The 72089-nt window shown below is 36.7% G+C and overlaps 1 protein-coding gene across 3 annotated transcripts; it reads right to left on the bottom strand.

The window, feature by feature from the left end:
* Positions 1-16291: 16291 nt before the first annotated feature.
* On the bottom strand, positions 16292-65310 carry LRRFIP2 (leucine rich repeat (in FLII) interacting protein 2). Of its 3 annotated transcripts, XM_009999058.1 has the most exons (26): positions 65218-65307; positions 57418-57504; positions 55601-55651; positions 52898-52951; positions 49472-49537; positions 47314-47355; positions 44513-44578; positions 43030-43104; positions 42251-42298; positions 42120-42164; positions 40706-40753; positions 40552-40605; positions 37857-37964; positions 35518-35562; positions 34734-34847; positions 34250-34321; positions 29483-29653; positions 28735-28827; positions 26496-26588; positions 23485-23586; positions 23105-23237; positions 21704-21753; positions 20060-20180; positions 18981-19060; positions 17811-17915; positions 16292-17089 (listed from the first exon to the last, which is right to left on the bottom strand). In XM_009999058.1, exons 1-26 carry the CDS (start codon positions 65305-65307, stop codon positions 16979-16981), a joined length of 2124 nt encoding a protein of 707 aa, XP_009997360.1. In that variant the 3' UTR covers positions 16292-16978. The 3 variants fall into 3 exon arrangements, with proteins under 3 accessions (XP_009997360.1, XP_009997361.1, XP_009997362.1); XM_009999059.1 differs by lacking the exons at positions 23485-23586; positions 26496-26588; positions 37857-37964; ... (8 more) ...; positions 52898-52951; positions 55601-55651; XM_009999060.1 differs by lacking the exons at positions 23485-23586; positions 26496-26588; positions 34250-34321; ... (9 more) ...; positions 52898-52951; positions 55601-55651 and having other exon boundaries at positions 65218-65310.
* Between the last annotated feature and the right edge of the window lie 6779 nt (positions 65311-72089).

The following is a 72089-nucleotide window of genomic DNA, read 5'->3' as shown; positions in this document are numbered from 1 at the left end:
GTTCTAACAAATATTTTACTAATGGCATATCTTGCAAGTTATTTTGTAATCTGCATACTGTAACCAATGCAAGTAATTCCTGCCTTCAATGTCATGTTACTCTTCAATGCAAAGAAAGACATGTCTAGTCTTTAGTCAAACTCTCTTTGAGAAACAGTTGCTATCTCATGCTATTATTTGTTAAGGCTTGGTTCCAATCAAAGTGAAATAAAATATCTACTAAAGTATTTCTGGAATGCAATTACTGTAGATTTCAGTAGCATCAGCAGTATTACTGTCCCAGTCTCCCCTACCTTTATCCCTGCTAGAGAAACGCTTGATTGCGTTGATGAACCACAATCTCTCTCACTAAAATGATCCCCAAATCCTCTTCTCATGTCTCATACATGAAACTGAAACATGCTGCTCATGGAGTACAGGAAAAGAGAGAAAACACAGCCTTTTAAGCTTTTTGCACAAAAGCCCCTGCCTACATTCAACCCTAAGCCATGCTGAACATAGTTATCACCTCACAGTTTCTGGGGTTTCTCAAATACACGGTTGTAGGTTTTACTTCTCCAACAGCTCACATGTCCCTGAAGTTTATTTATACAGACATACACTGTTCAAACTACGTTTTTAATTTCTATTTATTTTGCCCAAACAAGAGGGCAAGTGGATTTTTAAGGCTTCTTGGTGCTTGGGCATTTGTTGGCAAGAAGTTTAGGTTATTTAGTGGAAAAACCCTGTACACTGAACCAGTCACAACTGGTTCAGAGGAGGTGGGCTGCGATAAGAATGGGTGATAAACTGAGGACAGTTAGACCACAGCCATCCTGTCTTTTACCACAGTATACTTCTAAACCATTTCCTTTTAATGGAAACATAAGCTGATAAAAACTACATGCTTAAGTTACATGTCAATAACACAGTGAAACTCACGGTTTGCTACGCATGTTGGTCTAAATGCAGGCTTGTGATATGTACGTGTAGGGGCTAAGGCTACCACAGAAACATGGGTGCTGCAGGATGTCTGCAGGACTTGCAGTCTTATTAATCATGACTGCACACCAGAGCTAAATGTAAACTAGGCAGTGTAGACCTCTGTTATCAGGACTTCAATGTTTGAAAGACGTGTCTTCTCAAGTACATATTTCAACACAACTGTTTTTCACTGATTACAAGCTCTTACCAGCATGAGGATTACAGCTGCTGCACTCCCATTACAGAGTTGCAGAATAAATGTACTACTATAAAAATGGCAATCTGGTGCTTCCCAGAGTTGCAGAATAAATGTACTACTATAAAACTGGTTACTGGCAATCTGGTGCTTCAAAGGAAAATACAACAGAATGGAGTCAACTTTTGCCATGAAAGCACAAAGAAGGAATCAGTGCAAATTAATTTATTTGTGGAAAAGGACCTGCAATGCACACTTCATCTTGCTAGAATAGTTGTGTGTCCTATAGTATCCAACAATTTTACATGCTTGAGAATATTGCATCCTCAGCTATCAAAATAACCTACAACAGATGATATGGGAAACTACCTGTGGATTCCTCTCACATGTAGTTCAAATGAGAAAGATCTGCAGAAGGATTACAACAGTCTGTCAAAACCTAACTTCTGTTGCTAGTAGGTACCAACACTAATAAACTTTAAGTGAGATTCAAATAGTGAACTATTCAGTTTGAGGTTTGAAAACTGCTGGGGCAGACAGCACCAGGAGACCCTTTGAAAGCACTGAGGAAATTAAAAAATCTCAGAGGAGTAATTTGAGAATTCAATTCTCTGCACTTACAGATAATTACAGCAAAATAGACCAAACAACAACTAGTAATAAATAATTGACAAGTTTTTCCTCATCAAATACTCATTAAATATAGATCTACCATAGACAAGTTTTATTTACCAGTCTCTTGATTAGGTACACAAGACAACACTTTCCAGTAATTACCTAGTCATTGAAGATTAACCTCATGAACTGCTGAATACATCATGGACAAATATCTTCATACCACCTGGAAGGCAACATAATACGAGACGTCAAGAAGATATGTCTCACTGGGATTATTACAGCCCATAGAATCATAGAATCATTTTGTTGTAAAAGCCCAGCCATTAACCTAGCATCTACCAAGTCCCTCACTAAAACATGTCTCTGGGCACCACATCTACACATCTTTTAAATATCTCCAGGGAATGTGACTCCACCACTTACCTGGGAAGACTATTCCAGTGTCTGACAATGCTTTCAGTAAAGAAATATTTCTTGATAGCCAATTTAAATCTCTCCTGGCACAACTTTAGGCCATTTCCTCTTGTTCTATAATTTATTACTTGAGAGAAGACACCAACCCACTGTCCTGGTTTGAGCCAGGATGAAGCAAATTTTCTTTTTTCTTCCCTTCAATGAACCACCTGGGAAGACTATTCCAGTGTCTGACAATGCTTTCAGTAAAGAAATATTTCTTGATAGCCAATTTAAATCTCTCCTGGCACAACTTTAGGCCATTTCCTCTTGTTCTATAATTTATTACTTGAGAGAAGACACCAACCCACTGTCCTGGTTTGAGCCAGGATGAAGCAAATTTTCTTTTTTCTTCCCTTCAATGAACCCTTTCAAGCAGCACACTTGCTGAAAGTAGCAGCAAGTTTTCTAGCTAGTGGACTGGTAACGCTCAAATGTTTACAGTTACTACCGAGAGACCAGGGCCACTTTGCTTTGCTTGTTGAATCTGCTGCTTCAGACACTAAAGCAGCAAAAGAGTTGTATGCACAACCCTCCAGTAGGGAGGCGTAGACCAGGCAGATGGCAAAATTGGCCAAACAGATTATACTATTCCATATGTGTGTCACTCTTGGTATAAATTCAGGGATCACAGAAGTGAAGTTCCTTTTCACAGAATCACAGAATCTTAGGGGTTGGAAGGGACCTCAAAAGATCATCCAGTCCAACCCCTCTGCCAGAGCAGGGTCACCTAGAGCACATCACACAGGAACACTTTCTTCTTCTGTCCATGGCCAGCATCCAGGGAGGACACCATCTATCCATCTCCTTTGATTCCTAGGCCCATGCCTTCCTGATCCCTTGTATCTCTACCCTCAGCTCCTGCCTGCTTTGCTGCTATCTCTGGAAGCAGTGCAGGACTTTTTTGGGACTGCCTCACAGATTGGGGGAGTACACTGAGAGTTGCCAGGGGTGGGGGTAGGCAACAGGGTGTTTTGCACATTTCTGCACATATTTGTATCTATTTGTACATATTTTCTTTTATCACTTGTATTTTGTTAAAGTGGTTTAGTTTAGCTTTCAGTGCAGAAGCCTCTCTCCTTATTCTCTCCCTCCTTTCCCTATCTTCATGGACCAGGAGTGGATAGAAAGCATTTAATTGCCCATCCTGTGTTAAACCATGACACCCCCACCTGGTTACAACCTCCTTTCAGGCAGTTGTGGAGAGTGATAAGGTCTCCACTCAGCCTCCTTTTCTTCAGACTAAACAAACCCAGTTCACTCAGACATTCCTCATAAGACTTTCTCCAAACCTTTCACCAGCTTCATTACCCTCTCTGGACTCACTCCAGCACCTCAATGTCTTTCTTGTAGTGAGGGGCCCATCACTCAACACAGTACTTGAGGTGCAGCCTCACCAGCACTGAGTACAGGGAGACAATCACTCCCCTAGTCCTGCTGGCCACCCTATTTCTGAGACAAGCCAGGGTGCATTCCCTTTGTTTTCTAATCAATGAAGTCTCCTGTCAGCAGCTCCACCAGTGAGACAGTCACAAATTCTCTTGTCAGATTCCAGATCACAACAACTTCCCCAGAGATTTTATTTTACAGAAGACAGGATGAAGAAAGACAAGAGTCAAGTCAACAGGAAATGAAAACAGGGAGTCTCAAAAGAAAAGATCATCCAGTGTTCCCATTGAGATTAGATTTCAAATCACAAGCTTCAGCTTCTCAAGGTTTCATTCATCCCCCAGCTGCAGTTTTGCTGTTTGTGGCAAAGTGAATGCACATGCAAGATAATCCTGAAAATAAATGCATTCCCAAAATGAGGAAATAATCTTTCATATTCAACCAAAGCTCATGACAAAAAGATACAGGTCTCTGCTGTAGACAAAGTGCTCAACGGCTCCCTGAAGACAGTTTAAGTGGTCACAAGGCTATGAGCTGAGACAGCTCCTGAAGAAGGCACTGCGCTTTGCACAAAGGTGCTGTCACGGATTCCTTACTTCAGGGAGACTTTTTCCTGCAACAGCATAACTACAAATCATTTTGAGGTTGAAATTGTAATATAAGAGTAAGAATAAACTGTTGTCAGGTTGATTTTGTACAGGCTAATAGCAGGATGATTACTCAACAACCAAAACTCCATACCCAGTCCCTTCACCTTTAATATGACGTCTCTAACGATTTTCACAGAATTCAATACAATGTCATTTCTCATTCCCATGGGGGGTGCTTGAACCTATACTATTTACTTGACAGCTGGAGCAGACTAACCGAAAGAAAGTGCACCACCTGCTGCTGAGACTCAAGCAGCAGCTCACTGACCTCAAAGCAATGCCAGTCACAAACCCATCAGTACCACCACTTGCAATATGAGGCATGGTAGCTGAACGCACATGTGGCATTAACCTGGCTGAAGAGCAATGGACAGCACAGTAGCTAGGTTTAACTCGTGCATGTGGGCAGTCAGGGAGAGAAACAATAGAAGGAGGGGAGGTCAGAAACATCAGGCATTTCCATCTTCAAGTACAGTCACAAATATAGGAACAAACAGAGAACACTTACATAGTGAGCACTCAGTCTTTCAAAAATTTCTGAGCCTTCAGTTAGAGTGTTATACTCACAGCAAAAGGCTGCACTTCCTCTTAAAAACATGAACAGCTTATGTTCTGAAGTTTCAGTCTGCTTTTTTTGATGAAAGCACTCTGTTTCCACCAACATTCCTCAAACCAACAGCAATCAAAACCAAATCATTGAGCCTCTGCTATATTTAACTAAAATATATTTTCCTTTTGAGCCCTCAGTGTGTTTTTTTTTCCTACAACACTCCCAGGGATCATGCCACTCCACGAGGTTTTGAGAATCTCCATGTAGGAAAGATTGGCTGTACCTGGAATCCCAGCAGCCTGCCTGGTAAGCAGGGTACTTCATTCATGACTTGTATTCCTGTAATTTAAATTTTCCCTCTCCTAAGAGGGGTGGGAAGGTGGAAAAAGTCCTTAATTTGCAGTGCACTGGTACAGCACAGCTTTATACTCTTAGCTGTCCTGATACTTCATTACCTCTAGACGGAGCTGCAAATCACTTTTTATGCCAAGATACTGCAAGTTTTCTTAGTGTTACAGCAAATCCTAATTTCTCTTTAGAAAACTTTTAACATCTGCTGTGAATATACTCCATTTCCTAGTAGGTACAGAGCATACCTGCTTGCTTAATGTAAACTTGCAAAAGAAATATGTGCTAGCAAACTTCTTGTTGCAAAGAGACACGCATAAAATGTGCACATGGGCTTACAAAGGCCGTGAAATGTTAGGAATATTTTCAGCCCAGGGCTGGTTCCCCTGATTCTGCTGCCCTCTACTGCTTGGTCTTCCCTTCAGAAAGCTTTGGGAAAGGCCGACAGCTGAGCTCTGACACACACACTCCTTTGAACAAGCTCAAGAGTAGAGTACTAGTCAGGCAGCACTTCCACTCAGAAGGTATCTTCTGAATCAAAGGTCTGGCTGGAACAAAAATCACTTCCTCAGCAAAGAGTCTTCCAGCCTAGCTCATCATAGTGAAATGCCAGGTCAGAAAGGAAGGGACTGCAGAGTTTCAGAAGCCAGGTAACCAGCACATCCAACACTGTAACAGGCACCTCAGATTCCTGACGGGATTAGCTGTCCAAGTCAGGTAACCAGCACATCCAACACTGTAACAGGACAGGCAGCTCAGACTCCTGACGGGATTAGCTGTCCAAGGACACAGGGCCATTAGTTTTGTTTTTCTTCCCACACAACATCATTAAGGGTGGAAAGAACCCTTGGTGAACATCATTAAGGATGAGGCACTGCTGTAAAAAGAAAAATTACTTGGAAGCTGTTAAGGCAGCAATTAAGCTCTGAAAAATATCACCAATATCTGTACCTTTACAATACAAGATGTCAAAGGATACCTTTAGCATTTGGTGGTTGCTCCAAAGATGAGAGAGCACAGCATCCCTGACAGCCCCTCACCAGTCACTCCCACTCAAAGGAGGGAAATCTGATCATGAGTAATCACCTCCAGGACAGGACCATAGCAGACATGCAATATGACATCAATAGCTGCTGCATGATTGAAAGGTGCCACATTTCATTTGTCATGACCACAAGCACAAGGCCAGCTCCCCTTCTCTCACTACACATTCCCTTTTGTACCGCACCCACAACAGCCACTTTACAAACATCTACAATACATCACTGAAGCTGTTCGAGCCACGCATGCACTAAAAACAACAGTGTTAAGGCCACCTGCTCCCTCCTGTAGTATGAGCTTTGCTTCAAATTTACCCCATAGCTAATTCCAGGACAACTGCGCTTCAAATTTACCCCATAGCTAATTCCAGGAATTCCAGGACAACTGTCACCACAAAGCTCTGGGAAAATTTTATTTGGTTACGTTAATATACCATGTCCTGATAAGCTCAATGTGGATTACTCCGGGTTAATCTGTGGATTATTCAAGACAAAGAAATCAGAAATTTAGAAGTCCTCAAATGCAGAGGAAATTACAGTCTTTGAGCATGCTTAAGAGCAAATCAGCTGAATGTTTCCACCAAAAGGAGGTCAAGACACAGTCAATCACCCACCTCTGCTATGCAGACAAATAAATTCAGCGCTTGACATTTTCTAGTTAAAATTCATAAACCACTTTAACAAAGACTAAAGCATCCATTTCATTCTTTATGTATGACACTTGCAAGTGCTCCACAGGTAGAGTTTAGGAGGTAATAGGTTGAAAAAAAGCCAGCCTTATGATAAAGAATGTGGCTTTGTGGGAGGATTGTGGGCCGTTAAATCAGTAATCTATTCAGAAAGAACATGTCAGATGCTAGCTGGAAGGAGTCTCAGTGACAAAAATGGCATTCAAAATGCCCATGTTAGATTTAGCTCAGAGCAAAATGTGTAACAAGTCTGACCAACACTTGGATGTATTACCAAGCTACAAATAGAACTGTTTTATAGTCAGTTTGGATACTACAGTCATCTTGCAACTGCGTGGATGTGCCTGTTCAGCTTCACACCCTGTGCAAGTTGCTTATTTCAAGAAAAAGCACAGAGCATCCCCTTTCTCAGTTTTGAAGAGATGCACTGTTTCCCCAATTTTAAAACTACAAGTTTTAGAGGCACTGTGCAATGAAGTCACAGTAACAAAATGCTTCAACAGGTGACCAATTCCATATTTGTCAAATCAGTATACAATACTGCTACAATATCAGTTCAACTTAGGTAGAACTAAACCTGAATTACTTTGGACTTTACTTCCCCAGGCCTGCCTTCAGCATGTAGTTGTGCTGCTACATCACAACTGAGCACAAAATCTGCAAGAAGGTAGTTACTTCCCCTTCCAGTGGTCCCAAAAAATACAAGCCTACAAACTCTCTGTGATAGGCCCACTGAGCCCAAAAAGGCCAGCAATTCTACTGGAAGAGTTGAGAAGACCTCACATAACATTCATACTTTGTCACAAATTGTACTAACTCCTGGCAACCTTAACTACTCAAGCAACTTGGATTTATCTGCTCAGAGGTCTTGAGTTCTCCTCTGAAAACACATGCTCTTTGCTAGGTGCATATTTTGCCCTCTAAATTCAGCCCTCAATTATATACAGCAAAAACCACTAAAACCTCCCTAAAGGGTAGGGCTGCATCTGCCCAGTGGTAGTGAGGCACTCCAAAAAGCATCTGAGGATGGGCTGTTATTCATGGAGTAAGACTTAGCCTGGAGATACATCAGTTAAGGCAGAGAAAGGGTATGATACTTATATTTTCTAGAAGTCATCAGGCAGTTTGCAGAGAAAACCCAGCCTTGACTTCTTGACAGTCCTAGGCACACCAGTACACAAGTACACTCAGTTCAGAAACCTTCCTATGCTTCAGGCAGGCTTCATTCAAAGCTAGCTTTCTAGCCACAGAAAACAGTCCCTGCAGGCTGCAGGGGTGCTGAGCTGGCAAAAAGCATCTGGAGGGAAGAGCTCACCTTGCTTACCTCTTTCTGAGACTCCTGTAGATGGCAGCAAAATCAAGTTTACACTCCTGGAATTGCTGACTCCCATTGCAAGCCTGTAAGTTTTAGGTCAACAGCCATAACATTGTATTATGGCAGAACACTAGAAAACATAAAGCAGGCAATGCCTTCATTGGAACTGCTAAGATCATTATGGACAAATCAAGCCCAAGACATTGTATTATGGCAGAACACTAGAAAACATACAGGCAATGCCTTCATTGGAACTGCTGAGATCATCATGGACAAATCAAGCCCAAGTGTGACTAGTAGACATTAAACAGTTACCAGTTGTACCTATAACATTCATCTCTCCCTTCAAGAAAGAGTAAAAGGTACTTAAGCTGATCCCCCTTCAAGCCCAGACCTGCCCTTAAAAAAAAGAATATCCAGGCTCCTTATTAGAACCTCTGATTTTGTGCTTCCTAAAATATAATGAAACACAAAGTATAATTTAAACAGTTTTTCGAACAGGATCCACCTTCAGTTACCTCTCTGCAGACACAGCAAGTGGCTGGATAAACAGTTTATGGCACCTTTTCATGGGCAGTTTTAAGGGAAGCTAGCTTGGATCAGTCTACCCCCTAAAACAACGTCCTAGAAAATACAGAGATTAATCTGAACACAACCCTTTCCAGACTTCCCTTACCAACTGGTTTTGTCCTCGGTGAGGGATGCTTCACCTATCTTTCATTCTAGAGTTCCTGCTTGGGGTCCATTACACATCTCTCAGGTCCAAGTCTTACACACTCTCCCTGTGCATCTGTTCAGGTCACTGAGCTGCCCTTGCTGAGATATTTATGGTGATGAAGCATATGGAGGCCATCATTTGAATCCTTAACACTGGCCAATTTGTGTCTGGAACTCAGATACATGTTCCGTATCAGTCCCACTGGTAGGGGGGTCAGTCATTTTCTTCCATCAAAAAGTCACTGTCTGTCTGAGAAGTGTGGCCCTTACCATGACAGGACTCATCCAGCACCTCTGGCTCCAATTGGAAAGTCTTGAGATGTGCTAGACCTGGTCTGAGGCTTCTCCAGCACTTTCCAGCAGCTTTCCTTCCCTATTCTGCTCCCTCATTACTCAAGAGCCTTTTACACACAACTTCCCTCACGTCAAACACGTCATCTGAATACAGCTGTGTACCCGCAGAATCTACCCACCTCAACACCAGTTCCAGTTATTTCTACTGGGATTTGTGGTTTTCAACATTATGATCTTCTAGGCTTTCTCCAACTCTAACTTCCTCCTGTTTGGCTCTTGTTGAGTGAGGTGCCTCTGGAAGGGCAAAACCCTCTGGACACACTGCATGAGCCCTCATCTTTGAATAGCACTGCCTGGTGGACATACTTTTGCCAGATAGCCCACATTCTTCACTTGAAGAAATGGTCTTCAGCTCTGGCACTATGTTAACAAGGGGAGAAAAAAAAACCCAACAAAAAAAAACAATCAAAGAACAAAAAAACGAACAAAACCCCCTACAACCAACAGACAAAAAACCCAAACCAACTCCAACATAGAATAGCGTTTCACCATAAACATTATAGGCCAATGGAAAAGGAGATTTCTCTAGTCAGCTGTTCAGTAGATAAGGTCATTAGGAGGTATGGATACAAGAGTGAGACTTTTCAAATTCATTCCCCATTCTGCCAGGCATCTTCACTTGAAACCTTTAGCCTTTGCTGATATTCAAGTCTGCTCCTCACAACAGATAGTACTGCCACAAATATCACTCTACAGAATTTCTCTGTTCTCATGTATTATTTCACCTTTGATACAAAGAAGTATTCATGATACAGTTACAAGCACAGAGTTCTCCTTACTTCAGGAGAAGTAATGCCTTATAGATTTCCTTACCATGCTCTCATTCTACTTCTTTTATGGCATCAGAATCAGCAGATTCACAGTGGTCTTCTGAAACAAAGTCAGCTGGCTTACTGTCATCTGTTGTGGTCAAAGTCCCACTCTCAGGGATTTCTTCAAGTTCCACAATATGCTGTGTGACTCCTCTAGGGAGGGTAAAAATACACTTTTTTCTAGGACAAAGAATGATTTTCATTCCATTGCATTCCTCTCTCCACCCCCCCTCAGTGTAACAGAGCTGTAAGAGAACAGACAAGACAAAGTAATCAGCTACTTACACACAATGCTCTCCCTTGGTGACAACAGGAATCACTGCAGCTGCTGAAGGAAACATTCCCACAATCTGCCAACAAAAAAGGTTTCTTTGTGATTGAGCAGCTGAAACAAGACTGAGTGACCCCGGAGAGCAAGGCTTCAGATGACTGGCAGCAGGGTAGAAAAGAGAAGACAAACTGTCACTTTTAGAGCCAGCCCTCTCCTTTGCCTCCACATGTGAATTGTGTGGATGTCTGCAAGAACAAAGGAATAGGGGTACTTGGAGAGGAAAACTTGGGAACCAGAAGCTGCCCCTGGCAGACAGAAGAAAAGGTCTAGACCAAAGATGGGAAGGTAGGATGCCACCACAGCACAAACATACGTTTCTGGCCTAGCAACTGACTACAGTAATTTTCAAGCAACTTCTAAAGATGAGAGCCAGTACAAGACTAACACATTTGTCTAATGAAGGAACAATGCAAAAAAATGATGTTATTTACAGCTTCACATCTCACAATCCTGTTATGAGAAAACCGAACTCTATGTAAATCAGGGCTCGCCGTCTTTTAAAAGGAAGCACGAATGACTAGACCTGGGGAAAACCCAACAAGACCTCTACTGTGTAGCTTAACTGACTTGCCCATAGTCACTGAAGTTCAGAAAGAGATCTCAGTATTATCTGAAGCCAAGTCTGAAACTTGCCATAACTGCAAGACAAAGATGGTCAAAATACCTCAGCAGGTGTCAGCATTTGCTGTGATTGAAGTAGTGTTTGTAAACAAAAAATCTGAAACTTCAGGCATTGATTCTCTCTAAATGCAGAGAGGCATTTTGGGCTTCTCTCACTTTCAGCTTCTCCTGCTGCAAGCACAAAGGTAGAAGTCTGTTGCTGGCTTGGGTGCTCTTCAGTTGCTCAGGGCTTCTGGCTGCAAGAGAACTGCCATCATTACACATCGGGAATTAAGAACAAGCACCAGTCAAATTGCGAGACAGGCAACCAAACCACTTCACTTGTGTGGCTGGCTCTTGTGGACGAGGCCTCGTAGGCTTTCCCCAGCCCTGTCCTCTTGTTTCTCTTTTATTTGTTCCTTCAAGCTGGCCTGGCTCCTGCTGGACACCTTCCACAAGGACCTGGCCATTTCCTACCTTCTCAAACAACGAAGACAAGGAAGCCACCTGCAAGGACCGTGGCAGAGCAGCACGGAGCAGCAGTGCTCTCACTGCTGGGAGCTGCCTGGGGAGGCGGCCGGGCCCTCCATCACTGCCTCTCCCCTCCACATGCAGCACTGAGGGAAGAAGGGAGGAGAGGGGCTGTGTATATTGTGGTGGTTTCTGCTGCTCCACCTGAGCAGCCTCACCCACCTGTGTGGCTTTTGTGCGGGAGCAAATCAGCAGTTTGCAGTTAATGGCCCCGTAGTCTCCACTGCGACATGCGGGGTGAAGATCTTCTGACACACGAGACAAGTCCGTGGAGAGTCACAGTCGCAGTGGAATTTGGTGTAAATAGCCACCAGGGCATTAAGGCACCTCCCAGAGGCTGCCTTTTGATACATCAAGTCCCAAAAAAGACTAATCAGGAAAATCCAGCGTTTCTCCACATTTTTGTTGCTGTGGTCTGTCCCCAGCCAAATTCTCACTGAACCTTTCCACCCAGCCTCAACAACCATCCACAGACCAAAAAGCCCCTCCACTCCCACCCCTGCAAAGCTTCATGCAAGACCAAACTGTGCTGGGTGTTAAAAATCATGCCTTTGATAATACTGGTATTATACCATGTTACCATTATGTTTATGCTCACTTTCTGCTAGCTTTTTGTGGGTAATAATTGGGCATAATCCTGCATTTGAGCAAGCAAGTCTCTCTAAAATTATCTGATTAATGTAATTAAACTTGATTTACTTTTCCTCAACAAAACCACAGCTGCTCTGACCAGAAATAGTAACTTTTACTAGAAGCTTTCTGTAATGATGGCAAATGCCTATTTGTCATTTGGCCAACAAGCAACTTGTGGTCTCCAGTGATGCTGGTAAGGTTGTGTAGCCACTATGCACCTGCCTGTCACAAATACACTGGTTCTGTTTTGGTTTTTTTTTCCCCCAAAAAGAGCTTTCTCCATTGGTGTCTGCAAGTGTCAGTCCTTACTACGAACCCTCTTTTTTCATGCCTACACTTGTATCAAAATAATGTCTTGTGTTTGTTTTTTTTTCCTCCTCACTACTGCTTCTCATGGTAACTCCCAAGTCATCACAGCAATCTCAGGAACACTGAGGGGTTTCTCTAGACAGTTTTTTTTGGTTGTTGGTAAATGTCTAAATACCCTAAGTACAGGCCCCAGTGAAGGGATGACAGAGGTTAATGCAGAACCTCCCAAGGGTGCAATTATGCTAGCTCCTAGAACACAGACAAGGAGGCTCCATTTATTAGCAAGGAGACATCATTACTAGTTATATTTCAGGTTTATGCAAAGCTGGGTGCTCAACAGTTTTCCACAAAACAAGTACACCAAAAGAGACTTTGCATGATGTATTTATACTCAAAACTGCAAAGTTAGGAAGCTTACAAGTCCATCCTCTTTTACAATTATTTTTAGCAATTTAGCAATTAACATTATTATAATATAGTTACCCCACTATTTCTACTATTACACATGCTCATGGAAGGGGTTTCACCTAGGCAGGGGTCTTTTTCATCTGGAGGTGTGATTTTTAGTATTATAATGACATTACAATGAGCTAAGTTCACCAAAAGAACACAGTATCACAAGTTTTATAACTCCAACTGCCCATGACTGGTTCAGAAGTTAATTTCTCTTTTAGTTCTTTTTATCACATCCTGTATTCCTTAGGTCAAATTATCCATATAGACGTTGAGTATTCTTGCCAAGTTAGTAAAGTACACAACCTCAAAACATCCTGATTAACTGTCTCTGCACAGCCTATTTCAGGTTGTCCTTGCTTAATGCTGTGATACTGATTGTGTGCCTTTCTGATTACAACTTTAACTCCATTTAATACACACACACACACACAAGTACATCTTGCACAAAATAATAATAATAAAAAAACACCTCCGAATTTTAGAATTAACAGTCAGGCCACAGGATGCTGAAATGAAGATGTCAGTGATCTAGTTGAAATGGCTAATGTTGAGGACACAGTGACATCTAGGGGGCTGAGAGTGGGTATGTCTCCTGAGATGATGCCCTCCCAACAAGTCTCATCTTTCCTGAGGTCATGGCATGGCCCTGATATCGAAGACGTATCCAATCAGATGGGATTTTAGTGAGATCACGCTGGTCTCTCTCTGTTTGGAGGTTTCCCTTTTGTGGGCAACAGAAAGATAAACTCTATTACTGAATTTTGCAGGCATTACCCTAGTAAAGATAAAAGCACAGTCACCTTTTATAGCTCTCCCAGGGAGCTGGTAGTAGAGACAAAAGTATTTTGAAAGACTTTTCTCCCTTCCCTCCCAGTATTACAGAAAAATTATAACGAAAAAATTCCTTAGAAATATCAACACTTTGGCCCATGTCATTTAGAGCACTGTTGACTTGGTGCTTAAAGATTAGAATCCTAGTGTGATCAGTAAGTCTTAGATGCCCTCATGAACTACTCTGTTATAAGAAATCATGCCTAGGAAGCAAAACCAACCAGCCTTCCCTTCTGGAAAGCTTTGGGAAACACTCTGCATTTTCAGTGTTAACACAAAGCATGTGAATCAATCATCTGCTTTGCATGTGTTTTGCCAAAATGATAGGAGAACAGAACATACTTTTTGTTCCCATACTGTAGAAAGAAACCACAGGCAGACACAGAAATGGAGATGGGTAACACCAAAGGGTGAACAACTGCTGACTGCACCCCTAGAAGAATAATTACTGACTTGACTAGTGTGTGGATTCTTCAGAAAGAAAGAGGTCACCAGGCACATACAAGTAAACAAGCATTTTGCTTCTAAAGATTTTGTTATGCCACTAACTAAATAAAATTGCTTGGACTGCAGGGGAAAAAAAATATTAAAAAGGTAGCCAGTAAATTCACTGTGCTAAATGAGCTTTTAACAGTTTGTTAAAACAGTTTGTTAAATGTCAAGGGCCAAAATTTGAATAGGGAGCTACTAAGCAGAATGGGCCATCCTGGAGGATTGTTTTTAAAATTTCAGTGTACCTTGTTAGTAGACAGACCTCTTATACCTTCTAAGTAGTTTGCAACAGTAACTTGCATTATCAGTAATAACAATGTAAAAATCACACCTTGAAAAAGTCAGTTATTTCCAGACAAATATCAGTTACAATATGGTCATAATAAAAATTCTCTTTGGTTGCATGACTCTGAAACAGATTTACAAGGAAAACTTAATAATGGAACTTACTTGATAATCATGTTTGGTTTATTTGCTGCTTTTGCTTGTCTTTTTTATTTGGCTATGTATCACTTATGTGAAACGAATTCACAAGAGTCTGGTGAAACATTACTCTTACTTCTGGTAAGAGATGTTTCATAAAAAGGTCTGCAATTAATTCTGCCTAAGGCTGTTCCCTCTTATCTCCTTCAAGTGCCTTCAAAGTCATATCAGATCACACAATCTAGTATTATTTAATCAGTTTAAATGTTGGGAATCCCGATTTAACTTGTTTAACTTGTTTTTATTTTCTACTAGAAAAAGTTGGGAAAGCTCTACACTTAAAATGGCTACACTAACATAGCTTTGTAATAAATGACTTTTTAGAAAAGTATTAAAAATCTTGATCTTTAGAAAGGATGTACTGATGTTTTACCTGTAACTCCTTATGTCACAGTTAAAACTGAAATCACACAGCTGACCCTGTGCCGTAAAACGTCCAGCTTCAACAGATGGTTTAGAGGAAGTGAACCAGTAGATGTCCTCCCCACCATGTGTCAAATAAGATTTTGGCAGAGTTCTGTACATGTGAACACTCTCAAAACCCCCAAAGTATTCCTTTATCTTCAGAATACATAGTATTAAAAACAACTAATCAAGGCCCTGATAGTTTCTTCTGAACAAGCACACACAGGAATGCAAAGAGTAAATGGCACAGACAATGATCTATGGGATCACCAAACTACAGTTGTCTCTTATTTAATGAGGCCTAGGGAGATTTGCTACTTACAAGGAGCTTTCTCAACAGGGAAGGCATTTTCTTTTCCAAGTCCAAGAGCCATCTAGCATCCAAACAGGAAAAGGCAGAAAGCTTCAGTTTTGCACTGTCAAGATGGCTTTTCCTTTGGTAAGCAGCTCCGGTACGGGTAGAAGTGCTAACCCTCTGGATTGCAAAAGTCCATAAGCCTGCCTTGCTTTGAGAAATACTTCTGAAGGGTAGCAATTTGCAACAGGAAAGCATTTGATAAGAATCCAAAAGACTGATTCCTCTCAGATCGAATGTTGGATTCCTGCTAGCCCCAAGCAAAGTCCAACAGAGGAGCAGCATCACTTCAAATGCTTCAGGATTGACACTGCAGGTGCTGCTCATTTCCCACTTGTGATGTACCAGCTTGAAAAGTCTGGAAGTTCTTATTAGCATTCACTGTCCATGTAATAGGCTTCAGACAAAACCTACATAATTCCACAAAGCACCTTCTTCCTTGTTCTGCCCCGCTCCTCCATGGCAGTACTGTCAAGGAGCAGCAGACCAAGTGAAGAAATCAGAAAAAAAATTCAAACTCACTACTTCAAAGCCAAAAAGATACTTCTCAGGAACATGGAGATCAGAATTTACTATTCTGCAAAGATTTTGCTCTACCCTGTTGGTATCTCAGTATTTAGAAGAAAACACAAGATATCTGGTTTTGGTCAGTAAAGTGTCCATTTAATAAACTCCTTAGCCACATTTCCCACCCCGTCCTCCCACCCTAAAATTTCAATTCACACTGAAGCAGCAGATGACAGTTTGATGGTGTAAAATAGAAGCTTTAGAATCTGCACTCTTAATACTAAGAGTATCAGGGGCTAGTATTTGACAAAATTACCTAAAACTCAGGTGTGCCCATGCAAAAAAAAAAGCAGATTTTTATATACAAGTCCCTATTTTTTCTTATAAATTTAAATATTTTACAAAAATGTATTTTCAAAATGTATAAAGTTTAGTGAATACCTCAATGTATCTTAAAATAAAATGTTATCTGATTTCAAAGGTTATTTCAACAACAAAGTCTAAATTGCACCAGATAAAAGGCACTTGTGCTGTGTGATGTCTTGAGCAAATATATGTTAGTTTATAATACAGTAATACAGTGTCTTCTTGAATTCATGCAGTTGTCTCTGAGCATCAAGCATCATGAAAGCAGCCAAAAGAGATCGTGAGTAAACTTGATTCCACAGTTGTAAAAACATTTTCTATCACTAAGTTGAACATACAGCATTTTGCTCCAGCTCTGACTTGAATCAAATGCTACAGGAAAATTGTTGTCATTCATATGGGAACTCAAACTACATTTCATTCTCTTATAAGTTACAAAAAAAAGTATGCCATTTAATTATGAAACTAAACCACCAATGAACAGCTCAGTGTTCAAAATAGTTTGTGCCAATGAAAGTCTGTATTTAAAAACAAGCTAGGGGCTAGTTATTCAAGGAGCAGTGCATCATATTTTCAATTTCCACTTCACTGTTGAGATAAAAGCGCAGTCCTATTTGCCTTCATCTTCTCCAGCCTCTTCATTAAGTGGCTATTGGTCATCTCCATCTCTTCTATCTTATCCAGTGCTGTTCTTAACTATAAAATGAAATCAAAAGTTATGATCACTAAGTTTACTTGGACTTCCTGCTGCTCTTAACCTTTGGCAGAGGAAATTAAATCAGGAATACAAGTATTACATACTTTATAAGAGAGCCACAATATAAGATACAATACTTCCATTACTGCAGTCAGATGAACCAGAATTCTACTGTTAAAAAAATAATAATTGGAAAGTAATTGAAACACAAAACACTCCTTCCCAAAGAACTAGGTGTCCGCAGCTTCCTATTACATGCTGTTTAAAGGTGAAGTTCTCTCCACCTTTGTTACTTGCTGATGGATATATATTCCTGTGGGTAGCAGGCATCATGCCAGTCATACTCTTAAGCAAGCATGATCAACAGCTCAGTTAAATCCTGCTTCTTCCCTGTGAGGTACAGCCTTCTTCCCAGGCTAGCATTTGACACAGGGAGCATTTGGCTCCCTAATCATTTTTATGGAATAATTAGTTGAAAATAGTACACGTTTTCACATTTAGAAGAAAATACAACTTTAGATCCTTCCTTTCAAGGAACTACCGCACTGAATTCTAATTAGTATTACTTTTATGTCCTACAGTTGTCTTGTGAATCTAACACCGATAGACTTGGAGGCCTACTCAAAATACACTTAGAAGTTGTAACCAAAGGTTACAAAAACAAAGGTTGGAGGTAAACTGGAAGGAGCACACAGCTGAAAAGGAAATCAAGTCAATTACCTCTCGCTGAAGCTTCCTCTTTTCAGCTTTAAGTTCATCTTCTACTTTTTCTGCATTTTCTGCTGCATTTTTATACCTTACAACCTGTCCCTCAAGTCGTGCAATCTGCAAACCCAAACAAGACAAAAAGAATGATTACTCAGCTGTTCCAGCCTTAGCTCACCTGCCACCAGGTGTTCTTCCCTTTCTGAAAAGCCACTCTAACACAAGTCATCCTGTAAATTATCCATCGTCTGGAAAAGAGAGGTTTAGCTGTGTTAGCAGCAGCCATAATTGCAAAGAATGTTTAAAAAGAACTAATAAAACAAAATAAATTGAGGGCAGAAACTTGGAATACCCTTCACTGTCCCTCTCTGGCAAGGGTCCCTGGAAATGTTAAAGTAAAACTTACCATAAGACAAAGTTGAAAAGATACCAAAAGTTAAAGAACTAAGGAGGGAGAAGAACTGGAAAAAAAAAAAAAGAGAATTGGAGAACACATGGGATTAAAACTAAAACCTGGAAAGTTGAAAAGCAAAGACTATATGAAAAAGTGGTAAGTAAAATGGAGACTGTAACTGTTATCAGGATGTAATGCAAGAGGTCTTGAGCTCGTCTTGAGCTCAAGCACTGGGTTCAGGAGTAAAGAGTGGGTTTGAGACAAATCCTGACAGTGTTAAAGCCCACTTACTGGATTGTTTTATTTGAAGCTCCTTCCTAGCCCCAAATACACAGGTTGGGCTAGCAGCCTCTCATTGGGCAAGAAAGACCAACTATGCATCTCAAATTAAGACCCTTTCTACATAGTTGCTGAACTATAATACCTTGTTACCAATGTACAATCACAGTGTGAGTAATTCAGTGCAAGTATATGTGCAGCTGTGAAAACAAAATCTCGAATTTCAGAGTGAATTATGTACCTTCCATAGTCTATACCGCTTTCTTACAAGTAATTCAGCTATATAAACTGATTTTATTGAACTACTAGCTTCAGTTCCTTTTCATATTCTGCCCTGCATTCATATCTTAGTAAATTAACTTCAGATTTTCTCCTACAGTTAAACTATGCCGTTTTTGAACTGCAGTGCCACTCTATGCAAACTAAAGAACAGACTAAGTAAAACGATGAAATAAGTAGTGAAAGAGTCTGCAGAGCAAGTGCAGTGATGATGATAAGAAAGACACACTTACATTTTGTTCCAAGGTAGTTATATCTTGCTCAGCTTTTGAAAGCTTAAACTTGTATTCACTAATTTGTCTGTTGGCATCTCCTAGACGAAAAATTGACAGACTATATTACTCAAAGGAATTCTCTAAGATGGCAGTTTCCCTTTTTATTAAAAATAATTACAAGACCATTTTCCTGTATACAGGCTTATAAAGAGGTACATGTTCTTTCAGAGATTTTTAAGAGTATGAAAAGGAAATACTTTTCCTATTATTTAGAAAACACTAACTAGTGCCTCTGTAAGAGTATGCATTACATCTCAGATGCATAAATGAGATGCACACTTCTGAACACACATAGATCAAACTCATCTTCAAAAGAGAATTAACACAATAGTCAAGACACTGAAAAATGGGTCAAATCACAATAAATGTAACACCAGCAGCATTTAGTGTAGGCATTTATATTAACATTTGAATGATAAGGAGCACAATGCTTGTACCTACCTGACAAACTCTGAGGAGCTCTGAAAATTATTTTGGTGTTGTATTTTAGCCCTGACATTGCCAGTGCTCTGTTCAGGTTCATTGTCACTAGCATATTAAATGACAATCTGTCAAACATGCAAAGTTTTCAGCTGAAGAAATAAGCTGCTTGAAATGGAAAGCGGCTTAGTGCTGCTGTGAAGCAACACTGAATATTGTCTTTAATATTTTTTCCTGTTCTGCTTCAGAGGATAGTAGTCTTTTAAGATTAATTTTCTATATCTAAGACTCAACAACAAAAATATCAAGTAGAATACATTAACAAAATATCTCAGCTGAAATTCTATCATCTACAAATTGAAATTGTTCAAGTAGCAGAACAATTTCCAGGAGAGGTCATCCAGTGAAAAAAAGCTCTGCAGAATGTTCTTGCCCAACACTGAAAGAGGCAGATTTTAAAGCTATTCTGCAGTGAGAAATCTCCTGCAAGGAGATAAACCACCAAATAACTAGCTTCTCAATGATATATTCATTCACAGTATGACTTAATAGGAAAAGGAGTTGGAAGAGTCTGTTTCCCCAGTGAGAATACTTCTGAGCAGTAACCATATACCTACTCTGCATTTCAATCAGCTGCAAGTCCGAACCATTTTCTAAGCCTATGATATCAGGGTTCATGCCATCACTTTTGGAATATTTCTGTCGTTCTTCTTCCAACTGCATCTTGAGTTTTCTAACCTGAAAAAGAAGAGTCCTTTTGTGAAAAAGACTCTCAGAAGCCCAATAGTTGTGTATCTAAATATTTTATGCCTGAAAAAGAAGAGTCCTTTTGTGAAAAAGAGACTCTCAGAAGCCAAATAGTTGTGTATCTAAATATTCAATGAGGAAAAGGCAAAGCAGCCCTGAGATGCCACTGGCTGAGATGGTTCTGTAAGCAGGAGTGCAGCTGAGCCATCCAGAGGGACCACCCAGAGGCATGAGGGATGATGGTCTGAGGCCTGTACCTGCAACCCTTCACCTCCATTGCTGGGCAAGTGCCCTTTGAATGTCGATGCACAATCCAAACCTATCAGTGCGGTCAGTGCTGCAGGAACCTTTGGGCAATGCAGGGGCACCCAGTAACTCGTAACAGAACTGCCCTTCCAGAGGAGGTGGCAGCATTAAACCATTCAGGAATTTCTTCTACAGTATTATCTTTTACACTCTAAATACATATGAAGCTTATGAACAATATCCTTATGAGTTTACAGAATGAATAATCCACATCTTTTTTTGGGTCCCCTCTTTTACTCCACCTGGAAGCAATGGTCTTAATTAAGTCTTTAGTGTACACTAGTCTTTAACAATTCCATTTTATGCTACAGCAGCTGTCTTTGGAATTTTCCAGTAGTCAGGAAACAGATTCCTCGGTTATGTCCTCTGTGCCTGGAGTTTATGAAAGAAGTGGGAGCTATTTTTTTTACTCTCTTATCAAAATATTGCTCAACAAATTAGTGGCATATGAGTTATACTTGCAAAACTCCCATTCATCATATAAAGCAATTATTTTAACAGTGATTTTTACAAATATATGGTAATAAATACACATATACTTATTTATATATTTATATTTAATAGCCTTGATTCAATACTAGAATTTACTGTCACTCTAAACCAAGTATCTATACTAAAATTAAGGTACACTCCCAGCAAAAACAAATGTTGACAATATTATTTTAAATTTTCAGTGTGTTCAACTAGAAGCACAAAAACTGTAGTATCTTAACAATTGCTCAACGGCTTTGTGTTTTCTTGATTTCTTCCTTCTCAATAGTTAGCTTTATTAAAATAAAATTACTTCATTATTAATTTTCTATTTGAGTAACTGAAATGATAAAGGAAATAGTACCATTTAGCAATTTGGAAGAAAGAGCCACTTGAGCTTATATACTGACTTCAATATTTCCCCATAGGACAAAATATAAAACTTTAAGTATATGCATTACTTGTAGTCAGCAGCAAGTTAGATTTCAGCTAGTCAGCTACAGAAGCGAAAGTTCTTTACCAACCAAGATCAAAGTCACCTGAGTAAAGACACTAGTGAGGGAAGCTAATAATTCTTGGTAGCCAACCAGGTAAGATACCGAGTATTTCATTTTGCTTTTGTGCATAAGTATTTGATTAAGCATTTTTGGTACTTATTGTTTGTTTATTGCTAATATATTAATAGCCTGCAAAAGAATACGCAAAAGTCTTTTTCAAAAAAGAATAGTTTACTTTACCTGGGACAACAGTTCCTCCTTTTCTCCAGCCAGTTTTCGTAGCCGGACATCTAAAACCAAAGAATCCAAATGAGACCAGAGAAATCTGTTACTAAAAATATATCTTTCATAGCTCTTTGTTAATTTTCAAATTAAAATGTTCTTCAAACTTAAAGCTAATAGCACTAGGAGCATAGAACTTTGACATATCTCACCAAGAACAACTTACCAGCCTTCAGCTAACAGCAGAAAGAAGAGAAAAATAGTTAATTTATGCTGTTTACTAGTGTAACAATTTTATAAGCAAGACCTCTGAGTTTAGGAGTTAATAACTGAAGATTTTTTTGTAATAATAAAACAGATTTTTCTCCCAATACCGAAAGAGCCAACATACAACAAATTTTTCTTCAAACTGTACATTTTTTTCTCTGACTTTTTCGTAAAGACTAATCTCTCTGGGAAAGGCACTAAGGTTCCCCTTATGTTTAGAAAAAGTTTGCAAAATGTATCCTCAAACCACAAAAGCAGTGCTTGGGAAAGGATCCACAGGAATGCTTCAGTATCTCTTGTACAACTGGAAGACCAGTGATGGCTACAAAATAGTCTGTCAAGCAGCACCACGCTGAGATTACAGCAACTCCCTTGGAAATTGTAACTTTGACAGTAACAAAGCATAAAAACGTCTCTATTTCAGTGTGATGGAGCCACAGCAGAAACATGTATCAAGTCTAATCTCTGCCAAAACAAAAATATGTAACTATATGTCATGTACAAATATAATGCAAGTGTACAGAGATGTTTCTTTGCATGTTAATGAACAGTTTTACAGTGGTTTGACTATGCGTACAATAGCCTGTTCAACCTAATACAAGCAAGCTAAAATATAGGCCCCTAAAAACTATCTTTCTGTTGTGTTAGGTTTTGAATGTTTTAAAAACTTTTTTTTTTCTTAATGAATGTGATGAAAGACTGCACTTGCCTTACACTGATAAAAGCAGAAGTATTTCAAGGAAGTGAAAAGAATATATGATGTATTTTTTTTCTAGAACAGAGCTTTCATTGATGATATATACTTTTAAAGATTTTTTTTCATGAAACACAACGGAAAACATATTAAGAAAAAACCCTACACTTTTAGGCAAGATATGTTCTGACAGTAATAAAACAAACTGGACGAAGAGATCTAATGAGTTACAAAAAATCCAATCATGTACTATTGTGTTTTTTACTCTAAAGATACATCAGTATTTTACTCAGCGTTAAAAAAAAAAAAAAAGTAATTAAAAAAGTCACATCTTGAAAATTGTGTAAACATGTATTCCAGAAGAATCACAGGTATATTTTTGTGGCTGGAAATCACAACCCACTGTGAACAAGAGATAGACTTCAAACACACTAAGAGGCACGTTAGGATATTTTTACCTAATGGTCCTTCTCCTGCAGATTCCAAGACTTGAGCAGCTTCCTGCGATACAACTGTTATTGCACCAACCACCGATTCATGGTTTACATCACCATTTGGTGTGCCATCTGGAATTATAACTAATCCATGTTTCTAAAAACACAAAAGGAAAAAAAAATTAATCATACAAGAGCAGGGTTAAAATACAATTGGACAGAAAAGTTTTAAAAAAGCTTTTCAAGTTGATCGTAACAGTTACAACAAAACATGATGTTTATCCTACACTAAGATCAGGCTTTGAGACTGCATAAGAGTAGTAACCATCTTCTTCTTTCATGACCTTGACTTCATGCCCCATTCCTGGACTTCTGTTACTGTAAAGTAACTACTACCAACATACCTCTCCTCTCTTCATTGATTCCTTCAGGTCAGCCAACTCCTCTCTGAGCTCATCTCGCTCATTCTTAATGCAGTCAAAGTAATCTTTCTGTCTTTCTAGGGCCTGGGTTCAGGCAGATAGCAAGAAAAAGAATGGCACAGAGAAAAAGCAAATGACAGACAGCAGAGAGAGTTTCTACAAATAAATATAAAGAGCTCAATAAAAGTAAAGAAATTAAAAGGAGTATTTGATATATACAAACATACATCTTGGATAACTACCTTTTTCAAGTCACATATCTAACCACACTGCTGCATGTTTCATGACATAATTTCTTTCCAGGCAAGACTTAACAGATTCTATAACGTATTTCTATTTAGTATTTTCTGTTGTTGGTAGATTTCAATACACTAAATTGAATACGAAAAGAGTAAGTAATTCTTCTTAATATAGGTACTCTGTGGCCAGAAATAAAAGTAGCTGGAACTCAACTGGCAAAGTTCCTAAAACATCACATTCATTGAACTAATTTCTCTAACTTTCATAGGGTATAGAAGTATGAATCTTACCTCAGAAAAGACCTTGGATACATAAGCCTGTCTTCCACTTACAAACACTAGTATATTTATTTATTGCTGGTGGTATTACAATCAGCCTTTACTAAAACCAAAGCAATCCATTTTAGAGGGGAAAAAAAAAAAAAAAAAAAGTAGGAACCACTAGCAGCACTGTTTTAGCACCAGAAAGGGTTACAGCTAAAAGCATAATGTGGACACAAGACGGGTTTGCCTGCCTATGCTGCTAACCTCGCAGTAATCAGATCTTGATTAGGCAGCATCCCAGTATTCCATTCAAACTCCTTGCATGCATTATAAATAAACCTGACCATACAGCAACTGCAGGAGCGTACACACATTTTGCCAAGAAAATTATCCAGCTAAACCTTGCGTCATGCATAAAAGTTTAGGAATGGACTGATACGAAGTAAGAAATGAAGGTGTATACCTTTATATTGTTATTGCTCCACATACCAATGGCAGTATGCTGAATTTTAATAATTATCTAGAATCTGTATACTAGAGCAATGCTTTAATGCATTACACTTCCTTTCAACAAAAAAATTAAGAAGCGTTGTTGCAGCTGATTTACTATTTTTACTATTATATGAATGTAAAATCTAAAATACAGGTAATTCAACACATGAAAGCATTAGCTGTTACATCATAGCTTAATAACCCTTTTGTCCTTTTATTTCCTAACACACACTAGATCACTGTAACTACATTTATAAGCAGTGTGAAGAACCTTAATATTTACATCATTTTGTGTTCCACACAGAGACATCTTTGCGATTTTTGTGGCAGAGATGGAGGAGCAAATAGGCTCACACACTTGAGAGGATGGACACAAATGCCCATAATCACACTGCAGATGCAGATCCTCTGTGTGCTTGGCAACACCCTGCAATGCTGCTGATCATCCCACTTATATTTTAAGATCTAAGAAATTTCAACACTAGTAATTAGGTTTTTTTGAACATTAGATAGATGATACACTCTGTACTAACTGTAGCAATGTATCTGAAAGAGAAAAATGTGCTTGCACAAATTGAGGCAGTCCCATACAAAAAGGTAAAGCTTAAGTAAGGAAAGAATATAGTTTAAGGTAAAAACACTTTTGGAAGAATGTTCAGAAGAAAACCTAAAAATGTGAAAGATTTTATGATGGAAGAGAGGATTGCTATCTGGATTAAAGCACCAGAACATGAAATAAATATGGGCTGAATAACAGAGCCATCTTTTAACTGGACACCACCAGTTAAAAGGTACTTTTCCATGTGACTTGAACTCCAGCAAATGCATCAATTTTCAAAGAAATCTGCTTATATCAAAATCTGGTTTATGATTAATTTAGTTAGAGAAAAGTTACCCAATATAAATTATTAAAATGCTGACAAACCCTTCTGGAGATTATCCAGCTAACTCCCTCTCTCCACCAGGCAATCTACTTGCAGCCCAGAACAGCCGCAGGTTCAGAGCCATGTAGTTACCACCAAAGATCAGGCTGAGTCTGAGACAGCTGACAAACTTTGCCTGACCTACATGAGCTGTGTAGTGCACATCAACTCAGTTATTCCTGTACCACCTTCCTTTCTAACACAGGAGCCTTACAGATGCTCCTCAAAAGGTCCTATGCAAGCACTATTTCAATTCCAACTCTCAATTCCAATAATTGGCAACTCTGGTATTTTGTTTGTGGCATCACAAAATCATCTTAGTTCAGTGTTGCATCCAAGCTAACCAGACCTATAAGGATCATAAGTGCAATACTGGAATGTGCAAGTGTGGTTGCAGAAGTCAATTCAAGATCATGTTTTGCAGCACTAGGTATGCCCAATGCGAGCACTATCTACAAATATTCACTGTGGCTTCTCTACATTTTGACCTTTTAGCTCCTGCAGCTCTCTAGGTTTTCCAATACTTGGGGATTTTGTCTCTCATCTCAAGTAGTGGAAACCAGACCATTTTAAAATCCACTATTGTTAAGATGATGACAGAGGCAGGAATCAAGTTGTAAGCAAGGTTTAAACTGCTGAAGTTTTGAAAACTGTATTTGTCTCAAAAGAGATTAAAAGCTTAAAAAAAAAATTCCAATCTGTATAAAATTATATTATTGCAGTAACACTATGGATCAATATATAGACCCAGGCCATTTTTACATTGATTAAGAATATGGAAACAATGACTTTTTCAAGTCCTGATTAAAGGTAAAAAAACTGTAAAAAATTATAAAACGGTATGCAACAGTTTATTATGCTATACCTTTAATTAGTACTAATCATTTTGCAAGTAAAGATAGTGGAGCCATTTTCAAAAGAGGAAAAAGACTGAAAAAAAATGTTTTAAATATTTAAATTGGTAATGGCCTTCATTTCCTTGGAGTACACAGCATTCCTTGGAAGGGGTGGTGGGGGTTATCCATCTACCTCTAAAATGAAAAAAAATACCTTTCCCCCCATATATGTTTCATACCCCTATTTTTTTATCTTTCCAATTAATTGTCTCCTGGAGATCAAACACCTCTTTGGTTATGGAGTCTATATTCTGCTGCATGCGTTGATTCTCCTGTAGTAAATAGGATGAGGGAAGAATAAAAGAGGAAAGAGATGTAAGGAAATGGAAAGAAAAAATTAAAGAGATAAATAAAATTATATAGTAGAAGTCAAGCAAAGAGTTTATGAACATGAAATTAAAGAAAAAAAGTGCGACTAAACAAACCCATATATTTATCTTATGAATTCATGGAAGAGTATGGCAATTAATTCTATTAAATGTTGATGCAGCTAGAGCTACTTTTCCTTATTAAATTTCCTACTGCAGACTGAGCGTAACATCACATCTCTAGGAAAATAATTACCCTGTTGTAATTTCCAGACACCTTCAAGTCCTGATTGGAAGTAAACACTTCTGTTAACAAGTGGTTTTACAAAATAGAAAACCTTCTTGAAACTATAAAGAAGGAAGTTTGAATCAAGCATACAGGAAGTGAAACATGATTGATGACTGCCTTTGGATACAATATTAATATAGAGTAAATGCAATATTATTTTTTTATCTAAAGAACTGCATTTTTTTGTTTGCTCTGCAGATATAATCAATATTCTTTTGTATGCTCATATAATTATGTATCAAGATGACATAAGAATTTTTAGGGCTAGAGAGAATTTTTCACCTTGCTAATGAGCGAACTTGATTTTACATCTGGGAACAGAAAACAATGTCGTTCTGCAAAAAGCTAAATGGCATCAGCTTGACTATCTGTTAGTGTTAATAGTTGAGGAAATGACTCAAGTCATTTAAATATGGGGCAAACAGTCTTTACTTTGAAGGGACATTTGGTAAATATTCAACACACAAAAGCTACATTCTACCAAAATAAACACTCCAGACAAATCTATTGTATATTATTGATTCACACAGTTGTGTTGTTTTTTAAAACAAAACAAAACCAAACAACCATCAAAGAAAAAAAAGTGTAAAGTACTTTTCCCTCACAGTGAAGGCACAGAGCATTGATTCACACAGTTGTGTTGTTTTTTAAAATAAAAACAAACAAAAAAACTCCATAAACAACAACCATCAAAGAAAAAAAGTGTAAAGTACTTTTTCCTCACAGTGAAGGCACAGAGAATCCAGAGCAAGTGACAGAGCTACAAACAGAATTTGGTAAGTTTTTGTTTGTCAGAGCAAGTGACAGAGCTACAAACAGAATTTGGTTTTTGTTTGTCAACATTAATCTGAAAAAAGCTGCTGCTTAGGCTAATTCTACTCCTTTTCTTCTGATAGAAAGTCAAGTCAACTCCAGTTCACAAAGCATGTTATTTTCTCAGCAACCATAATAGATGTGGGACTTTTCAGAAGTCTTTTGAGTTACTGTACTACTGCCCACAAAGCACAAGATCTTAATGAAGAAAGAAATAAATGAAACAGTATCATACAGTTTTTGAAAGTCAGCAGTAGAAACTTTGGCCCATTAACTTAATATCATCATTTTTTTACTGAAATCAAAAGGTGGTGGGAAAATGATGTACCAATTGAACTGCAAACTCCAGTGCTAGTACCAAAATCCATACGAAAAGGACACTCACATATTGCTGACAAAATATATATATTTGTGGACCATTTTAAAATTAAGACCGATAAATAGTTCCAGGATTTTAGGGCATATTTCTTCTGGAAGCAAATGAAAGGAGAAATGGAAAGAAAATAACATACCATGCACCCAGGAACCTGTTTATGACCCAATAGCATGCTGACTAGTGCTACTATATTTATCTTGACTGGTAAGCAAACAAACATGCACTACTGCAAACTTCAACAGTTGATGTTCACAGAAACCTGAAATAACTGAAAGGGAAACTTTTGGCAAAGAACAGTACTTAATATTATCCATGCATCAGAACTTCTGGTTTTGTAAAAAGATTTTGGCCATACAAAAGAGAGTTCTGCCTTCACAAGGCAGGAAATTACTGATGAGGGAACATGAGTCTTAGAGGAATTAAGCATTTTACGCATCTGAAAACCTTACAGAGACATTTTTAACTTCATACACTAAGACAAGTAGTTCTACCTGCTAAAACAAGATAAATTATTTCTTTATAATGTGAGATAACATTTAAGCTCATTTTGTGTACAATGGCTGTTCTCATTCAAATCTTCTGCCACATTTATTTGCACAAGTTCTATCATACAGTACCTCATATGAACATACCTCTATTAATTCATCTCTCTGTCGAAGGCCCTCTTTAAGTTCATCCAGCTTATGCTGTAAAATGCTGCACGTGTGTTTCTGTCTCTCCAATTCCTATATTAAATAATGATTTATTTTTCTTTATTTTGGGTTTGACACTCATGTTTTATATAGTTTTTAAGAAGTTAATAATAGCACTTAAAATTATATAAGAGATCACTGCAACAATGTTAAGAACCAACAACAACCGAACAAGTGACTGAAAAAGTAATTAAAAAAAAATCAGTATTTAAGGTAAGCTCTTCAGTTACTTACTACACAGAAGATTTTATTTTATAAAATTCAGAGTAAATGTGATAAAGGGTTAAGCATTAATGACAGAAGCTCAGATACTGAATTTATCTAAATATTGCTAGAAAAAGCTGCCATGAAGATCTTCCCTATTGAAGAAAGTGGGACTAAACATGTCTTATTCAATTAAAATGCAAATGTAATCATTAGTGTATTGCATTAATTAGATGCAATTAATTTTTATTTAGTTTGGTTGGGGGTTGACAGTGTGTGGGCAGGCTGGGATGCATTTGGGTTTTACTGGGGGGAGCTGGCTGGTTTCTTTTAAAAAAACAAAACAATGCTGAAAACATTTTGGCCACTAAGATAGACTTTACTAATCAAAAAGTTTTTAATTGGTCTTACTAAGTACTCCAGTCATCTATGATTTAACCTTATAATTAGAAAAAAAAACCTCCAAAGGCTCTAAAATCAGTACCTTTGACTTCTCTTCTTTCTTCCTATACAACTCTGCTATCTGTTCTTCTTTCTCCTCAATAACATCCTTTAGAGTATCCACTTGGTAAACCAAGTTGTTTTTCTCATTGTCTAGTTGAGCATTGGAAACCATAGCTTTCTTGTACTTCTCTTCAACTTCAGCTAGTGAATCCTATAGACAGGAGAAAGGCATGTTAGTCTGACTTTTTGATGCATAGTGATGGTGCTAAAACACCACCATAATGCTGAAGAGTGCTGTCTGCTATACAGTACAATTAGGCAATAATTTTTGTTTCTGAATTATTATTAATGTCTTCTCTTCAGAAATACCATGTCACTATTCAATTTTCATTCTTCACATTCATACACAGCAACAAAAAGTTATTTCAAAAGTATGAAATTACAACATCATACTCTCCATGTATTTCTACTCTGCTACCTTCAGAACATAACTCACAGGGATAAAGTAGTAATACCACAGCTTTATTGTATTTTCACTGCATGCAAAGAAAACACTTCAGAAATTAATTTGTTCAGAGGGAAAGAATGGATGGAACCATCAGGATGGTTCCATCAGGATGGAACCTGATGATCTTTAAGGTCCCTTCCAACCTTAAGCATTCTATGATTCTAATATTCTATAAAAACCAAACACAGAGTCACTAAGAGTAGCTTTAACTTAACATTAATTATTCAAATAGTGCTCTATACCTCAGATTTAAAGTTTTAAGATAGCCACACTTTTAAAATAATAATGATTCTCTGTTTATGCAGACATTTTTGTCTTCATTTTTCTTGCAAAGATTAAAAAAGCATGTAAAGGTTCTTATGCCTCACTCTCAACCTTAAGGTGCATATATGCCTTGTTATATACCCTCTTACGTAATTCTGCCATTTAGCAAAATTTTATAGTTTTCTTTTTTTTTTCCTCAGTACTCTAACAAGTGTCAACTATTCAAATACTAGAACAATCACACCAGACACTTTCCAACTTGCAATTATTTCAGTCTGCGTGCTTTTAAAAATACAAAAATGGAGTTTCAGTCTCCTAATTTTAAACTGGAAAACAACTAATAAGCCACCCCCTTTCCAAAACAGATCTGTCCCCTAGTATTTAATGTTATTTGTTCTTTGAAGGCATAGGTAGCATAACCTCCATATTTTATTACTTGTATTATGACAGTACTAGCACAGGAAGGGCACCAGGCTTTGGTTTTCCAGAAAACAGAACAGTAGAACACTAAGGACTAGGATATTAGGGGAGAGGGTAGTAACAAACTAAGTTTCCTAGCAAAACCTAAAAAAACCCCAACACCTAAACCTTATACCATGTTATACATCTCCATTTTGAGAAAGCTGTCCTTAAAGTATACCTTTAACTTTTTAAATTTTATCATAGTTACATGTATTTATCTCACTCTGTTGCATTCACTAAATTCTGTATTTTTGTGCTGGAGAAAAATGGTATTTTAGAAATCCCAGAGAAAAAGAATAACTTGAGACATCCTGATAAGACTACAGATCAGAAGAGACAAGACAGTGTATACAGTAAAAAGATAAAAAGGGTACCATTATCATCTGGGAAGCAGTAAATAGCAGACAGCAAAGAAGATACATAGTGCAAAAGAAGAAAATGAAAATATAAAGAATACATGTAAGTGCATTCAAGTAACTATTAACTTTTAGATTACAAACAGAGAAAAACATTTTTTTGGAGATAGTGTAAGCATGAAAAATCTTGTGACAACTGGTAAGCCAAAATGTCAGATACAGTAAACTTTCCAAAGACTTCCAAAGAGTAATTCAAATTAGAGGAAAAGAAGGACAACACTACTATTAAAATGAATGCTCTAGTCCTTTTATGAGGAGGTAAAAAATTTACTACAACCAGGAAAGAAATTTCCATGTAATTGTTTCTGAGTGTGGTGAGTGGAGTCATGTCGTAATTTAGGCTAGCAGAGAACTCTCTCTATTCCACTTGGTCTAATGTCATAATAAAACAGGGCTAAGATGTGGCTGCTCACAGCTTATCTCGATGGATGCAGCCTGCAGAACCTGGCTAGGTGACCTATTCCAGTGTTTGCCTTCTTTGAAGTCTTTCTTGAGGTCTAATTGGAAATTATGCCTCTACAATGCAACTTTTCTAATTGAAAATTCTGCCTTACAATGCAGCTTTTCTATTTAGAAATTCTGCCCTTACAATGCAACTTTTTGCTGATTAATCTTGCTCCATCACTGTGCACCTCAGAAAAGAGTCTGCCCTGTCCTGTCTATGCCCTTCTATATGGCAGCTGAAAACAGCAATAACACTGCCAGCCACCTCCCTAAGACTTAGTAAATCCAGTGGTCTCAGCCTCTTACTGTATGCCATATGCCCCAGGACTCCAGCCTTAAAGAGCAGACTAGATTGGAGCTTAAATGATTGGATCAAAATGGGTGAAAAAAAAAAAACGAACTCGATTTAAGGAAGAGGAATAAACTCATTTTAAGATAGATGACTAAGAATCACTTCCCAGAAAAAAAAACAACAAAGCTGTGCCTAAGAGTTTCCAATCAGCTAAAAAAACTGGAACACTGCTAGGGCTTCTTTGGAATTGTTCCTTCTTTTCAAGTAAAGTATTACAAATGTTCCCCGTGGTTCTAGAATACCATGTAGTTTCAGTAATTTTCCAGTTTAGTGAGTAATAATACGGATTTGGAAGAATTTCTGAAATACTCCAATGAGCGTGATATGCAAGGATGAAGCAGTGGCAATAGGCTGGAATTAAAATGGATAATAAGGCTCTACATGTAACCTAAAGCTATGAAGAAATACCACCCACAATGCTATCAGTAAAGCCAAAGGCCATGCAAATTAACCTGTTTGGCTAGAACAGGATGATTAAACTCAGCAGGCACCAAAAGAGTGCTCTGTTAACTGCATAAAAGAAAACTTTTGAAGAAAGAAAAAGGATTCCTTTCTAGCTGATGTGAGTAAATATAGAAAGAATCAACAAAACTAAATCAAACTGAGACATGAAAAGATTTGTAGATACAACTAAACTGGAACTCTACACATTTTAATTTATTCTCCTGACATGCAGCAGATTTGTAGCCAGGTAGAAACCACACTCTTAGCAGCACAAGGAACAGGCAATCACAGAGCTATGAAGGCAATGTGAATAGAAATCTCTTACTCAACTACTGAAAGCACAACTAAGTGTAAAAGCAGGTATCCTAGTAACTCTTCTAATGTACACAAGACAAAACTGCTAAAGTAGACATTGAGAAAAAGGCAACACATTATTAATTAGAAAGAAGAGTTCCTGAAAGAATCTCTGTGTATGGCAAATTAACTTAGGAGCATCTTACTCAGTATTAATTATAGCATAAAATGCAATTCAATTTTTTAAGCCAAGCAGATTTCAAGCTCTTACTGGCTATTGCACACTTGTGCTTTTGGTAACCATAATGGATTACAACAAATAATAGCATGTTAGTAATTCAGAAATTCAAACCAGTAGTCATGAGATGCTGGCAAACATGCAAAAGTGAAAGTTAGATCCACTCCGAAAATAATCTCACCTTTTATTCAAATTTAGCACAATCATAGCTATGTCTAATAATCTTGTCATCTACAGCTATTTGAATTCCTTTTAATATTCACATGGCAGTATGATGAAAACATGGCATACATCATTTGACTATATGGCTATCCGATTCAAAGTAATTTCTCCTCTAAAGAGGAAGTAATTTTTGCTACCCTGAACAGCTCTTTACTATATTATCTGATATGATATGCTGGAAGGAAATTGAAGGAATCTGTTAAATACATCACTTACATGCTAGAGCATGTAACACGTGTTTTAACACATAAGCAGCATTTGTTAAATTTAATCTCTATATGGATATAAAACGAATATGGAAAGATCTCTACTGTTGCATGGAACCATTTACAATTAGATAACAGGGAAGATCAGAAAACAACACCCTGAATAAGATTTGTAAGGCACATTTGCTATATTCAGTTTCACTTCAATGCAGAAGAGGGGAAAATAATCATACTTTAAATTATACGCCAAACTCTTAACTGCATGAAAACTTACAAAAAGAAAACCATACATACTACATTAAACAAGTCAAAATACAGACAAATCTCATTAACCTAATACTGAAAATACCAACCTGTAATTTAGACAAAGATAATGGGAATGTAAACCATAAGCTTAAAAGAGTATTTCGTAATACCAAAATACCAAAACAAAACTAATCTTCTCCTGCAAGCAATAAGCCTGCCTAGATTTGTTTCAACATGTCTTTCAAAATTAGTACTTTGGCTTTGCTTCATAAGAGGTAGCATTTGCTGAAACTTTGAAGACTACTTCTTTTAAATTATTTGCCATAACAATAACCCATTTCTTTCTTCCCCGTTCAAGACATAGTAATTACTCTGAATATCCATTTATTCACTAACAAACCTTGGAAAAATATAAATTGAACTTCCATTATCTTACTAGAAAACACCTGCTAAAAATATGAAGTTTAATAGTATTTTAACATAGACCAAATAATGAACATTTATTATCTCATGTAAATTTAAATATCTTAGTAACTTGCTCACATGAAAAAAAATTAAGCTGATGCTCTCTATGCATTAAAAGTTAGATACATGCTTTGAAGAAATTGGAAAACTTGTTAGTAAAGCCTTTATATAGTTAGTGGAACCAGTGGTATCTCCATTACCCAAAAATACCCATACAGAATGCATGCTTGGGAGGAGCCCTGATACCTTTAGTTCTTTAAGTCCCTGCATGTATCTCCCTTCTACATCGTGTATCTGGTCCTTAAGATCATAGATATCCTGCAGGACATAGGAATGAACCATTGCATAAGAAGTATGGGGAAATACTTAATAGTCGAAAAAGCATTAAAAGGCCTACATGCATTTGTCAAATGCCAAAGTCTGCAATAATTCACAGAAATTATTATTAATGCTCAACAGCTTGATGGAAATTAAGATTTTGTTTATATCCCTTAATCCAAATCTCAAATAGGACAGAATTGTTTCAAATTTGACATTAGCTAAACTTCCAAAACAATATTTACAAACACAATTACCACGATAAATACAGAAATATTTATTGATTAAAAATTAGATCTTCATAACTGTTTCTTACTATTAAGAAACCAGAATTTCTGGAGCAAAGAAATATTCCTCCTAACCCCAAATACAATTTCCAGCTAGCTCCAAATGATCTGAAAATGCAGTGTACCCGTAATTCACTGAGGGAGGCATCAGGATCCACCCAACTGCTTGTGTCTCCACTTCCTCTCCTAGACGAGTTGCCACTCAGAGGAGTTGCACTTACTGAATTGCGAGATGATGGCTTGAAAAAAGGAAAAACACTGTATCAGGAATCATCCTGTCATTTCTGGTATACCTGACATTACTCCTTATAAATCGTTTCACTGACATAGAATATTTCTCTCTTGTTTTTACCATTTCTTAGTATTAGCTTATAGACAATATTTTCAATGTATAGTTTTCCAGCATTTACGTTTCTCCTTGGTGAAATGTTAGTTTCTCTTCAATGACTTGCCAGTTATCATAAAATTAGTTTTGACCCTTCTGTTCAGAAGACTTTCACAAGAAGGCTGTTAGTACTGAAAATCTGTAGAAGTTTCAAATATTTCTAAAATTGTAATTTCTACCACCCAGGATTCAGAAAAAAAGTCTTCAGTGGAATCTAGTGTATGCATTTTTGTAACCCTAGCCTCTTAAAATTCAACCTTTCCAGCTAAATATTTCTTACATAGAAAATAAATTCTATAAGAAACTAATACTTGCTAAAATTGAACTAAATAATTATTTCCTCAATAAATAAAAGACAATTAGTTATGCAGTTAAAAATGTCTAAATATGTATTGTTAAGATCTGAAAAAGAACTAAAATTCACCCTACAAAAACACACAGCATTTATACTTTTGCAACTAATGTAATATTTGTAAGTGGATGAATACTGATTTTCAATAATTTTTTAATTAATAAACTCTTACCCTTGAAAATATTTCTGAATGTGATTTTTCATTCTTTTCTTCCAGCTGAAAGAGAAAAAGTAAAGTGATCACAACATAGCTTTTGCAATGAGGGACTACTGAATCATCATCTTCTGGCTCAGTTACTAAGATATACTTAAGAATGAAAAATGAAATAAACAAAAAAGGAAAAAGAGAAATTCCAGAAGTTACCATACATCAAGACAGGGAAAAAACATTGAGCCTGAAAAATTGCAAAATAAATCAATGCCTGAAAAGAAAAATCCAGAAAGCTTTTTTAGAAGTTATTTAAAAGTCATCACCAATATTTAAATACTGATTAACAAAACATGTGTCACTATTTTAAATTTCAACAGAGTAGTGACTACAACACTTGGTGGCATAACAAACACAAAGTTTCATGCAAGTGCACTTCAGACAATCAGGGACACCAGTGGCAATGTCCCATGTATTAGAAAACACATTTGTTCCTTCAATCTCTTTGGTGAAACCTGTAATTACATGGGGATAAAAACAATTCAGGTAAAAGCCCGTAACTAAAGTGTACTAATTAACAGCAATCTGCAAAATAATTTCAATCAGATTTTACATATTGAAGCCTAGCAAAAGGAACTATAACCTCCCTTTCTTATTTAGGAAACTCCAATATTGAGAAGTTAAATTGTAAATTTCCATATTTTCTACATTTCTCTGGCTCTGAAAAGGTAGAATTAAATGAAGATATTAACATGTTGCCATATTTCATAAAACAAACATGATGCATTGAGTATGGTATCTCAAATATCTGGTTTCTCTGAAAACACCTGGTTTTCTCCCAGTCCATGGACAAGAGACTTGGAAGTCTGCTTCAATCACAGTAGAACCAAATGTTACTTTAGGAGATATTCTTCTTCCTTCTGTTGCAGTTTCTACTGAAGCAACATTGCAATTCACCATCTCCACTGATGTACTGAAATTGTAAATTACAAACACTTGTCACCACTGTGACAGTAAAATGATGTTAAGAATCTGAAGTATCCATTTAGAATAACTTAAAAATATAATTTTGGAATCTAGTAATACATAATGATGATGATGACAATATAAGCAACTGAGAAGGTAGAATAATTGCCAGTCTCAGTCTCTGTATCTTCTTTTAGCAGAAAAGCAGGTTTATTATAGAGGAAAAATAAGCTTAAATTTAAACTGGAGAAATTATTGGTCGCCGTTGTGCTTTGAGCAAGTACACATGATAAATACCCTGCGTTACTACAAATTACATAGCGCTGTAAGAGTATTAAATCCTCTAAATGCAGAATCACAGGAACAGTGGTTATAAGGTACTCCAGCAGTCACCTTGCCCAGCCTCCCTTCCAAAGCAGAACCACTGCCAACAGTCCAGGTTAGCTGTGGCTTTATCTAGCCAAGTCTCACCAGCTCCTGAAGATTGAGGTTCTCCAGCCTTGCCTTAACTTGACGGAGTGCAACACTAACCGCTTCCTGCAGTGGCTCCTCTGAACCTTGTATGCTGCAATAAGGCTGCTGCCTCTTGTTGCACTGCTTAGCACAGGTGTGAAGGGTTTGGCTCTTACCTAATCATGCAGTTGCAATCCTTTTGCCTAACCAACTAAACACAGTTCTCCCAACCCCTCCTCCTTCTACATGTGTTAACCCTGACTTATTTCAAAGACATGCTTAAGAACAGAACTTCCCCTATTCTCCTCCCCCCACAATTAAACACAAAAGTTTATAGCAAGTAATAAGAATTTCTAGACCCCATGGCAACAATAAAGAGAAGGCAGGTAGTTTTGCTGTGAACAACGTTCAGACTAAAGGGATGCACAGGAAAACTGTCATGATAATTTTCCTGTAACACGCTCCATGGATGTGGGATTTAGTACAAGAACACAGCCAACAATGAGTGCTCCAGTTCTGGATCCTAACAAAATCTCATCATGGATGACTGAACACTAAAAAACTGTACCCTCATTAGTGCACTGAAGTATTTGGTTTTGTCACTAAACCAAAAATACAGAAAAAACTTGGACAGTGTTAATTTCCATATTAAAAACCCCAACATCTTACATTTACATTGCACATAAAAAAGGTGAAGTGTTATCATGTATCACATGCTTCTAGCAACAGGCAAAACCCCCTTTAAAATAAAGCAGCATGCATTTTAAAAATTCAGACTTCAGACACGTTTATTAAAAGAAAAAAAAAAAGGCTCCAACCCATTTGTCATTAAATAACTCTGAGTCCTTTTATACAGTATTTACTCTTTCAAAGTAGGAAAAGAAAATCCATGGTTAATAAATTTGCTGTATTCACCACAGTACAACAACAAGAATTGCACTCACACTATTCAAACCTTGGACATCATCTGCATCGGACACAATGCTTCCCCTGCGGTTGGAGCGACTAAAATAGTCGGCAGCAGTTTCACTTTGATCAGAAAAATCAGAGGACTTCAAAAGATAAGGAGAAGGGTGAAAGAGAATTGAAGATGATATCAGAGAATGAACAAAAGTTTGCTTAGAAACAACAGAAGCAGGAAATTCTAACTTAAATCTCCATTATTGCAATTTACTCTTGCTTTTCTAAGAGTTTAACAGTTGCAAAATCTTAATTACTCTTCTATATTTTTGTTATTTTAAATGTGTCTACATGAACGCGTGCAACACTGATATTAATACTTTAGTCACAATATGCATGGATTTTAAGTCTTTTCACATTTATTATTCTTACGGTTTACAGTATCTAAAAATCAAGCAATTAATATTTATGACTGACTCATTTCCCTCATTTGGAGTAATATAAAAAGTACAGAGATACAAAAGGTTTTAGTACTAATACAGTGCCAGACACAAGCTACAAAAATTGCTTAGAAAAAAAAAAAGCTTTAGGGATCATAACAATAGAGTATATAATAATAAGTTGATAAATAAAGGTATTATTTTTCTCTACAAGTATTATCTTTTCTTCAAATCAACACAATCCCAGCCTTATTAATTATGAATATGATCTGGGCTTCCTCTCTTTCAGAACTTTATGTGGCTTCACAATAGCATGAATACAAGCTTACTTCCCGAAGCTGTATGTCAGACAGGCACCTAAAAAGGTGAGTAAAAAATTAGCAATGCTACACCATCACTAGTGAAAAAAGGCAAAATACATCTAACCACATTAATAATTACAGTACTATGGGAATTCAAGTGAAATATTTAACTGAGAAAAACATTGTTAAGCACAGCACTTAATGAGTAGGTTTATCAAAACTGTTGTATTGATAATGTTCTATTTCAAAAGGCAGTCACTGAATAATATATTTAGTTTTAAAGGGGATTACATGTAATAATATCTTTAAGTTTGAAAATTCTTATTCCACTTTCACTATTTAAAAAAATAATTTTCTTTTCACTCAGTGTATACGAGTGATGTAGCCTTATCTTAGTCTAATTAAAAGACAGTAAGATGCTTTATGCAAATGTGGCCAGTTACATATAAAAGGAGATGCTGATGAACACCTGTCTCAGATTGTACATGCTTTGGACAACAGGATTTTTATTTTGTGTCACTGCTCAGTTATGTACTATTTCTCTGACAAAGAATTTCCCAGCTATTACTGGAAAACTACAGTTTAAATATACTTTTTTAAAAAATAGGTTAATTAATTTTAAGTCAGAAATTTAACAAAACTTGATTTAACTCACATTTCAGAAAGTATAAAGATGCTTAACAGAATTCTACTTATAGGATACAGCAAAAGATCAAACAACTCAAAGGCTATAAAAAAAATCTATGACAACACTGTGTTCTTTTTCATTCAAAACCAACTTATCTTTGCTGTTATAAAGCCCATACATCTGAAAAACCTCTTCCTCCTTCTACACCTTTTACTATCTTTCTCAATAGGTTTATTAAAATGAAGACAGTTTAGAGATGCACCATATAGAGATTCACCAGTATTTTCTACTGTTTCCATCTTATTGTCTTTCTTTTGATTTCCAGTGAACACTGAGCTGACTTTCAGAGCACTACCCATAGTGAAACAAAATACTAACCACAGAAGAGTAGAAAGTCAAAGTTATCAATAAGATTTTTACTACATCAACTCAATATCCTTTTCAGAATTTTTTCAAATACTTTGAACTCTATTAAACATTCACTAGTGTGAGTGAATAGTACCTTGCCATTATTGGTATCATATGCATACTAACATCTGGTATACAGTCCTATACATGTATAAAGTATATACTTTTAAGAAATTAATGTCAAGAGAAACTAATTAAACAAGTAGTATTTTCACAGTTCAAGAGACTTTAGAAATGGATGTTAATACCTCTTAGGTTTCAGAACTTAATAGGCAACAGCAAAATTTCCTTTTTCCTACACCTTCATAAATTCACTCTGACATCTTTTATAGCTAAACACCTCCAGTCTCTGAAAAATCTCTATTTGTTTAGCCTCTATTGTTAAGAATATGTGAAAAATGAAAACAAGACAGAACATTTCTACTTAAAAAACACTTTGCAGGATGAAAAGCCATCTCTGGCTTTTGACCTGAATGGAACATGAATGACCCTGAAAGGAACAAATTCCTTTCAATTTTTAATACTGATCACCATAAAAATCAACCAGTTACTTCTTACTCCATGATACAGCAAAGTTTGCATTACTCCACTTCCTGAAAAGACTTTTTCCACATGTATTGTAGTAACAGTTTCATGTGCCTATCCAATTATGAGATAAGGTGGTGACCCAAACAATGTACTATACTCCAGTTTCCAGTTGCTTCTAATTATATACATTAGAAACATTTAAAATATGTTTAGAAAAGCAAATTCATGATTACTTCTACATTTTGCTGTCTTACTGCTAAAACTTTACATCTTGCTAAAAGTCACATCTGACAAATGACATTTGATGTCATTTGTGATGTGGAATTTAAAATTTGACTCTGTGTTGGTCAGTAAAATGATTCTGTGTAAATACTCATATTCATTGTGTGTTAGTATCAAAGCACTCAGCAAATCATGCAAGAGAAACGCTCACCATAGGACTACTTCGAACTGAGCTTGCTCTTGAAGAATAACTGTACTCAGATGGCTGAAGAAAAGTTATGAAAGAAATGTTCAATTTTCATAGACTTGTGTCTCGAGAAAACAAAGATAATGAAAAAAAATAACCAAAAGCCTCTAAGACTTACAGTGCGAGAACTATATGAGCTATGTAATCCATCACCACACAAAGATGCCTGAGAAAGAGGGAATGAAATACTGTTTATATTCAGCTTCAGAAATAATTATGCCACCCTCTTATACACTGTAAGCCGTATGCACTGTTATGTATTCTATCCTATCTATGCATTTTTCCAGTTAAGTTTAAACTTTTTGAAAGGACAAAAAATTTAACATTTTCAGCAGCATTTCTTCCTACTATTAGGGATGTGTACTTCCAAATATAAATCTAAGAATTACCTTGCAAAATAAGCAAGTAGTTTTTAATATTTTTTTAAACTATTTTCATAAGAAAATTCAATTAAATATCTAAATTGCATTTCGGTTTTCACTGTTCTGATGCCTTCAGAAGTTTTAAGCCACCTGGGAACCAAAGCTATATTTTACACTTTTCAGTTTCGCTTTGTGCTCATCCATGCAGGTTTTCCTGAAAGAGAATGTTTCAAGATGCAAGGCTGAAATGTATTTGTGCAGTGGATAATAAACGCAGCTCTGAGAAGCAGAATTTTAAGAAGTCTCATGCTGCTTTCCCCCTACCTATGAAGGGTTCTCTAGCAGAGATTAGAATTACATGTATATAAGAATTACATGCAATGGCAGTCATTAACAGTCTCATTCTCTCACTGGATCTTCTAATGTTTTCTTGAGAATACACAAACCCAAAAAAGAAAATTAACCCTGTTTGCAATCCAAGTGCAGAACAAGACCTCACTAGCTACATAAAAACACTAGCTTTAAATACTTGCCGATTTTCTAAACAGGTTTAGCATGTCTCTAAATAGCAGTCTCAAGTTGGATTTGAATTATGGTAGCAGTAAAAGGCATACTGCTGCAGGCATGCACGTCACTTAAATATAACTTTTTGTAGAGCTATCTTGGCCATTCTTATGAAACTTCTAGCTATTTTTTATTTTGTAAGGTTGCAGATTAGGTTTTCACCCTACTACATTTTCGTACGATTATTAAATTAAAATACAGCGTCTCATTTGGAAGTATTTAAAGTGCATTTACCACAGATTTCTATAATCTCCTGACAATAATTTTTCCCATTCAAATGTTTAACTTCTTTAATACTTATTTTAAAAAATATTTTACATGCAGTTGTTGTTTAGTATGCTTGGATTATTCTAACCCCAATGTTGCTGTTCATCAGTGTATTCATAAACTTCATGCTTGTCTGTAAAAGTATCAGTAAGACTAGTAGAATACTTTAAAGAGGCAAATGAACAATGTTAAAACATTAAACTGAATGCCTCCACAAAATGACACACACAAGCTGAAGCTTCATTTAAAAAGATGAAAAAAATGGCAGATGGAACACTGTCAAGCCTCATGACCATACAATACAAATTTAAGGCAACCATGCAAATGGTGCTTACGAACCAAACTGATACTTCTTATCAAACCAGTGTTTACAGAAGGAGACACCTAAGAAGAAAAGTGTAATTTTATATTTTCAGAGGGCCATTAAAATGTCTAAAAATAATCAAAATATTATTTTACATTGTACTAACCCTGTAACTCCTAGTTGTTGCCACTGGATCACTGTATAGAGAAGATGACTGTAGTGTGAAGAATAGAAAAAGTCAAAATCACCTCCTCTGGATACACTGGGTTTTTTTAATGTATTGCTCTATACTCCCCCAAAGTTCTAAAGATCAAAAATACTAAGTTTTATATCTATAATAGACAGGTACTTAAAGAAATGTGAATAAACATTCCAAAAAAACCCATTAGAAATCATAATCTAAAATGTTAAGAAAGCAATCTAGTATTTTTATCAGAAGATTTGGAGAAGAGAATGACAAGAATTGAAATAGTTTCCCAGACACATCAATTTCCTCTAGCTACTTTGTTAAATGTGATGATGACAGTAGCTGCAGGCACTGAAGATACTACACATCTCACAACAGACCACTGATTTATCATATATATGACTGTAGAAGAAAGTAGCACATTGGCACTACACTTAAGTCTTTTTTAGTTTGTTTTTTAAAAGCAGGACTATGAAAATGCAAGTGTCACAGCTGCCAGCTGTTTTCTTTGTATCTTACAACCATAAAAAAAACAACTATTCTAAATTTAAAACTCCACATGTGCAGAACACACAATAACTTGCATGTTATCCATTAATTTTATAAAAAGCAACACTTAAAAGCAATAAATACAATTTTAACTGCTCTTGGCTGTAATAATTTGCAAAGCTGTAGAGAAGTTTGCTTTACATAGCATAAGCAAAACAAAATATATGTATTTCATATACATTTAAAAATGAATATAGGAAGAGACAGACCCGAGTATGGCAGGAAGGAAGTGGTTTACTATATCTAAGGCTGCTATAATTTCTTTGATCATAGTAAATTCCACTCTGTGGGGGAGAGAGAAAAAAAAAAAGAGAGAGAAAGCAAAGGCCGCATCTGTAAATCTTGTAAATAAAAGTTTTATGTCAACATTGCCAAATGGTCCCAAGCTTAGAACTTGTACAGAACGTTATAAAATTTCCCCTATGGTTGACCCAAAATCCATGTAACTTTCTGAAGCAAGTGAAGTGTAAGCAATGCAAAGCCTACTTACATACTCTGCATATCAGCATTATCTGTATTTTTTATGCTCTGCCCAACCAAAGTAGTAAATAGTTTTGGTTTTTTCCTCCATAATAAATAAGAAAACCCTGAAAAGTTCAGCATGAAATACCTTAAAAATATATTTGACAAAAATTGCTTCCTTTATTTACTTTATTAGATAACACCCTGAATCAGAGCATCTGGGGAGAGCAGAGGACAAATTCCTATGGATTTAATAGAGGATGGATGCCTATGCAATCAGCATTAGTCTGTCCTCTACCACTATTCCTTACACCAAGCATATATGCTGAAAGTCTAGCAACTATCCTTTCGCTTAATTCTGTTGTTTTTTGGCACTTCCTGCACAAACTGCATATATATGCATGTGTGAGGACAAAAACTGATATACATATATAAAGAAGGAAAAACAAGAGGGATGAAGACAGGGCGAAAAGAAGTGTTTTCATAACACAGTACTTTGTATCTCAACAGGCCGTAGAAGGCAAAAAGATTCCTATTACTCATTCATTTAAGAAATTAGAGAACCAGAAAATAGCACCTCAAAAGTACACACAGATAGGCTGCTACACAAATAAGTGAAGATAAACATTATTTCAGCCTTGTCTCACTACAGGAGTCCACTGTCGCTTTAACTTGCCCTCATGCAACTACTAACTCATCAGTGCCAAAAATCCCAGAAAAAAATTACATCAGAACCATCTTGGCACTATATTCACATAAGTTACCCACTCAACTTTCTAGAATAGTTTTTGGAAGATCACAATAATCCACATGACTTTCTCAACAATTCACTGAGTTAACATCTAAGTTTATTGTAAATTCATTCTTTCTTGCTCTATTTTATGTCTCCATTTATACAATATCTGATAGGGGGCAAAGTGTAAATAATAAAACACATATCTCCATTCTGACTGAATAAACTTTAATCCAGAAAAGTGTCACTTTTTTATATTTCCAAAAGCCTTTCACAGGCCTCCAACAGAACATGATTTCTATTCATGGGATTCCACTGACACAACAGCAGTTTCAAATACTCAACTACAGGTCAGAATTTGGTCAATACTAAATATTTCTTTTTTTCCCTTAAAAAAGGTATGCATATGCAAGCTCATAAATTTATCCATAACTTTATTAGTATGTCACTCCACATAGTTAGTATATTTATAACAATTATCATAGCAGAAAACTGACCAACAAGTCTTTATGGGAATGAGCAGCTTTCTTCTTTGAACTATGAGATTCACTGTAAGCATGACTCTAAGAATAAAATTTAGAAAATTAATACCACCATATATCAGCATTTTCAATGTTCAAATGTAAAGAATCCAACATAGGGTTTAAGATATTTATCACGTACAACAACAGAAACACCAGAGAAAGTTTTAAGTCATTAGAATAATAGGTCATACTTCCATTATTGTATAAAAAATAACTGAGAAGTGAAACTCTAACCAAACTTATCTCTGATTAACAGACTTGGCTTAAGCCAGCATTCACATTTCACTAAAAATGTAAACCAAATAAACTAAAAAAGCTGAACATGACAGACCATTTTAAGGATTATACAGTGTTTGCCTATCTGTAGCTAATTCAGATAACACTGCTGTTTAAACAAATTTTAAGTTGCTTACATATTCCTTTTAGTGCTAGTTTGTGCTTATCTCTGCTTAGAGACACACAAAAATCCTACTTGGTTTACTACCAATGAGAAAGTGATGCACTGTATTACCACTTCACAACATTACAAGGAAATTTTTTTTAAAGTAAAGGTAAACAAACCACCTGCTTTTTCTCAGGACTGAAATTGTTTTCCATTAGGTTAAGTTAAAGTTTCTATATGGAAATGGAGAATACAAATATATGTATACACACTGTTTTTAAAAAGCATGTCCTCCAAGTGTAACCTGTATATGTCACTTCACTACAAAGTTTAGAAATAATAGATAAATACTGAAAAGTGCTTACTGTAAGAGAGCTGTTTGTATGTTATGTCATTAGATTGCCTTCAAGAAAAAGTTTATACATGCATTCTACGAAAATGTTAGAATCATCATGCTATTCTAGGTCAGAAAGTATGGTAGCATAATTGTATATGCCATTTTAAATCAATTTAAAGGAGCTAGTTAGTGTCATAAGACCTTAAAAACAAAGCCCAAAAGCAGTCTTCACTCAAAGACATGCAATCTGTTAACATACAGGAATCGAGTATCTTGCAGATCTATCCTTAGCACTGTCATACTGAAGTAAAAGAAAAGGAAATTAAAATAATGAAGGAAAAATAAGGGGAAAAATAGCTTTCTTTTTTTTTTTTCCAAAGAATGACTAAAAATTACTTTAAAGGAAATTACAAAAAAAAAAATCATACTGATTATGAAAGAATGCCATTTATCCAATCTAAAGCCTTCTGAGGCTGGAACACTACTTAATAACTAATTTTTTTTCAGCCAACATCATCCCATTTTCTGAAAAGCAAGATAATTTTGGACAGCAGTGTGTTATGTGAAATATTCCATGTGGTTTTGGTAAAAGGCTCATCTCCACACAAGCAAAGGAGCCTAGAGGAACATCAGTCAGCTGTGGAGGTGTGAAAGCCATCAACGTGTGTGGAATCTCCAGGGCACTTTACAGACTGAGGGAGGCTATTGCTTACAGGGTATGGAAGACATTACAGGATACAGAGGAATAGCATCTTGGGATCAGGGAAGGAATCAAAGGTGGAGAACAGGAGGGATAAAGATGTTTTCAGAATAACGAGTGTGTGAAAAAGGAGGAATACTAGGATGAAAGGGCCAGTCACCTGTGTGTAAAGAGACTGCCAGCATAGCAGATTTGGCAACTCAACAATACTTAAGAAACCAGCTTTGTAATAACAGCTTAGCCCGTGTCCCCGTGTGTCTTGTTGTGCAGCAACAGCAAAATCCATGGAGTTTATAATTATTATTTTTTTTAAAATATACAAATCTTAAATATTCTAAGCAAGCTTTTGCCTTATAGTTTAGTTAAAATGTCACATGCACCTTAGCTATTCTGACTGTAGGTAATGCACAATCCAAAATGTTACTTAGTATCATCCTAAGCCTTCTTAAAAAACAAGACAAAATAGAAATTGAAGGTAGTTTGAGAACATTACATTATATGCTAACAGCATACAAGAGTATTACCCAGTGTAATCTTAAATACCAGCATTACAGGACAGATTTAAAAATAATGTTCTTTTTGCCTATTGATGTCTGAAAATGCCTTCTACAGATCAAAATAACACAAAAAAATCCTTGATTTTAGATTTTATATTCTTTAGAAATCAATATAGGCCAGGTTTAGTTCATAGAAATATTTCTAATATAGCCAATATTTATACTGTATTATCATAGAATGGTTCAGTTTGGAAGAGGCCTGCAGAGACCATCTAGTTCCAATCCCCCTGCCATGGGTAGGAACAAGATCAGGCTGCTCAGAGCCCCATCCAACCTGGCCTTGAATATTTCCAAGGATGGGGCTTCTAGCATCTCTCTGGGCAACCTCCTCCAGTGTTTCACCACCCTCATTGTAAAAAAATTTCTTCCTAATACCTAGTCTGAATCTACCCTCTTTCAGTTGAAAACCACTACCCCTTGCCCTATCACTACAGGCCCTGCTGAAACACGAGTCCTCATCTTTTCCCCCATACCTATAAAGGCCCCCCATTAAGTATTGTCCCTGGACACTACAGATTATGGTACCTTTTTGTGCTGCTAAACAGGACCCATAGGACACTGTACCAGTTTTAACCAACTTAACAGTTTTGGTTTTCTTTACAAACAGTTTTTATCTTGAATTACTACCTTCTGATAAGCAACCCTGCATAAGAGAACAGAACCAGATCATTCAAATAGTCATTATCATCACAACACTTAGCTGACACCTCTGCTTAAGGAGCTAGTTAGTGTCATAAGACCTTAAAAACAAAGCCCAAAAGCAGTCTTCACTCAAAGACATGCAATCTGTTAACATACAGGAATCGAGTATCTTGCAGATCTATCCTTAGCACTGTCATACTGAAGTAAAAGAAAAGGAAATTAAAATAATGAAGGAAAAATAAGGGGAAAAATAGCTTTCTTTTTTTTTTTTCCAAAGAATGACTAAAAATACTTTAAAGGAAATTACAAAAAAAAAAATCATACTGATTATGAAAGAATGCCATTTATCCAATCTAAAGCCTTCTGAGGCTGGAACACTACTTAATAACTAATTTTTTTTCAGCCAACATCATCCCATTTTCTGAAAAGCAAGATAATTTTGGACAGCAGTGTGTTATGTGAAATATTCCATGTGGTTTTGGTAAAAGGCTCATCTCCACACAAGCAAAGGAGCCAAGAGGAACATCAGTCAGCTGTGGAGGTGTGAAAGCCATCAAGGTGTGTGGACTCTCCAGGGCACTTTACAGACTGAGGGAGGCTATTGCTTACAGGGTATGGAAGACATTACAGGATACAGAGGAATAGCATCTTGGGATCAGGGAAGGAATCAAAGGTGGAGAACAGGAGGGATAAAGATGTTTTCAGAATAACGAGTGTGTGAAAAAGGAGGAATACTAGGATGAAAGGGCCAGTCACCTGTGTGTAAAGAGACTGCCAGCATAGCAGATTTGGCAACTCAACAATACTTAAGAAACCAGCTTTGTAATAACAGCTTAGCCCGTGTCCCCGTGTGTCTTGTTGTGCAGCAACAGCAAAATCCATGGAGTTTATAATTATTATTTTTTTAAAAATATACAAATCTTAAATATTCTAAGCAAGCTTTTGCCTTATAGTTTAGTTAAAATGTCACATGCACCTTAGCTATTCTGACTGTAGGTAATGCACAATCCAAAATGTTACTTAGTATCATCCTAAGCCTTCTTAAAAAACAAGACAAAATAGAAATTGAAGGTAGTTTGAGAACATTACATTATATGCTAACAGCATACAAGAGTATTACCCAGTGTAATCTTAAATACCAGCATTACAGGACAGATTTAAAAATAATGTTCTTTTTGCCTATTGATGTCTGAAAATGCCTTCTACAGATCAAAATAACACAAAAAAATCCTTGATTTTAGATTTTATATTCTTTAGAAATCAATATAGGCCAGGTTTAGTTCATAGAAATATTTCTAATATAGCCAATATTTATACTGTATTATCATAGAATGGTTCAGTTTGGAAGAGGCCTGCAGAGACCATCTAGTTCCAATCCCCCTGCCATGGGTAGGAACAAGATCAGGCTGCTCAGAGCCCCATCCAACCTGGCCTTGAATATTTCCAAGGATGGGGCTTCTAGCATCTCTCTGGGCAACCTCCTCCAGTGTTTCACCACCCTCATTGTAAAAAAATTTCTTCCTAATACCTAGTCTGAATCTACCCTCTTTCAGTTGAAAACCACTACCCCTTGCCCTATCACTACAGGCCCTGCTGAAACACGAGTCCTCATCTTTTCCCCCATACCTATAAAGGCCCCCCATTAAGTATTGTCCCTGGACACTACAGATTATGGTACCTTTTTGTGCTGCTAAACAGGACCCATAGGACACTGTACCAGTTTTAACCAACTTAACAGTTTTGGTTTTCTTTACAAACAGTTTTTATCTTGAATTACTACCTTCTGATAAGCAACCCTGCATAAGAGAACAGAACCAGATCATTCAAATAGTCATTATCATCACAACACTTAGCTGACACCTCTGCTTCACTATTAACACCTTAACAGTCTCCTAACAAATACTGGAAAAGTAAAATTTGTGTTTGTGTTCCAGTCTTAACTGTGGGACTTAAATTACAACATAACTGAGAAAAAAAGGTTTCCTGACATAACTTTTAGTAACATCTTTGCATCTACTACTTGATGCACAAGCTTTGTCACTTTATTTTACTTCTAGTTTTTAGACATTAGGAGAGAGAGACTGAAGAGATTAAGATCCTTCAAACTTTTATCTTCAAGACAGACCACTTATTACTTCTTTTGAGCCCTCTAAACTTGCTATCACAAAGTATTCAATTGCATCGATCATTTCAGCAGTTCAACTAATCCAATTTTCTACAAAGCAGCATGCTTTCAAACTACCATTTTGGTAAGTAGACACAGAAAACATTCTAATGTAAACACATCAAAGCATGCTCATTTCAGGCTACACACCACAAGATCTCTCCTTCTGGAGGTACTTGCTCTGCTCCTCTGAGACCCACTGACATCCAAAGGACTCTTAGGAATGAAATTGTAAAAAAAAATCAATATAAAAAAAAATAATTAAAAGCTCTAGTAATAACTCTTAATCTTCAATAAATGGCAGTCACATAAATGACTACTCTTTAGTCATGGGTAAATTATTTAAACTCCATCTTAAGATAGAAAATATGTTAAAAAAGGAAAAAGCAGATCTACAACAGCTCAAAAGTTTTTCAGTGTTGCCATACAGCGCATTTTACATGCTTTTCCTGTAGACCATTTACTATTTGCAAAGTACTCAACATGACTAAATTTAAATGATTCATTTGGTATCAATCATAGAATCATCATGGTTGGAAAAGACCTCTAAGATCACAAACCCCAATCATGTGGTATCTGTGTGATAAACTGCAAGCAGCCCTTACTTAACACCAGGACTTGCAAGACATTACACAAAATTCAGTTAATCAAAGATTACACTTAACTGCTGAAATCACTTTAAAAAAATAATTATTGTCACTTACTAAGTCACACAAAGAAAGAGCTAATTCCATCTTCTAAAATAAAATACCCAATCCTTCTGTTTTAACAATTTGTTCCTCTCCTGGCCTATATATCCATATTAATGACAATTTGATCTCTAGGCAGATCTACTAAAAACAGGAAAATGCTTACAAACACTCAATAAAATAATTATTTAGCACCGTATGTGACCTAAAGAGGCTAAAGTAGAGCCTATACAATGTAATAAATAATTCCATTAGCAGTCTTTGGGACACTTTGCATCATTGAATCTTTGCCACTAACAAATAATATATCCCTGTATTCTCAAAGAGACAAAACCCTGCCTCACACTAAACTCTTCTTCAAGTTGTATCCTAATATACTACTATTTTTACTTCAACAAATATCATAGAAATAAAATAATACTTAGAGTGTAAGGAAAGACAACAATGAGCAGACAACCAACAGCATCTGTTTGGAATGAATCCCAATTTACAAATCAACAAGTATTACCCATCTTCAGTTGAGTGGCATCAATTCAGAATAACTGTGAGTCAGCAAAAGTATTTAATCTATTAAACAAAATTTGCCTGCTCGTAGAATTTCTGAGACAGATAGGTAAAACAGGAAAGAGATTCTTCTTTCTATTAGAATCATAGAATCATTAAGGTTAGAAGGGACCTTAAAGATCATCAAGTTCCAACATCCTGTCATGAGCAGAAAACCCAACCACTAGACCAGATTGCACAAAACCCTGTCCGACCTGGCCTTAAAAACCTCCAGGGATGGGGCATCAACAACCTCCTTGGGCAACCCATTCCAGTTCCTCACCACTCTTATAGTGAAGAATTTCTTCTTAATATCTAACCTAAATATCCCCTCTCTCAGTTTAAAACCATTACCCCTCGTCCTATCACTATCTTCTCTGATGAAAAGTCCCTCCCCAGCTTTCCTGTAGCCCCTTTCAAGTACTGGAAGGTGCTATAAGGTCTCCCTGGAGCCTTCTCTTCTCTAGGCTGAACAGCCCCAACTCTCTCAGCCAGTCTTCATAGCAGAGGTGCTCCAGGCCTTTGATCATTCTTGCTGGCCCGTGGTGGTTCACATCTTTCTTGTGCTGAGGGCTCCAGAACTGTATACAGTATTCCAGGTGGGATCTGACCAGAGCAGAGTAGAGGGGCAGAATCACCTCCCTGGCCCTGCTGGCCACACTTACCCTGGTGCAGCCCAGGATGCAGCTGCTCTCTGGGCTCCAGCACACACTGGCAGCTCATGTTGAGCTTCTCATCTACTACCACCCCCAAGTCCTCCTCCTCAGGACCGCTCTCAGGCCAGTCTCCCCCCAGCCTGTATTTGTACCTGGGGTTGTGCCAACCCAGGTGCAGGACCTTGCACTTGGCCTTGTTGAACTTCATGAGGTTGGCACTGGCCCATCTCTCCAGCCTGTCAAGGTCCCTCTGGATGGCACCCCTTCCCTCTGGCGTGTCAACCACACCACACAGCTTGGTATCATCAGCAAACTTGCTGAGGACACACTCAATCCCACTTTCCATGTCTCCAACAAAGATGTTAAACAGCACTGGTCCCAATACTGACCCCTTGAGGAACACCACTCGTCACCTGCTTCTTTTTGGACACTGAACCATTGACCACAACTCTCTCGGTGCTGCCATCCAGCCAATTTCTTATCCACTGTGTGGTCCATCTGTCAAACCCATGCCTTGTCAGTTTGGAGACCAGGATGTCATGTGGGACAGTGTCAAAGGCCTTGCACAAATCCAGGTACATGACATCAGTTGCTCTGCCATTATCCACCATCTCTGTAGCCTTACTGCAGAAGGCCACCAGATTGGTCAGGTATGATTTGCCCTTAGTGAAGTCATGTTGGCTGTCCCCAGTCACCTCTTTATTTTCCATGTGCCTTAGCACAGTTTCCAGGAGGATCTGCTCCATGACCTTGCCAAGCACAGAGGTAAGACTGACCAGCCTGTAGTTCTGTGGGTCCTTCTTTTTCCTCTTGTTAAAAATAGGGGCTATGTGCCTTTTTTTCCAATCAGCGGGAACCTCACCAGACCACCATGACCTCTCAAATATGACAGACAGAGGCTTAGCAACTGCATGTGCCAGCTCCCTCAGGATCCGTGGGTGAATCTCATCACGTCCCATAGATTTATGCACCTTCAGGTTAGACCTATCTAAACTAGATCAGTGCTTGATCATTAATAGCACCTTCACATCTGCCCATGAGACTCAATGTAGTAGTAATTACAGGACAATGTACAACTTATGTAGTAATCTCAATACTGTATCAGTTCAAGACAAGCCAATAATTCTTACTAGCTGATGATGTCTGAAGTCTAAGCAAATACAATTACTCAGCATTTTAAAATGGAAGCAAATGCTATTAGACTGGAGTAATATGAAAATATTACACTTAAAACTTGTGATTAAATGTTATTCTACATAATTGATTATTGAAATACATATACATATGTATTACATATGAAATACAAATATATGTATTCCCAGTTTCCAAATGCCCACTCAAATGCCTTTTCAGTATATGAAAATATACTGTAAATAAATATATGTAGAAGAGGAAAAAAGCAAGAGGTATTTATAATAAAAAAGGTCAAAGAGTTAAATGTGACAATTGAAATTCTTTTAAAAGAAAATACTGAAATATAAAAATAAACCACCTTGTCAATACTGAAGGAAATAAAAAAAACAGATGAACTTTAAGATTTTACGTTCTTTAAAATACTGACTCTATAACTGCTAATAATTGGAAGACTTAGGGAGCAGATGATGCTTTAAGATACTGAAACCGAAATCTAAACTTTTTTTTTTAAATGGCCACAATGGAAAAGGAAAATACACAGTTTGAACACAAACCAAATACGAATGTCGACTGGACCGGTGAGAGTACCTGGCCCTCTCTGAATCTTCCTGAGAAAGAAGAAATGCAGAATTATTTCACAGAAAAAAAAATAAAAATACTTAAAAGATGACAAAGTAAAAGCAAGCAAGGGTGAGCAACATGCTGTTAGCACTTTTAATGTGATGTAGTATTTTGAATAAACTATTGTGGCAACTGAACTAATTCACATCAGAAGAACTGTGATTTCACCTGATTTGGGTAAGTATGCCAACATACTATATTAGGAAATGTATATTGGAGGGTTATGTAATTATTAGTGTTCAATAGTCAATCTTTCTTCTGATTACTGTATTAATGCAGAAGAAAGTACAATATTTAAATTGAGAAATTAAAAATTTTTTTAAAATTAAAAGCTTTACAAAATAACCAGTCCATTAGTAAGAAATCTACTCTGTAACTGCAACAGTCAGATTGTGAACATTTTATTAAGTTATTTTAGCCCTAAGAGAGATGATAATTTTCAATTTCCTCACACATATTTCAGATTTTTCCTCTATTATAAGAAAAAAGCTTCTTAAGTAAGTTCTATAGGTAATTCTGCTCTACGATGACAGTGAAAATAATAAACCCAACTTCAAAAGTTTTGGGAAAGAGATGTAGATAAGGCACTTCAATATCTTTATTTCTGTTGAAAGATCAAGGAATGTTCATTTTCATGCACACAAAGGAATATGTGAGAAGCAGCAGGAAATATACAGCAGCAGAAAAATACAACTAATTTAAAATATGAAAATGCTTCACATGCCATAAGCCTCTAAAATTTTAGGTACAGTAGGTAAGCACGTTAAGAATAAGCTTCATCTATGTAAATTATCCTATTTAAAAGCTACAATAGGGCTCTAAAACTAGAAATCCTTCCTTAAATGACTCCCCTTCTACAGTTTTCAGTATGACAAACTATTCTAAACAGTGTAAGCCACTTATCTTTAGAGTTAAAAGCTCAGCCTCCAGATCACAGACAGGTATCTCAAGTCTGGCTTTCATACTGCTGGTCATGTGGTTACTTCCTACATTATCACTAGATATATTAACTTGTTTAATGCTACTCTGTGACTATTCAAGAGGTCTAATTAATACTCAGCAAGACAATAATTTCCCAAAGAGGGGAAAAAAAAAACACAACAAGACAACAAAAAAAAAGTTTATTTCATCATGACATTTTAGTTGTCTGCTTTATAGTGTCAATTAAGATTAGTCTTAATTGCCAGTATGACATCCCAGCTAATAATATGTTCTTATAATGCAAAACTTCAGCTTCTGATAGCATTTTCTGAACATTTCTGTACATAATTTACTTAGGGTGACAAGTCTGTTCCCAACATATAATCAGAAAATAGAAAACAATTGTTAAGTGTTCAGCATAGTCAGGCCAAAGGATAAAGGAAGAACTACAGCACATACAGCAAAGGGGTAACTGCTGCTGGTAGCTATCAAGCTTGATTTCTAAGAATTTAAGCTTGAAAGATGTGCTTTATCTAAGACAGGTTAGGTTTCCTGATCCAGGAAAGGAGTGGACATCTACCCAGAAACATCCTGCAGCAAATGTGCCTCTTACGAGTTTAATTTCAAAGCGAGATTGCTCACAAATGCAACCTATGTTCCACAATTTGGAAATTCTTCTTCTAAAGCAAAAACATTCATTCCATCAAGAGCTACCAGAAAGTTATGTTGTTCTATGTAAGTGATTTGAGAACTAATATACATGAAAATATCAGCTAGGCAAAGAGACAATTTTAAGTCAGCACAAATTTTGCAAATAAATTTTTAGTGACAATTCTAGGATTTCTCAACAGAAGTGCTTATTAACAGTCATAGCAGTTTTAACTATTTGAAATGATGGTTAGTCTTGGTATGTATTACTTAAATCTTTCTGATTCAAAAATGAATGTTCCAAGAGTGAATGCTTCCCTAAAACTTGTATCTCCCATGTGCCTTTTTAAGAGGCACATGAAGGCTGTGAAAGGAACTCTAACGAAGCACTGCACTAGATGAAACTGCAGCTTTCTCAGATTGTAACTTAACTATCTCTACTCCTTACTGAATTACTGAATTTAAACTAAATAAATGAACAGTCAAGTCTTTTTTTCTATTATTAAGTGAAAGCAAGTGACAAGGTATAAAAGGATGCAAGTGATGCATGGGATGTTTTCTGGATTTTTATTTTTGTAGGTTTTTTAAAAAAATCTTTTACAGAAGTTTTAAGTCATATTAGTTACTTAACAATGTGTATAAAGACTAGCACTTGCCACATTACTCAAAGAGGAAACGAATAAATGCAAGTGTACTAAGAAAAAAAAAGTAAAAAACCTCAAACCCCAGAAATGAATTGACAAAAAAACATTTACTATTGAAAATACATTTGCCTAGATTGAAACTAACGTAGTTACATTTAAAATAGATTCATGAGTTTAAGCCAGCACATGGTGGAAACAAAAAACATTTCATTTTAAGAAGCGCATCTCATTTCATAGTTTGTATTTTGCTGCCATGAAGTATCCTGCCTATCCACATCCATATATAGTTGATATATGCAATTGTTCTCAGTAATAAAACACTTCAAAATGACACACAGCAAACCATTAGTAAATTACTTCCTCCAGATCCTGTGTTAGTTCTCTGAGTAGCAAAAACATGCACAACAGGTGGTTTTAGCCTACCATCCATTTCTGGATATGAGCCCATTTCCTATCATATGAATGCTGAGAAAGCTATAGAATGTAAAAACAAAAACAAACCATTTACAATATAGATTAGTCACCACACAAGACTGGTTTCCTAAATACAAAATTTTGAAAAATTTAAGTTAATTGCCACATAATGTTCCGTATAATCTCAGGTATCTACAGCAATTAAAAACCTGGAATTCTGGAATAATGAGAGCAGTATAAAATTGAGGCAAAAACATGTTTTCTAAATTATATTTTTTATTACCACAGCAACCCCCTCCAATGTCAGTATTTACCTGGAATGTAATCATTATAAAGAATAAGTTGTCAATCTTTTGTACAGTATGTCAAATCCTGAATCAAATGCAATAACCATGAAATAATCACTGCTGAAAATCTAGTTCCTAGATATTTTTTTTTTTGCTGAAGAAATGTAAATTTTTTTTAGAAGAAATGTGTGGAGCAACACACAACCCTATGTGTAAATATTATCCTAATCTGTTTTGGTTTGTTTTTTAAAGATTTTGCCAATAGGTATTGATTGCAAACACTTTTGGTATAGTCCATATGGTAAGAAATTAACTGAAAACTGTATACCTAAAGTCACATATTCAAATTACGCAGTTACTAAGTATGAATACATTAAAAATAGATTTAAACAATTCTCTTTAGTTTTTCACAGTTGTTTATCCTATACATTAGATAGTGTACATTCTGGGCACCAACATGTTTATTATTTATGCTGTGCTGTCAGTTATCCATATTTACATGAACCTTTTGCACAGCAACGACAGGCCAAGAAACTGACATGTGTTAAGTACCTGCTCTTAAAAATGCACAAAAGTCACCAGGTGACTCAGCTACAAACCTAGTAATTTAAATCTAGACAACATTAAACTCCACTTCAGAAGCTGAAAGCTGCTAATGTTCTATGCAAAATTATTTATGCAAGTCTCCTTTACCTAAATATAAACATTTAGACTAATCTTTGTCCAATGTTGATTGCTAGTGTTCAATTTAGTGCATTCGTTAAAGGTAAGCCATACAATAACCTGATTTTGCCTGTAAAGGTAGAATTTAAAGGCACATAAAAAATGTTTTATTTTTCATTTCAAATTCAGGGTGCTAATAATCTATTTTATATAGCAGATCTTTTCCATAGCAGATTTTTCCCACAATATGAGCGTAACTACTAAGGAAGTTCAAAATGAATATTCAGAGTAGTATTTTCTGAGGTGCTATCCACAGTTAAATACAAAGCAAATTATTCTTTTAGATATATAACCTGAGAGAAAAGAGGAGGGTAGGGCACGGGTGGAGAGAGAGAAGATGGCAGTTGCCCAATGCTGAAAATCCTAGCACGAAGCTGAATTACTCCAAAAAACCTGATTTTGCCTGTAAAGGTAGAATTTAAAGGCACATAAAAAATGTTTTATTTTTCATTTCAAATTCAGGGTGCTAATAATCTATTTTATATAGCAGATCTTTTCCACAGCAGATTTTTCCCACAATATGAGCGTAACTACTAAGGAAGTTCAAAATGAATATTCAGAGTAGTATTTTCTGAGGTGCTATCCACAGTTAAATACAAAGCAAATTATTCTTTTAGATATATAACCTGAGAGAAAAGAGGAGGGTAGGGCACGGGTGGAGAGAGAGAAGATGGCAGTTGCCCAATGCTGAAAATCCTAGCACGAAGCTGAATTACTCCAAAAGATAAAATTCGATAACAGGTACAGAAAAAAAAAAAAAACACACAGTACGAACTTTACTAAAGGTTTGCAATGATTTCTGATGATTTCCATTACCTCTTTTTGCTGTCGCTCCAGCTCTCGCATACGTATATCTCTTGCTTCTGCTCGGGCAGCCCGTTTGGCTGCAAGCCTGGCTTCTGCCTACAAGCAAATTGAAAACCTGCAAGTTAGAACCATGTATTTTGTATATCAGTTTCAGTACTCAATTTAATAACGTTCTTCACAAGAACACATTAAGATTCTAACGTTGCAATAAGTGGTGAAGAAATCAGTTCTCAGAATGAAATTTCAGACAGGATATATACCCAAGGCCTTACAGATATCATTACTAGTCAAAAGCATTACATATTGTTAAGAACTGTGCTCAGAAACATTGCTGTGACTAAATCTAAAGATTCATGTCTTGCAGAGTTTAATATGACTTTTCCTGTGCATAATCAACAGGTACATATGCAGCTGCAGTATCTTTGGTGACAGAAAGACATGAAAACAAACAGAAAGAATCAAAACAAAGATATTAAACCACCTATGTCCACGTAATATTTTAAAGCTCTGCTATAACTTGAAATTATTTAAAAAAGAAAACATAACTTAGAAGTCAATTACTTCAGAGAGCAATCAAAATCAGATCTATTATTGGACAAAACACAAGGAAGGAATTTAAGGTTACAGTTCCTGAAGAACTAACTAAAATGTTCACCATAACCAAAAAGGGACTTCCCTACCTTTCCATTCAAGCTCTTAGACTCCCCAACACCTTCCTCAGACACAGCTCCAGCATCAAGATTCTGCTGTAAGCCAATTTAACTATCATAGCAGAAATTATCAATAACAAAAAGTAGTTTTCTGAGTTTTCTGCTGTGTTAATAAAAAGAATTGGCTTGTACAAAGATCTTATGAACACCAGATGCAGCAAAAGGGATGGACAGAATGCAGAGTAGTGACACCTCTTCCTTTTCAGTACCAAAAAGCTGTTCCATCTCCTGCACTGCTTTTCTCCACTTTCTATCCATCCTCAAATGAAAAATAAGTACATTGTCTTTCAGACCCTAAACACTGCCTCAATTTTAATAATTAAATGAGGCAATAATTTTGACATAAAGCTCACACTTGAGGAAAATACAAGCTAATTATTTTAATGTTTGAATGATAAGAATTAAAGAGAAAATTTTCATTGAAATATTAAACCACTAAAGACAGGTCTTCCAGCAAAAACTCCAGTTGTCTAGCTAATGTTAATAAAAAACTTATGAGAACCACCATCAGCCAAAAATTCAGAATTCCTGACTTCTAAAACATTAGGGGTTTTAATAACTTTTTAACAATCTAAAATTCAATGGGATTTTGTCATAAATTGAGGATAGTTTTTTTCCTGCTTTTGCCACTATCATATCATAGGTTTATGTAAAACATTAGAAACCTATGAAATTCACAACAATTACTTGCAATTCATGAAAAAAAGAAGGGGGACTTAATCCAGGGTTTAAATTATGATTGAACTACAAAAACAAAACTATCTATCAAATAATGAAACGAAAAAAAGCAAACATTGTATTTTTATTACTTGAAATAGTTAATCCTAACTTCAGAATTAGTCTCACAAAGACTGTTTTTCTATATTTTGCACACTAAGATGATTCCAAGTCTGTGTCAGCACTCTTGACCGCCACAATGTAATCAACTGCCAAAGCAGCATAAAGCTACTTTTCTTCCTACCTGATGACAGCACAGAGGAAAGCAAGGGAATTCCCATGCAACAGGAAATCATTTCTCACTTGCAGCCCTACTCTGTATTTGTCTATAACAACAGCTCTGTCCCATATAAACTTTCACACAGGTGTATATGCAGCACAGAAAGAGAAATGACTCAAAACAGCTGATATGTCTGGCTTTAGTTCTGTCTACACATCAGCAGCCATGGGCATCTAGCCTTTAGACTCTGGCAAAGCTTTATTGGTAAAACATAGTAAGTTAATTTGTTTACTGATTCATGCTAAAAATCAGTTCACATTTCACCACTCTCTCCTAGTCCTATAGCCAGAGACCTAACTTTCACATTCTGACAGTAGGGGGGGGAAATCCATCTCTTCCAACTTACTAAACCCTTGGTAAAATACAGAAGAATTCTATAAACATCTGTTATAAAATGAGTGCCTGAAATTAAGGCAAAAAATATCTGTTTAGAGGAAATTTTAGCAAATAATTGCTTGGTATCACATTAATTATTAATCTAAGCAACCAGGTTCCTCTAGAAAGTACACAATTTCAAAAAGATGAAGCTGGCAGCTGAAAGAACAGTTCTTGGGCTTCCTTCACCAAACTTTAGAGCCAGAGACAAATCACACTGCTAACTGAAAGGGCATCATACTGAGTAATTATTTTTTCTTAGTAGAATTGTTAGAGAGAAGATCTCATGTTACTAATATATACAACATTGTCATACAAATCTCGGTAGCAATGTAACTGAAACTAAAAATTAACACTAATAAAGACATAACCACAATTCAAAAACACAGATTTATTTCTCAGTTCTGCTGTTCACTCTGTTGTGTTACTGAAAAAAGTTATAAAAATTGTGAAACAAATTTCCACCAAGAAACTCTTCACAAATCAGTGAAGCTGCATTGAAAATTAAGCTTTTAAATACATGCTAAGGGAAATAGAGTGCCATGACAGCTTTGGATAGAGAACTGCATTGAAAAAACAAAGCTGTTTGGACTATAAAAGTAGGACAGAAAGGAAATTCAGACTATTAAAAAAAAACAAACCAAAACAAAACCAAAGCAGCACAAAGACAGGCAGTCATGTCAGAATTCTTTTCTAATTCAATTAGTATTTGAAGAGCATTCTAAACACATCACCATTCCTTGCCCACAGGAGCTTGAGAGTCAGTACAGGTTGCTCTCTATAGCTTCTGTTAAGCAAATTTCAGTCTTGGAAAACTACAGACCAGCCACTAGTCTTGATTTTGGTTTCATTGCTCATTGTTCTCGATAAAATCTTTAGACCAGACACACATAAATAAATTATTTATGATACAGATATATCACAATCTAATCAAGGTACAGCAGGTTAAAAAGTGATACAACACATACCATTCCTATTTTTTCTGAAGTAAAAATTAAACTGTAGACTCCCCAAGGTCTAGCAAGTCTGACACCTTAGAAGTTTCTAAAGGGGACTTCCAATTGCTAAAAAGAAATGTGACAGCAGGATTATCTTAAACACTTCAACTGGAAGAGATGAGTTATCCAGATCTTATGCTTACACAAAATGGAGAGAAATCTCTTGATTATACATTCTGGAGGGCAAACAGAAGTCATAAAATATACATACAACAAATTTGTATAGAATTGATACAGAGAAAAGAACATGAAGGACTATAGAGAAGATCTCTGTAATAAATGTGGTAGGAAAAACCTATTACTTTCCTAGGAAGACAGCCTCAAGACTTTTTTTTTTAATAAGGAAAAAAAGGACTAATTAATAAAGGATTAATTAGTAACTACATCTGATGCTACATACATAACTACATACTCATGCTATTCCTTATCTCTTACCCTAAGGACAAATATATGATTTTAAACTAAGTGCCATATCTGCATATCTTTGGGTATCACCTCTGCCCTGAGTAACAAAACAAAGCCATCTGTTAACTGCTGAGTTCCAGAATTCTTAATTTCAAAATAAGTACCAAAAAGCATTACATAAAAAATAAGAATCATGTTTCCTTGCACCTGCATAAGCAGCCTTTCATTCTAGAAGAACATGATGATCCTGTTGGTTTTCAAGCAGGTAAGCGCTACCTACTGCCTTAAAGCAGTATGCTTTATTTAGGTTAAACCTATTTGCATAAACGTAGTAAATGTAGGGTAGCAAGATAATGTTCTTCTTCCACTACAAGAGACATGGTCAGTTTCCTCTTTTTCACCTAAAAAGCAAATATTAACAACTATATATATATTTAGAAAGCTATGTCTGCTTAATTAACTTATATATTTTATTTATTTCAAATACATATTCTGCCACAATCTTCTGAAAACCTTTCAAACCATTTTATCTCAACTTCCAAGGTAAATATTTAGTTCTTCAGTTAAATCAAAGATATCTTCAGCAAGAAGCAACTGAGAAAGGGGAAAAGAAAATATTCTAATTTTCATGCCTTTGTAAAGATGGAGTTGGGAGTCTCTTCTTTCTGGTGGGTTTCTTCGTCTTTTCACAACAATGATTAAGTTCTTCACCAAGGTAAGAAGTATACTACTAGACAGAATTGATATGGTAGAAGCTTCCTTTCATGATAAGCAAGGAGAACAACACTTGTCTCCAAAGCGTAGAAAGGCATCTTCCTCCTTCCCCTTGCTTGTGAGAAGGGATTCACTAGATAGCCATACTGTTTTGTTTATAATTTTCATACTGTAGAGAAGGTGCTTTATTAATTAGCTCAGATTCAGCATAAAAATTTCATTAGCATAAAAGCTTCAATAGCATTAAACAGAATGGAATGATTGCTGCTACAAGCACAGAACAGTATAAAATGTAAATCCTCATTGTCCATTTAAACTGCAGCTTATTGGGTTGAGACTGGTGAGATGAGAAGATTCACACTCTTCTGACTTTCTGGCATGACCTGTTCATTGTACCTGAGCTTGAACTGAAGTGAACCTAAGAATGCAAAAGCGACTGAAACCTCTGCTCTGGTATGTGAGGCTGGTCTTGGAGAAAGAGGTCTCAAGTAATCGTAAGAGATGCCTGGTGACAACGGGTTACTGCTGAATGTTTAAAATGAACACAACTTGTCCATAAATGAAAGTGAAGCAGTGATGCATATGTCAGCTGCAGATATTCTGTTCACAAAACAACTGTATAAGCAGATAATCTCCACAACAAAACTGCAAGGGAAACAGAACTGGAAATCATATCAGCTGTATCCAGTGTGGAACATGAATATAAACAAAGAGGATTCCCACATAAGAACCTAACCTTGACAGGAGCCCAAAGCTGCCTTAGACAATCCCTCTCTCTTATTCGGCAGCACTTTCCACAGGACAAAGTGTCTTCCACACCAGCTGGCTTATAGCTTTCTCAGACTGACAAAGAGTAACAGCTTCAGAATCCATTACAACAGCTAGAGAAAGAACCAGAAGGTAGTATAAAGGAACTCTGCATATTTTCAGGAGATAGGGTGTGGGATTTTTTTTGTTGTTGTTTTGGGTTTTGTTTGTTTGTTTTTTAAAGTTGTGCTTACTTCAAATTAACCTTGCTATAATCAGAAGACTCTCAAGAGCTGCTCTTCTCCTTGCAGGGAAGACCTGGACAATACATATACACCTGTTCTCACAGTTTTTTAAATAAACACAACACATCTGTACAATTTCCAAAGTTAACAGCTGCAATTAATCTCACTTAAGACACTGAACAATATGGTGAGTGCACAGCTTCCAGAAAAGGATGCACAGACCCCTGCCCCTGGATACTCACTCTTCCTCAGTTTCAGTGAGCACAGAGAATTCAATGCCAGGAAGGATAATACACAAGAGAATACAAAGTAGGTCCCAAAGAAAGAGTTCTGGAAACCCAGCTGTTCTTGGAATAAACCAATAATTCACTCCAATGTTAATGCTTTAGCATACTTGTGCCTTTTTTAGTGCAGAGGCATTGCAGGAGAGCTTGTCTCAATGCAAACTCCCCCACCAAGGAAAAGATATGGAAGAATTCTTTACATAACAGCACTTGTGCTACAAGATGTGAAAAGGAGACACAACCAACAGAGGAAAAGTTCTCTGATGCAGAGGCAAGATGAAGAAAATTAAAGAAGAAAATAAATATTTTTACCAAGCCCATCAGACTCTATGATAGTACCTTTGTCTTCCATGAAATATTTTCAGAAGCTGACACACCAGATTGAACAGGTGCAGAAAAATTACTATACAGGGATTTATTTATTGGATCAGTGCCAGAGTTCTTTACACAGTTTCCTAGAAAGCAGATGTTTGTTGGTACCAAAAGGAAGATACCACTTATTTTGACACCTCCCAATGAACAAAGAAATCTTAATTTTGTCAGAGTAGAGTGCTGAGAAAAGATAGGATAAATGCTTTATGAAATCTAAACTTTTGAAGGAAAAAAAAAACCTGTAGCTTCATAAGCTACACTAGAAGTCCTTCCTAGTATTGCAAGCTCTGATAATTCCTAGTGTTGTTTGACTGCTCCAAACCCCAGAGCACTTCTATGCAGTTTTTCCATACAGGTGATCCTGAGTGCCAGCCTTTTGTTTCAACATATTCTGTTTACCATCTCTTGATACCTAGAACACCTTTTAGGCACATTTTCCTCACATGACATCTAACTTCTGGATTACAGGATTCAATTCAACTGTTTTAAGTAACATCTGCTAAAAAGGTAATTTCAGAAGAGGAAGCTGAGGAACTAAACACCCTTTAACAATAAAAAGATAAGCAAGCCATACCGTTGTGATAACAACCTCAGCATGGTAAAGTACACCTACTCTCTATATTCATGCACTGAGAATTGGCATGCCCTACATCAGCATGCTAACTGGAAACTCTTCCCCAGCCTGAAAGGATAAGAAATATGTATAGCACAGTATAATCAAATGTTATTTAAAGACAAAATTTAATTTGGCCTCTGATGGTATATCCTAATAAATACATTCCATTTCCTTTAAAATAAAAGCTTCCTTTAGAATAAGTTAGCTAATAATATGAATTTCAGAATTCAATGACAACAGATGCTGCCTGACATGGGATCTAAGGGCCAGGTTGTCCTACACAGACTTCCAGCTGTGAGACCTATGATTATTTTAATTTAGCATTAAGGGGGGGAACCCTTCATTTTTGTTTAATTTATGCTCACTCTCAAATTTTAATCGAGGGGGTTAGCCATGTAAGAAAACAAAGTCCCACAGTAATTTTAAGTAAGGTAATTCTTATACCTTGCTCTTGAGACTTTTCATAGGGTAAGTTGCAAGCTGATGTTACTGTACTGGAACCATGCAGAGAACACTTTGAATAAATTTCAAGCCAGATTCCTTCTCCTTCTTTAACTGTTTTGTCATAAAATGGGAGATGAAACTTGATGAGTGAGACCATGCAAGGCCCCTAAAGATAATATCTGGTATGGCCCAAACTTCCATCAGATTTGGTGTTAACACAACTTTCAGGAAGGCAATCAACTAAACAAAAATTACTATTTTTTTCATAAAGCATTTCTTTTGCCTACAGTTTATGATGGCTACATTTGAAAATTCATATATAATTGGTGTTTTCAAAGACCTATCATCTACCTATTTTGTCTTATATGCAAATAGACAACAGTTTACACTACAGACCAACTAAAATCTGCATTGGATTCACGTGGATTTTGTGTTTTGTCAACTAGGATGAGCAATTCTATAGATAGTATAGCTCAAAGGTTCTGTATCCACTTGTATACAAACAATACTAAGCCTTTTGTTTCCAAGTTACAGCATTTCCTCCCAGAAAAACACTAGTCCAAATAGACGTCTGTAAGACTCTAAATTCCAGCTGCCTCCTTCCTATATCCGGTGGGACAAAAATTCCCTTTTGTATACAGAATTCCCCTTTGTATCAACTTCTTGTTAATTGCATTTTTGGCTGGTTACTTCCAGCTGTCTATTTTTCAGGTGGTGACTCAAAACAAAGTCTTAGTATAGTGTATGGATTAGGCTTTTTTTGACAAAAATGTGACTTTTCACATTTGGAATAGAATATATTAAAAATATTTTTTCATTACAACTATTACTATTCAACACTAACACACTATTACTTCATTAAAGATAGCTTCTTAGTTAAAGACAACTTGAAATGAACAAACCTCTCTGGCAATGTTACTCAGAGCTTCATCTTCTGCAGAAAATCTGTCTTTCACTGGAGTTCTCTTCCGCCCCGATCCAGGAGTTCCCATTTTTATTCTCTGGTTCTGTATTTGCAAAAGTAGACAGGAGAAAAACCTCAGTTTTCAGATCTGGAATTAAATCCAAGCAAACAATCCACACCCCAAAATGCAATAAATTTTCTAATTCTTTAGCTATCCAATACTCAAGAAAACTAAACGCTACTATCAAACACTTATCTAGTAGTTGCACTTCTGGGAAAACTGTGGCAGCTTTTCAGAACACCACAGCATCCTACAAGGTGCACATACAGCATTTTTCCACTGAACAGAACCCACCAGTTTACCCACAGCTTCAAAGTTAGGCACAACTGTCCACTGCCCCCAGCTGAATAACTATCTACCTTGTCACTTTTTACACCACTTAACAATAAGTATTCATTTAATTGAAGAAATCCTATAAGAAATAACAGGTTCAAGAATAAAACTTTTATGATCATTAGAGCTCTCCAAAACAGAAAAGACAGACTCAGCAGACAAACTTTTCAAAGCATTCAACAGGTAGATAGGGCTTATTTACATTTTAATGCAGCTGTTTTCATTCAGCTGTAACTAGTAGAAAACAACAGGTCTCATTCAAAGTACAAGTTTTACAACAGCTGAAGTAAAGACATTTCTAGACAAACAAACATTCTTTTGCCTAACAAGATTCCTAATTTGGAAAATGAGCAGAGAAACACACTAGCATTATGACCAAGAACAATCAAATACGCTCTTAGTCTTTGTTCCAGAAACCTCTGTTATCAATTGCAAGAACATAAGAATTAGCACCAAGCCAAAACATAGCACATACAGCCACAGACAACACCACATGACTCAAAAGAATAATCTAAATTAGTTTTTTTCAAATATTCTAAGGAAAATGATACTTCCAGACACTGAGGTCCTTCCAAATGTCAGATTAGAATTTGACGCCAGTCCAGCTATTTGATATAAAGAAGATAAGTATCCCATGTAGGACTTGGGAAAACACCTTATTTAGAACAAAATTTTCTTCATGCCAAAAGAAAAGGTCTAGAAGGGAACCATGATTGGCTGTCCTTTTGAAATTGCACGGGTGCAAGAGCTGTCTTTCGTAATGGGTCTAACCAGCAAACATTCAATAATTCCTTAGTTTAATCAAAGAAAAAAATATATAAAGTGAACAGGGTGTTTTTGTGCACGCAGTTTTTACTTCAATATTTTTATACAGCAATCACAAGGCCAAAATATATTTAGGTACTTTCTGAGACTCAAAGACATCAAGTACCATCACAGATCACTTTCTCTTTTTGTATTTTACTTTCTACACTTCCTTCACCCCCCTCCCCCCAACTTTATGCTGCTAGTCTTCTCCTTGCAGGCAGGAAGTCCTTCATTCCGCTTCAAATTTTGCAGGTTTTTTACTATACTTTATGTGCTTAGGCAAGGAAAATACATTATTTGCTGATAAGAGAGAAGACAACAAAGACTGGAAACTAGATGACCCCTTCAAAAGCGCTTGCATAGGATAGATAATAATAATTATGCAATAATCTTACTAATTTCCATTTGCTATTCTGAGGCCAAAACTAAATATAATAAATACTGCAGGTGCATAATAACTTTAAGGTAAAAACTTTAAAGGAGAGCTTGCAGTTCTGCTACTCAGTTTGTGGCTGAGTAGTAGAAGAATAAAAACACAGTATCTCAAGTGGTCAGAGAAGATGCATCCAGTAATGAACACAGTCCTGATAGGGAAATGTGCATGCAAGTAGCCCCCTGGATTCCATTTCATTCCTCCAGAGACTACTGGTTCATTTTGTAGTGCCATGTTTGGACTGTTAGGCTTAGATCAACACACATGACTCACCTGCCAGGGAGTGTTTTTAACATCTGTCTGTCGCTCATGGTTCAATTTATTTGTTACTCCCCCACGACATGAGGGGTTTTTGTTGCTGTTTTGGTTTTAATTCCAGTGTTACTTAGCAGCACCCTTTCAAGAAAAAACCACAAGATTCCAGCCTCACAATTATCAGAGGTTAGGATGGATCTTGGAAGAAGGGCAGCAGAGCTCAAACTCAGGGTGAAGGGAGACTCTTGAGATAAGGCCTGGGACAAGTATTGCCAGCTGTTAATCTATTTGGCAAGAGTCTGTCATCTTAGTCTTAAATACAAGCAAGAAAACATATGTTTTGTACTGAGATTAATTCAGATCTACACACAAAGAGAGAAGTTTGGAGACCATGTGGTAAAGGCTTAAGGTCAGAGCTACAGGTTGCTGCCCACATTTGAGAAAAAAATGCATCCAAAAATTTGCATCTTTTTTCAGTAATTCTTATTGGCTCACTTCAAATATGAAAAGCAGATCAGCCACAAAGCAGAAGTTGCATCAACACAGAAAATAATACACCCCTACTACAGAAGGATTTCACAAGGATATTATTAGAAAAAAAAAAACAAACAACCCAACAACCAACCCAGAAATTATGTTATCACAATAGGTCAGTTCATGTAAGCCACATAACTCAAAACTATCCACTAAAATAGGTCACTAAGCATGAAATGAAATTATTTGAATTTGTAGTTCATAACTAAATATTACCACTTCACTAAAAACTGCAGAATAACTGAACACACCATAGGCTTGAACTGCATTTCTGAACATCCCTTAAACAACACATCACTTCTAACACACAACTAACTTTGGTTTGTTAATTCACTGAGACTCTCTTAGCTGGCAGATTTGGGGAATTGAATATACTAGATTATAAAGTTATTTTTAATATAGTTCAGGCTGACAACAAATACTAACTTATATACATACAGCAGTGAATTAAAAATATTACATGCTGATGAGCAATTTAAATGAGCAAAAAGCACTTCATCTCAGTCCTGCTGTGGCATAATTGTGCCAAAGTCACCATGGCGTAAGACAAGCGTGGCATCCCTTCCAGCCATCTACCACATTTGTCACCTGGGATGATCATGGAACTCCTAACTGAGCCCAAATCCCCCTAAAAAGGGGAAGCAGGGACCGATTACTTAGAAGATATATACAAATGTTGCCTTCGCTTACAAGGAGGAGCTAGGAAAGCCAACGCTCAGATGAAGTCAAAACTTACAAAGCCTGATAACAACAAAAAGAAAGGCTACTATAAGGACATCAAGAATGAAAGAAAGACTAAGAAAACTGTAGAACCATTGCTTACTCATGCAGGGGGCACAGTGCGGGGTGCCTGTAAGGCCCACCCTTGGCAAAAAGGTCTGGACAGTAATAAATGTGACAATAGAAATTTGTGTGTGCATTAATAAAAAATGCAAAATTGTCTGGCTATTTGCCAGAATATTTGCCCAGCTGGTCATGTTGAAGAGCAAGAGGATCATTAGCTAGATTAAACAGTAACTAGAGAATAACAAAAATGTAATAAATAAAAGAGTCCTCTTGAAAAGATGCATAAAAATGTGGAAAGCTGCACCAGTGGGAGAGGCCTTGGAGAGGAAACAGCAGCAGTCAAAATCCAGTTTGATGCTGCCAGGAGTCATCTGTCCAGGCCAGACAGCACAGCATTCCCCCAAAGGATGCAAGGTCCTGCACTCCAGCTAGCAGAGGCAGTCAGTGCAGGGTGTAGCAAGGGGAGGAGAAACACACACAAATGGCCAAGCTTGAGGTGCACTCTCACTGACACATGTGAGGGCATTGCAGGGAACAGCAAAGGTACACACAAATGCAAAGTGCCCACATCTACAATAGGAATCGTGCAGATTGAGAGCCCTGGAACTGAGGCGCAGAGGGTAACTGAACAATGGCCTAAAGGGGCTGTGAGAAGTCCAGCCCTAAGATACTTAAAACTTAACTGGACCAGGCTCTGAAACCTGCTCTGATTGACCACACTTTGGACAAGAGGTGACCTCCACAGGTTCCTTCCAAAATAAAATATTATATGATTCTATACTTACTGTTGCCAGCTTTGAAACTAAACCTCAATAAAAGCTTTCTTTAGGATGTTTTAACATTCCTTCAAGAGTCATGTCACAATTTCTTACATTCCATGTAACTTTTAACTGAGCTGATATATGTCAGAGCATTTCATGTCTTGCTATACAGCTCAGCACTAATGAGATCTAGTTCTATTGCTAATAGACTAACCAGTTCAATACCAAGTGTAATTATGTTACTTTTCAGAAAAATATAAGGTGCCAAATATTCCACATGCATGCAGAAATATTTCTTAGGTGCTTCACTTCCATACCTTGCTAATTATAGAACAAAACATTTGGAAAATGTTGTAAAGAATACATGCTTTGATGCTAGAATTTTCACAAAAAAGAACTAAAGAGAACCCAAAATCAAAACACAACCACACAAAGGACAGTTTGTTACGTTAGCCTTCCTAAACTATAAAAGATAAAAGGAAAGTACACTATAATCTGCTGCACTTACAGTTCAGAATTCCTGAGTCACATCTATTACATTTATTGCTTACTACAAGCTGGGTCACACACTGTATTACACAAATGATGAAGTGACATCTGTTGTATTTCATTCAAAAAAACTAAAGTGTCTGAAGTCCCCAAACAAACCAGAAGAACTATCAGGAAATCCTTCAAGTTTCCTCTCTCATTTGTCTTCACTTGAGGCCTATGCAATTTTTAACCTCTTCCCCAAGTCAATGCTGTCTACTCTTCTTCCTATTACCTTCTGGCTAAAGGTTCTCTTTGTTTCTTTTTTTGCTTCCTGGAAAAAAAGTGTGACCTGTTTTATGTAAAAGAGAAGCTACACTACAACTTAAGGCCCTATCACTCACCACCTTCAATGGCACCACCTGTTCTGATGCCTGGGTCTATGCCAGTGTATTTGGCATCACATCCATGCAAGGCATTCAGATACTGGAGTGTGAACAGACTATAAATAGACTGAAACTCTCCTTTTATCTTCCAAGACAGACCACAAGATAGTTAAAATTCACCTGTGCAGATTGTATATTTGATCCACCAACAGAAGAGAGCAGCCTTACTCTAGACACCACTGGCTGTTAGAACCAGCCTCATAGTTTCCTAATTAATACAGGAATGTAAGCCAGCAGCACCTCCATTTCAAGTCCCAAGACACAAAAATAGCAGTTAGCACTTTTGAAGTAGTAGATTCTTTTAATCCTGGAAAAGAGTTGCACCTTTTGTCCACAATATCCAGTTTCTTGCAGTTGCTGTTGTCCACTTGCAAACTTAAGTGTCTTTATCTGCTACACACCTTTAAACATCTGAATTGAGTGGACCATAAACATAGCACCAAGCATTGTATCAACAAAACCTAAAGATCTCACAGAATACATAGTAACAGTCTATGTGATCAATTTCAGTCTTAAGTTGATTCAATTTAAACTAGTGGCTAAATTCACAAGAAGTTGTGCCTAACAACAACAAAAACAAAAAGGCAATGAAACCTGTGAGAAAGGGGAACATTAACAAGAGGAAGGCTGGAACTTCTTAAAATCAAACAGTCTAAAAACAGAAGGAATCTGAATGAAGGTTACTTGGACAAATAATGTTACAAACACATTAATAAATAAGGAGGACGAATGCAAGAAGCAAGAGGAAAAAAAAATCCTCACCAGTATACTAACCACAGATTGCTGCTGATAAAGCACAAACATAAGAAACTCATTCTGATTTTGACTGTTCCAGATATTTTAAATACACTAAAAAATATACTTGTAAACCATAATGCAAACAGCAATAGCTTTTCCAAATACCTAAATAGAAAGAAATATATAAGAAGCAGGAGTGCTACGCAATTACAGAGTTGAAATCAAAGAATCTAAATATACTTGGTAAGTTAACTGAACACTTGCTCTTTACTTTAACAAATGAATACTGCTCATGATTGGAGGTATGGATGCTACCATACCCACAATTAAAGTGAAGTTCTAAAAGTTAACATGCTCAGAACAGTGGAAAACCAACCCAGCAATTTTAAAGAACCATCTCATGAAACTGCAACTCTAGCAACACAAAGTTACAAACAAGCCAAAGGTATTATTACTGCAAAACAGTAGAAGTGGCATTCATGTTTGAGAAGCAGGAGAAAGAGTAACTTTGGAAATCACAATCTTATTTGCTTAACCTTCAGTCCTTTGTCAAAGCAAACTCTAAAGGAGACACAAAAATAAATGGCATAGAATAAAAGTTTATTTGAGTTAAAATTATCCAAGACTAACTGTCTTTCTCCGAACACCCCTATACAAGGGCATGCGCTTTGGAATTAGTATGGCTGTCTACAGGCCCAAAGGCACCTGAGAGAGAAAAGGAGATGCATGATCACAGGGTGACCATGACCCAACAAAGGCATGTGAGGCCTGAGAAAGGGAAATAAACTGGGCTTTAATGCACTAGTTTTAAGGGCTCATTTAGAATTTTCATTCAGAATAACACTGTTCAGAAAGAAGATTCAATTAAACTAGAGCTGTTACAAAAAAAGCTGCTAATATAAGTAAAAGAGCCTAAACATTAAAGGGAGAGAGCAAAGACTGAGAAGAGCATGTAATTACTGTCTGCCAAAAGATTACAGTGTTCACCACTATGATGGAGGCAAAGTTATTCCAGTTCCTGAATAGTCTTTCCACTTTAAAAAAAAAACTCTCCATCTCTAATCACGGCCCACTTCAGAAACCGCTGGCACAGTTTCTGCTCTGAGCGGACAAGCTCATGTCAGCTTCTTCAGGAAAAAGTTACTCTTTGGACAGTTAATTCAGTACAAACTGACAATTGCACAATCTACCCCTTTCAAGCAGCACATTTGCAGTTTATTTGGCATTTTACAATCTGAGAAATACAAC

The sequence above is a fragment of the Chaetura pelagica genome, unplaced genomic scaffold, assembly GCF_000747805.2.
Source record: "Chaetura pelagica isolate M959 unplaced genomic scaffold, ChaPel_1.0 scaffold396, whole genome shotgun sequence".
In the NCBI taxonomy this organism is placed as follows: Eukaryota; Metazoa; Chordata; class Aves; order Apodiformes; family Apodidae; genus Chaetura; species Chaetura pelagica.
Note: the sequence above shows the minus strand (reverse complement) of the source record. Positions and strands in the feature narration are given on the sequence as shown.

What these genes read in the sequence shown, in the direction of transcription:
- LRRFIP2 (XM_009999058.1), bottom strand. Translation starts at nt 65,307, where the DNA reads ATGGGAACTCCTGGATCGGGGCGGAAGAGAACTCCAGTGAAAGACAGA. An exon ending in CCAGAAGGAGAGATCTTGTG is followed by an intron (nt 47,356 to 49,471) that starts GTGTGTAGCCTG and finishes CTTTTACTTCAG; the next exon opens with TATGACAGTGCTAAGGATAG. An exon ending in AGAGAGATGAATTAATAGAG is followed by an intron (nt 26,589 to 28,734) that starts GTATGTTCATAT and finishes TATTTACTACAG; the next exon opens with GAGAATCAACGCATGCAGCA.